Source organism: Lolium perenne, chromosome 4 (assembly GCF_019359855.2).
Source record: "Lolium perenne isolate Kyuss_39 chromosome 4, Kyuss_2.0, whole genome shotgun sequence".
NCBI lineage: Eukaryota > Viridiplantae > Streptophyta > Magnoliopsida > Poales > Poaceae > Lolium > Lolium perenne.
This window is the reverse complement of record NC_067247.2, coordinates 104,000,192-104,072,280: the sequence shown is the minus strand read 5'-3', so window position 1 is coordinate 104,072,280 and position 72,089 is coordinate 104,000,192. Positions and strand designations below refer to the sequence as shown.

The 72,089-nt window shown below is 44.5% G+C and overlaps 1 protein-coding gene across 2 annotated transcripts; it reads left to right on the top strand.

Annotated features, from left to right (window-relative positions):
* Nucleotides 1-26,965: 26,965 nt before the first annotated feature.
* LOC139829800 (transcription factor NAI1-like) lies at nucleotides 26,966-50,626 on the top strand. 2 transcript variants are annotated; one of them, XM_051323159.2, is made up of 4 exons: nucleotides 26,966-27,087; nucleotides 27,385-28,002; nucleotides 28,092-28,487; nucleotides 50,337-50,626. In XM_051323159.2, the coding sequence occupies exons 2-4, from the start codon at nucleotides 27,400-27,402 to the stop codon at nucleotides 50,400-50,402; spliced, it is 1,065 nt and encodes a 354-aa protein (XP_051179119.1). In that variant the 5' UTR covers nucleotides 26,966-27,087; nucleotides 27,385-27,399; the 3' UTR covers nucleotides 50,403-50,626. The 2 variants fall into 2 exon arrangements, with proteins under 2 accessions (XP_051179119.1, XP_051179118.1); XM_051323158.2 differs by lacking the exon at nucleotides 26,966-27,087 and having other exon boundaries at nucleotides 27,183-28,002.
* Nucleotides 50,627-72,089: the final 21,463 nt, after the last annotated feature.

Sequence of the window (72,089 nt, the reverse complement as noted above, 5' to 3'; positions counted from 1 at the left end):
TAGCATGATCAGTATGAATCGTGACTTTTGAATCAACAATATAGGATCTAAACTTGTCACAAGCAAAGACTACAGCTAACAATTCTTTTTCAGTTGTAGCATAATTTCTTTGAGCAGCATCAAGAGTCTTGCTAGCATAATGAATAACATTTAATTTTTTATCTACTCGCTGTCCAAGAACAACGCCTACAGAAAAATCACTAGCATCACACATAATTTCAAAAGGTAAGTTCCAATCAGGAGGTTCAACTACAGGAGCAGTTGTTAAGGCTTTCTTTAGAGTTTCAAAAGCTTCCTTACAATCATCATCAAAAACAAAAGGTACATCTTTTTGAAGAAGATTAGTAAGAGGCTTTGAAATCTTGGAGAAATCTTTAATAAATCTCCTATAAAACCCAGCATGACCGAGAACACTACGAATACCTTTAACATCCCTCGGATAGGGCATCTTCTCAATTGCTTCAACTTTAGCTCTATCAACTTCAATACCTCTCTCGGAAATTTTATGTTCCAATACAATTCCTTCATTAACCATAAAGTGGCATTTCTCCCAATTGAGAACAAGGTTAGTTTCTTCACATCTCTGCAAAACCTTATCGAGGTTTCACAAGCAATTATCAAAAGAATTCCCATAGACAGAAAAATCATCCATGAATACCTCTACAATACTCTCGCAAAAGCCATGAAAAATAGCAGACATGCATCTTTGAAAAGTAGCAGGAGCATTACATAAACCAAAAGGAATACGTCTATAAGCATAAGTTCCATAAGGACAAGTGAAAGTGGTTTTCTCTTGATTTTTAGTTTTAACGGCAATTTGTGAAAACCCAGAATAACCATCAAGAAAGCAAAAATGAGTGTTTTTAGACAACCTTTCTAACATTTGATCGATAAAGGGTAAAGGGTAATGATCTTTCTTAGTAACCTTATTAACTTTTTGATAATCAATGCACATTCTATACCCTACAACTACTCTTTGAGGGATAAGCTCATCATTATCATTAGGTACAACAGTCATTCCTCCTTTATTAGGAACACAATGCACAAGACTAACCCATCTACTATCAGCAATAGGATATATAATACCAGCTTCAAGAAGTTTTAATACCTCATTCCTTACCACATCCTTCATCTTCGGAATTAGACGACGCTGATGTTCAACAACAGGCTTTGCATCATCTTCCATATTGATAGCATGTTGGCAAATAGTGTTGGAGATATGCCCAAGAGGCAATAATAAAATGGTTATTATAATATATCTTTGTGTTTATGATAATGTTTACATACCATGCTATAATTGTATTAACCGAAACATTGATACATGTGTGTTATGTGAACAACAAAGAGTCCATAGTAAGCCTCTTTATAACTAGCTTGTTGATTAATAGATGATCATGGTTTCGTGATCATGAACATTGGATGTTATTAATAACAAGATTATGTCATTATATGAATGATGTAATGGACACACCCAATTAAGTGTAGCATAAGATCACGTCATTAAGTTATTTGCTATAAGCTTTTCGATACATAGTTACCTAGTCCTTTCGACCATGAGATCATGTAAATCACTTATACCGGAAAGGTACTTTGATTACATCAAACGCCACTGCGTAAATGGGTGGTTATAAAGGTGGGATTAAGTATCCGGAAAGTATGAGTTGAGGCATATGGATCAACAGTGGGATTTGTCCATCCAAATGACGGATAGATATACTCTGGGCCCTCTCGGTGGAATGTCGTCTAAATAGCTTGCAAGCATATGAATGGTTCATAAGAGACCACATACCACGGCATTTAGTAAAGAGTACTTGTCAGGAGACGAGGTTGAACAAGGTATAGAGATACCGATGATCAAACCTCGGACAAGTAAAATATCGCGTGACAAAGGGAATTGGTATCGTATGTGAATGGTTCATTCGATCACTAAGTCATCGTTGAATATGTGGGAGCCATTATGGATCTCCAGATCCCGCTATTGGTTATTGGTCGGAGAAAGGTCTCGACCATGTCTACATAGTTCGCGAACCGTAGGGTGACACACTTAAGGTCTGATGTCGTTTAAGTAGATATGGAATAAGGAATGGAGTTCGAAGTTTTGTTCGGAGTCTCGGATGGGATCCAGGACATCACGAGGAGGTCCGGAATGGTCCGGAGAATAAGATTCATATATAGGAAGTCATATTCCAAGATTGGAAATGATCCGGTGCATTTATGGCAGGTTCTAGAAGGTTCTAGAAAAGTCCGGAAGAAATCACCATGGAAAGTGGAGTCCCGGAGGGACTCCACCTTGCATGGCCAGCCAAACCCTAAGGGTTGGAGTCCCAGGTGGACTCCACCATAGGTGGCCGGCCACCCCACCTAAGGGAAAGGTGGGAGTCCCACCTTGGGTAGGACTCCCCCCTTGAGTAGGTTTCCCACCTATGGGAGGTTTTGTTGTTGGGGTCTTATTCGAAGACTTGGACTACAACTCTTGGAGATTTCCACCTATATAATGAGGAGGAGAGGGAGGGGGCAGCCACTCTTGGCCGCACCACCTAGGGCTGCCCATGGCCGGCGCCCTAGCCACCCCCTCTCCCAAACCCTAGCCTCTCCTCCTCCACCAGTTCTCCCGCATACGCTTAGGCGAAGCCCTGCCGGAGTTCTCCACCACCACCGCCACCACGCAGTCGTGCTGTCGGGATTCCAAGGAGGATCTACTACTTCCGCTGCCTGCTGGAACGGGGAGAAGGACGTCGTCTTCATCAACACCGAACGTGTGACCGAGTACGGAGGTGCTGCCCGATTGTGGCACCGTGATCAAGATCTTCTACGCGCTTTTGCAAGCGGCAAGTGATCGTCTACCGCAGCAACAAGAGCCTACTCTTGTAGGCTTTGGAAATCTTCAAGGGTGAGTCTTGATCATCCCCTCGTTGCTCCCGTCTTCTAGATTGCATCTTGGCTTGGATTGCGTTCTCGCGGTAGGAAATTTTTTGTTTTCTATGCAACGAATCCCTACAGTGGTATCAGAGCCGTGTCTATGCATAGATGGTTGCACAAGTAGAACACAATTGTTTTGTGGACGTTGATGCTTATGTTGTCTTTAGTTCGAGTACTTTGCATCTTTGTGGCATGGTGGGATGAAGCGGCTCGGGCTAACTTTACATGACCGCGTTCATGAGACTTGCTCCACGTTCGACATGCAACTTGTATTGCATAAGTGGCTTTGCGGGTGTCTGTCTCTCCCACCATAGTGAAGATTCAATTTACTCTTTCTATTGACAACATTAGTATCACCGTTGTGGTTCATGTTCGTAGGTAGATTAGATCTCACTCGAAAACCCTAAACCACGTAAAATATGCAAACCAAATTAGAGACGTCTAACTTGTTTTTGCAGGGTTTGGTGATGTGATATGGCCATGATGTGATGATGAATATGTATGAGATGATCATTATTGTATTGTGGCAACCGGCAGGAGCCTTATGGTTGTCTTTAAATTTCATGTTGAGTAGTATTTCAAAGTAGTTGTAATAGTTGCTACATGAGGTGAACAACCATGAAGACGGCGCCATGGACCTTGACGCTACGCCGACGATGATGGAGATCATGCCCGTTGATGATGGAGATCATGTCCGTAATTTGGAGATGAAGATCGAAGGCGCAAAGACTAAAGGGCCATATCATATCACATATATGAATTGCATGTGATGTTAATCCTTTATGCATCTTATTTTGCTTAGAACGCGACGGTAGCATTATAAGATGATCCCTCACATTAATATCAAGATAATAAAGTGTTCTCCCCTCGTATGCACCGTTGCACAGTTCGTCGTTTCGAAGCATCTCGTGATGATCGGATGTGATAGACTCAACGTTCACATACAACGGGTGTAAGCCATGTTGCACACGCGGAATACTTGGGTTTGCTTGACGAGCCTAGCATGTACAGACATGGCCTCGGGACAACGGAAACCGAAAGGTTGAACACGAGTCATATGGATGATATGATCAACATGTTGATGTTCACCATTGAAACTACATCATCTCACGTGATGATCGGTTTTGGTGTAGTGGATGTGGATCGTGTACCACTTAACAACTATGAGGGATATTGTATTAAGTGGGAGTTCATTAGTAATTAGATTAAAACATGAACTAATTATCATAAACATAGTCTGAGTAGTATTTTGAATTAATTTTGTAGTATTGGCATCCATTTTCTACCAAGCGCTAGTCTTGTTATTGAGATAGAAATACTGTTAAAATCTGACAATAAACTTTACGGACTGGTACCGTATTGTTAAAGAATCAAGAAATGATTAAGTCCTATTGCAAACTTTTAGTAAACCTCACATTGTTGATTCAAAGAGCTATGGTTTCAATTAGTACCTAAAGTCATCTTGTCTCCGTGAAACTTGAATTTCAAATCTGTTTGAAAAGTAAGGAGCTGAAAATTTAGTTTTCAGAAATAAGCGAGGTATGAGATATATGTGATATCTAAGACCTTGTTGCAAGATGATAGAATATAATTTGATGAGACTACATAAACTCATAAGTTTTATGGGAATGTATGAAGGTTGAAGACGCCAGGCGTCCCAATTCTCCAACTTTTGGGGCACTAACGATATTCGCATATCCATGAAGTGATTGTCCTTAGTATGCACCGTTGCTAAGACTCGTCGTTTTGAAGCATCTCGTGATGATCGGGTGTTATAGATTCTACGTGTGCATACAACGGGTGCAAGCCAGATTTGCACATGCGAATACTGAGGTTAAACTTTACGAGCCTAGCATGTACAGACATGGTCTCGGAAAAGTCGTCATGATATAATGGATAAAATTATGAGTGAAATTGTTCATCATATCACAAAGTTACTAATAGTGAAATTTGGAACACTTGTCATATGATGATAAACTTCAAAATAAGAACCTCAAGGTTATTGGTATTTTACCGACAAACCCAGAAGTTATTGAAGGTGAAGTGTTTTCTGAGAATGAGGAAAGCTAAAAGAGAAACTACAAAAGATATTTTGGTAGAAAGAAAGAAAAGACTAGAAAGTCTAGCTCAGGTGTATATAAATGATATACATGTTATGGATGTATTCCTCATTTGGTCACACAATGAAATTCTTGGGTATTTGTACCATATTGGTTGGTATGAAGTGTCATACAAAACAACGCAATACAAGAATACAATGGCCTAAGTGACTGATAAGGAATATGGTAATAATGCACGTCTGGAACATAATAAAGTATTATTATGTTTGTCGTTGGCATTCTACCTAGCCCTTAGAATTTATAATAAAGAACTTAATAATTGTTATTTTGCTCTGGTCAAATGAAAACAATGAGTTGTTCAAATTATGACATTACTCCATGTACGATGGATAAGTTATTATGAATCTTAATGGTGAAAACACACATACATAACACTGACGCTAAAATGCCATAAGGCAAATGATTTGAATTCCACTTATTTGTGGAACCGCCATTTAGGTCATGTTAGAGAGGAACGAATGAAGGAACTCCATGCAAATGGATTTTTGGAGTCATTTGATTTTTGAATCGTTTGGCGCTTGCAAATCTTTTCTAAAGAGAATGACTAAAATACCGTTCATAGGCCAAGAGTTGAACGGGCAACTAACTTAGTGGAAAAATACATGATGATGTATGTGGTTCACTGGGCATAGTTGTGTGCGGGAGATTCTTCTACTTTATGAAAACTTCCAACAATGAATTGAGTATATATGTATATATTCGATAAGGAAGAAGTTTGAAACATTTGAATGGATTCAAATAAATTTCAGCATGAGGTGGAAATCATCGTAATAGAAAAAGTCAAATATCTATGATTGGATCATAGTGGAAATATTTGAATTACGAGTTTTAGTGAACATCTAAGAGAGTTATGAAGTTGTTCTACAACTCACGTTTCTTGGAGTATCATAGTGATGATGGAGTATCCGAGAGATGTATCCAAATCTTGTTGGATCAATGATGAGATAAAATATTGATGCCATTATAATTTTGTGGATTATGCTTTAGAGACTACCGCTTTTACACTGAATAGAGCATCATCATGATCCGTTGAAATGACACCATACGAGTTATGGCATGGGTATGAAACCTAATAGTCATTTCTTAAATTTTGGTATGCATAGCACAAGGTAAATAAGTTTACAACCAAAATCGAATGAATGTCTTTGTTGGTTATCCCAAAGAATTAATTGGGAATTCTTCCACCATGGAAACAAAGACAAAAGTGTTTGTCGATGTTTCTTACTTATTTCCAAGAAATTGTTTCTAGCGAAGTATTTGAGTGGGAGGACAATAGAACTCGATAAGGTTTATGAACCTGAGCATAATGATCAGAGTAGCGCAGCATTGGAATTGGTTCCGGAAGCGGCCACGACGATCATGGCTCCCATGACAACAAAGTGTTTTAGCCATGGAGATCGAAGTACATATTGAACCTTGTAGGTATGGTTTACTTTGTGATCAAATAAATGATTTGTGGACAAAGGATTGATTTTGAACAATGATAAACCAACTACAAACAAAGAAGTTATGATGGGCCCTGACTCCGTTAAAATGGCTATGCGCCATGAAATCCAAGATAGGTGAATACTTTTTGAAAGTAAACGGATCTATAAAAATGATGGACTTGGATGATATATCATTGAAGAAGCTCGACTTGTCGAAAAATTGTTTACGACAAAGTTCAAAGAGTTGACTACGATAAGATTAGATCTTCCGTAGCAATGATTATAGTCTATGTGGATTATTCTAGTAATCGCTACATATTTCTTTTATGAGATATGCTAGTAGGATGGCAAAATACATTACTTAACAGAAGTGTGTATTAAAGGTGTATACAAGATACAACCAAGAGTTTTGCTAGTCCGTGGAATACTAGATAGGTATACGATCTTCAATTGGATGAAGTGAGTATCACGGAGTTGGAATCTTCACCGGATGAAATAGTCAAAGAGTTTTTGATTTCATCAGAAACGATGAAGATGCTTGCATTTGCAAGAAATTAAGTGGGAGCGCTGAGACATATTTATAATACTTTATGTAGATGACATATAGTTGGTTATAAATAATGTAATTATATACTTGATTATAAAAGGTTTCATTGAGAATTAACTTCAATGAAAGAATATGGACTGAAACATATTTAGTGTCAAGATCTATGAAGATAGATTGAAACACATAATAAGTTTAAGTCTAAAGTACATAGAAAGGATATTGAAGTAGTTCAATATAGAAATATTAAGAAAATGTTCTTGTCATGTGAAGTTTTAATAAGACTTGAGTGTATCTGACACTCAATGAGTAAAAACACATGAGTGATTTAGATCACAATTAATATGTACACAATCAGATGTCCTGTGCTAAAAAATGTTAGGAGCATATACCAGAATGATTCATGTGATGATCATTGGACAAACAGTAAGAATATCCCTGTGTACTTTAGAAGAACCAAGGGTATATAAATAGTTTTGTATGGAGAAATGACAAACAAATCGCTGTAAGGTGTTGCACCGATATTGGTTTTGTCACATACAAAAATAAAATTTCAATCTCAAATTAGGCTAAGTGTTGTTTAAAAGGTAGCACAATGCTAGATTTAGAAGAGTTCTAAATATTGTGACGGATTCTACAAAAGAAGGCAGAGTATGTCATTGTTTTGACAATGATTGAGGATGTTAAGTCAAGAAGTTCTTTGAGAACTTGGTGTAGTTCCGATAGTGTCAGAACTTTGAAGCTATATTGTGTATGACAATATTATTGACATATTTCAGACCGCGGAATTAAGGTTCCACCAGAAGACCGGACATATACGATAAATGCCAACTCATTTTGGAAAATGATTGATGCGTCAAGACGCAAATGAATTGCAAAATACATACGTTTCTGAGCATGTCAGATACGTTGACTAAAACCTCTCCCGTGAGTGAAACATGATAAAGCACCGGAAGGCCAAGGTGTTATATCTTTACAAATGTAAACTAGATTATTGACTCTAGTGCAAGTGGGAGACTGTTGGAGATATGCCCAAGAGGCAATAATAAAATGGTTATTATAATATATCTTTGTGTTTATGATAATGTTTACATACCATGCTATAATTGTATTAACCAAAACATTGATACATGTGTGTTATGTGAACAACAAAGAGTCCCTAGTAAGCCTCTTTATAACTAGCTTGTTGATTAATAGATGATCATGGTTTCGTGATCATGAACATTGGATGTTATTAATAACAAGATTATGTCATTATATGAATGATGTAATGGACACACCCAATTAAGCGTAGCATAAGATCACATCATTAAATTATTTGCCATAAGCTTTTCGATACATAGTTACCTAGTCCTTTCGACCATGAGATCATGTAAATCACTTATACCGGAAAGGTACTTTGATTACATCAAACGCCACTGCGTAAATGGGTGGTTATAAAGGTGGGATTAAGTATCCGGAAAGTATGAGTTGAGGCATATGGATCAACAGTGGGATTTGTCCATCCAAATGACGGATAGATATACTCTGGGCCCTCTCGGTGGAATGTCGTCTAAATAGCTTGCAAGCATATGAATGGTTCATAAGAGACCACATACCACGGTACGAGTAAAGAGTACTTGTCAGGAGACGAGGTTGAACAAGGTATAGAGATACCGATGATTAAACCTCGGACAAGTAAAATATCGCGTGACAAAGGGAATTGGTATCGTATGTGAATGGTTCATTCGATCACTAAGTCATCGTTGAATATGTGGGAGCCATTATGGATCTCCAGATCCCGCTATTGGTTATTGGTCGGAGAAAGGTCTCGACCATGCCTACATAGTTCGCGAACCGTAGGGTGACACACTTAAGGTCTGATGTCATTTAAGTAGATATGGAATAAGGAATGGAGTTCGAAGTTTTGTTCAGAGTCTCGGATGGGATCCATGACATCACGAGGAGGTCCGGAATGGTCCGGAGAATAAGATTCATATATAGGAAGTCATATTCCAAGTTTGGAAATGATCCGGTGCATTTATGGCAGGTTCTAGAAGGTTCTAGAAAAGTCCGGAAGAAATCACCATGGAAAGTGGAGTCCCGGAGGGACTCCACCTTGCATGGCCAGCCAAACCCTAAGGGGTGGAGTCCCAGGTGGACTCCACCATAGGTGGCCGGCCACCCCACCTAAGGGAAAGGTGGGAGTCCCACCTTGGGTAGGACTCCCCCCTTGAGTAGGTTTCCCACCTATGGGAGGTTTTGTTGTTGGGGTCTTATTCGAAGACTTGGACTACAACTCTTGGGGATTTCCACCTATATAATGAGGAGGAGAGGGAGGGGGCAGCCACTCTTGGCTGCACCACCTAGGGCTGCCCATGGCCGGCGCCCTAGCCACCCCCTCTCCCAAACCCTAGCCTCTCCTCCTTCACCACTTCTCCCGCATACGCTTAGGCGAAGCCCTGCCGGAGTTCTCCACCACCACCGCCACCACGCCGTCGTGCTGTCGGGATTCCAAGGAGGATCTACTACTTCCGCTGCCCGCTGGAACGGGGAGAAGGATGTCGTCTTCATCAACACCGAACGTGTGACCGAGTACGGAGGTGCTGCCCGGTTGTGGCACCGTGATCAAGATCTTCTACGCGCTTTTGCAAGCAGCAAGTGATCGTCTACCGCAGCAACAAGAGCCTACTCTTGTAGGCTTTGGAAATCTTCAAGGGTGAGTCTTGATCATCCCCTCGTTGCTCCCGTCTTCTAGATTGCATCTTGGCTTGGATTGCGTTCTCGCGGTAGGAAATTTTTTGTTTTCTATGCAACGAATCCCTACAAATAGAGGGAGAAATCCCCTTCAAATCATCAAGAGTGTAGCCAATAGCTCCTCGGTGTTTCTTCAATATTTCCAATAACCTTTCTTCCTCAATCTCTGAAAGCTTAGAACTAATAATAACAGGATATATTTTCTTATCATCAATATAAGCATATTTAAGATTATCAGGCAATGGTTTTAAATCAAAAACAAGATCTTCCTTTGGTGGTGGTGTTGTACCTAAATCTTCAACTGGCAAGTCATGTTTAAGAATAGGTTGACGAAGGAAAATTTCATCAAGCTCATTTCTTTCTTCCCTAAAGACTTCGCTCTCACTATTCTCCAAATGTTGCTGTAAAGGATTATTAGGAGCAAGAGCAATAGACGCACACTGTTCAACTCTAAAATCATTATTAGGAGAATCAGCTTTATAAGGAGTTTTGGCAAATTTAGAGAAATTAAACTCATAAGATTCCCCAGCAAATTTAGTCAAAATTTTCTCCTTCTTGCAATCTATAACAGCTCCACAGGTATTTAGAAAAGGTCTACCAAAAATGATAGGACAATACTTACTAGCAGCAGAACCAAGTACCAAAAAGTCAGGAGGATATTTAATCTTACCACATAGAACTTCCACATCTCGAACAATACCAATTGGAGAGATAGTTTCTCTATTAGCTAGCCGAATAACCACATCAATATCTTCAAGTTCACAAGAACCAATTTCGTGCATAATCTCCTTGTAAAGCTCATAAGGAATAGCACTAATACTTGCACCAATATCACATAAACCATAATAACAATGATCACCAATTCTAACAAATAGCATAGGAACACTAGTTTTTCTAGACTTATTAGGATGCGAAACAATATTAGAAGCATCTTCACAGAAAATAATATGACCATCTTCCACATTTTCAGTTACAAAATCTTTAACTATTGCAATAGCAGGTTCAACTTTTATTTGCTCTTCAGGTTCTATAGGTTTCTTTTCACTTTTATTAACCGCACTATTTATAACAGAGTACTCCTTCATTTTAGCAGGGAAAGGAGTTTTTTCAATGTAAGCTTCAGGAATAACATGATCAACAGTTTCAATTATAACACATTTGTTTAAAGATGAATCAATTTTATCTTTATACGGTTCATGATACTTATCAAAATTCTTCTTAGGCAATTCATAATGAGAGGCAAAAGCTCTATAAAGATTTGCAACAACTTGAGAATCAAGACCATAAGTAGCACTCATATTACGAAATTTATCAGTATCCATAAAAGCTTCAATGCATTTATAATCATAATTTATACCTGACTCTCTATCTTTGTCGTTCTCCCATCCTTCAGTATTCTCCTGAATCCGATTTAGAAGGTCCCTTTTAAACTCTTCTTTGTTGCGTGTAAATGATCCAGAACAAGAAGTATCCAGCAAGGTCTTGTCTTGAAAAGAAAGTCTTGCATAGAAATTATCAATAATAATATTACCAGGAAGCTCATGAATGGGGCATTTGAGCATTAAAGACTTCAATCTCCCCCATGCTTGGGCAATACTCTCTCCATCATGAGGCCAGAAATTATATATGCAGTTCCGATCTCTGTGAATTTCACTTGGAGGATAGAATTTAGAATAAAATAAGGGCACAATGTCCTCCCAATCAAGAGAATCACCATTCTTCAGCAATTTATACCAATGCGCCGCTTTACCAGACAGCGATATAGAGAATAGTTTCTTTCTAAATTCATCCATAGCAATACCTGCACATTTGAATAACTCGCATAATTCATGTAAAAACAGTAAATGATCACCAGGATGGATAGTTCCATCCCCTTCATAGCGGTTATCCATAACACGTTCAATAATTTTCATAGGTATTTTATATGGTATTACTTCCTCACCTGGCGCCTCATCCACTACCGTTGCAGTAGTAGTAGATTTCCCAAATAGAAATTCAAGAGAAGATCTCTCCATAATGACTTATAGCAGCAGGCAGAAATAAAATCAGCACAAACAGTAAAGGTTTTCCTTACCAATTCCACTTACCAATAGCGCTTCACTCCCCGGCAACGGCGCCAGAAAATAGTCTTGATGACCCACAAGAATAGGGGGTGTATCGTAGTACTTTCGATAAATAAGAGTGTCGAACCCAACGAGGAGCAGAAGGTGTTGACAAGCAGTTTCGATGAAGGATTCACTGTAAATGCTCACAGACAAGTATTCAGGGGGTTTTGATATAGCAGATGAATAAAGTACGAGTAAGTAAAATGCGAGAGAAATAATTGCAGCGAGTGGCCCAATCCTTTTTAGCACAAAGGACAAGCCGGTTTGTTTACTTATAATGACCAAACATTCTTGAGGACACACGGGAATTTAGTCTAGTGCTTTCGCTTCCTACAGCTGATTAATCTTCATTGTTTTGATAAGTGTTGTGTGGGTGAACCTATGCTAATGCACTGCCCTTCCTAGGACTAATACATACTTGTGATTATACCCCTTGCAAGCATCCGCAACTACAAGAAAGTAATTAAGATAAATCTAACCACAGCCTTAAACTCTGAGATCCTGCTATCCCTCCTGCATCGATATACCAACGGGGGTTTAGGTCTCTGTCACTCCGGCAACCCCGCAATTAGCAACCGAATACAAGATGCACTCCCCTAGGCCCATAAATGGTGAAGTATCATGTAGTCGACGTTCACATGACACCACTAGAAGAATAACACCACAACTTAAATATCATAACATTGAATATTACTCAACCATAATTCACTACTAACATTTAGACTTCACCCATGTCCTCAAGAACTAAACGAACTACTCACGAGACATCATATGGAACATGATCAGAGGTGATATGATGATGAATAACAATCTGAACATAAACCTTGGTTCAATGGTTTTACTCAATAGCATCAATAACAAGTAGAAATCAACACCGGGAGAGTTTCCCCTATCAAACAATCAAGATCCAACCCGAATTGTTACAGCGGTGACGAGGTGCAGCGGTGGAGATGGCGGTGATGATGATGGAGATGATGACGATGGTGATGGAGATGATGCCCAGCTCGATGACGGTGACGATGGCGTCGATTTCCCCCTCCGGGAGGGAATTTCCCCGGCGGATTCCTGCCCGCCGGAGAGCTCTTTTCTCTCTGGTGTTTTCTGCCCCGCAGAGGCGGCTGTGACTCTTCGCGACTATCCTCTGGAGCTTAGGTTTTCGGGGCGAAAAAGTACGCGAAGGAGAGGCGGCCAGAGGGGTCTGTGGGCCCCCTCCTCACAGGGCGGCGCGGCCAAGGCCGGGCCCGCGCCGGCCTATGAGGTGGGCCCACGGCAGCCCTCCTCGGCTCCCCCTTCTGGCTCCCTTCGTCTTCTGGAAAAATAAGATTTTTCATATAATTTCCGTCAACTATTGATCTTCCGAAATATTGCATTTTGACGACGCTTTTTCCAGTAGAATCCTGACTCCGGTGCGCGATCCTCCAATAATCATGAATCATGCAAAATAGATGAAATAACATAAGTATCATCTCCAAATATGAAATATATCAATGAATAACAGCAAATTATGATATAAAATAATGATGCAAAATGGACGTATCAATACTCCCTCTTGAAGTCACAAGTATCAACTTGGCCAGAGCCTCTACTAGCAACGGAGAGCATGCAAGAACATAAATAACATATATGATAGATTGATAATCAACTTGACATAGTATTCAATATTCATCGGATCCCAACAAACACAACATGTAGGATTACAAATAGATGATCTTGATCATGATAGGCAGCTCACAAGATCTAACATGATAGCACAATGAGGAGAAGACGACCATCTAGCTACTGCTATGGACCCATAGTCCAGGGGTGAACTACTCACACATCGATCCGGAGGCGATCATGGCGATGAAGAGACCTCCGGGAGATGATTCCCCTATCCGGCAGGGTGCCGGAGGCGATCTCCTGAATCCCCCGAGATGGGATTGGCGGCAGCGGCGTCTCTGGAAGGTTTTCCGTATCGTGGCTCTCGGTACTGGGGGTTTCGCGACGGAGGCTTTAAGTAGGCGGAAGGGCAGGTCAAGAGGCGCCACGTGGGCCCCACACAACAGGGCCGCGCGGGCCCCTTGCTGGCCGCGCCGCCCTGTTGTGGCGGCGCATCGTGGCCCCACTTCGTCTCTCCCTCGGACTTCTGGAAGCTTCGTGCAAAAATAGTACCCTGGGCGTTGATTTCGTCCAATTCCGAGAATATTTCCTTACTAGGATTTCTAAAACCAAAAACAGCAGAAAACAACAACTGGCTCTTCGGCATCTCGTCAATAGGTTAGTGCCGAAAAATGCATAATGACATATAATGTGTATAAAACATGTGAGTATCATCATAAAAGTAGCATGAAACATAAGAAATTATAGATACGTTTGAGACGGATCATACATCTCGTGTCACGCTCGCGCCAATGGATCCATGTTCAATATGCCTGCCATAAAGATTTTTGCTACTTGCTTTATCTTGGCAATTGGGATGTTGGAAGCTTCATTGATAACCACCACCGTCCAGATGACTCCCCTTAATTGATGCGATGAGATTTCTGGGTTCCTTATTACTGCCAACAGAGATGGAGGTAGCGGCTGCTGACAAGCGGAGGCGGGTCAAGCCAGATACGCAAGGGCAACCGCCCAGCCTCGACCTCATCAGCAACCTCCCGGATGGCATGCTGGACATCATCATCTCCCTCCTCCCCACCAAGTCCGTGCTACGGACAACCGTCCTCTCTTGGAGGTAGCCCCACTTATGGCGCTCCACACCCTCAACCTCATCGTCGACCGCAACCTCTGCCAACAGGAACACAAATTGCCGCTGCAGTCTCCAAGATCCTAACGGTGCACCCTGGCCCCGCCAAACACGTACACATCTATGGCTTCCACACCAAATCCGAGCATGCTACCAGGTTCGACAAGTGGTTTCGATCAGGTGCCATAAATGGCCCCGAGGACCTCACATTCCATGGTGGAAAACTGCGGCGGTCACTAGTTTCCGTGGTCCGCGCTCCGCTTTGCGCCCACGCTACGCATAGCTCTCTTTCGGGACTTCCATTTCCCTGATATTCATGCCAATCCACTTATTTTTCATGGATTAAAGCAACTAGAGCTCTGTGACGTCTTCATCTCGAAGGCGGCCATCCAAAGCCTGATTGCCGACTATAGGGCCTTGAGCTTCATGGGATCCATAGCTTCATAACCCTTCACATTGTCTCGCCGAGTATCGTACGATTATTGTGTCTGGCTTGGAGGATCACATATCCCTTATGATTTTTCAGGAGCTGATCATTCAGGATGCATCTTGCATTGAGAGATTGATCATACTTGCTTCAACGGTTCTATCAAGAATCTGTGTTATCGAGGAATGAACATTACAGTGTTATCCTGTGTGTCCAATGAAAGACGCCAACTTGTTATTGGAGACATAATCATTGAGGTACACCAATCCTTTTATTCATCTTTTTTTAAGAATTATCCATTTCTTCATCTTGAAACCCACATTTTGTATTTTTTTATAAATTTGTACCGCTGTCCTCCAGAAAATGATTCTGACCAGCTTGACATGGTCTCCACGCATAATCAAGATCTTGGCTCTAAATTCTATTGGCCTCAATATGTATGCAGTTGTTGGATTCCTTATATACTTTCTTTGCACGGAATTGCTATACATCGATGTGAAACTATTTTCTATTAAATATTAACCACTCCACCAAAATGCGTAGAGTTGCACAAATGTGTTGCGAGCTTTGGAATAGTGGAACAATATATGGTACATGAACATTATTTTTAGGTAACTATTTCCAAGTTTATTACAGTGACAAATCTAGTGGTCACACATCCATCTTTGAGACTTTGATGGTCAGATATATAAGCAACATGCCATGTGACTATGTTGTTCAGCAGTCCTTAGTTTACACATGATGCAACTCACATAATGTTGATTACATGTGAGCTATGAATAAGTTACATTTTTCTTGTTGTAGGCCATATATGTACTTAATTTGTTCTCTTATTTGCAGTCTGAAGTTGATATAGATATGCAAAATGATCTGAGTATAACACGCTCGCTCCCATCGAATGTCTTGCTCTCGATCTCACAAATTAGTTTCAACTACTACCGAGGCAGGAAACTGATGTTAAATTTGCCAAGTTTTTTGTTCTCCAATCTGAAGTGCTCAAGGTTATGAGGTTTTTCATCATCTATAATCAGACCAATTGATGTTGGGATAATCAGCGCAGGCAGCTACATGTGAATGACAAAGCTTATAGAGAATTAGATTTTGAGTTAAGAAGTTTTTTTAGTGACGACGAAGAGTTCTATATAATTATACAAATTTTACAAAGGGAACACATGACTAGCCCGTGATAAATGTCAACGCGTGGGAAACATTGATAGAGAATGAAATGCCTATGAATTATACACTGCCTCTTGAACCATTTGATGTGTGGGGATGTGACTTTATGGGGCCATTTCCTACCGCTAAATCACAGCATACTCATATTCTAATTGCAATTGATTATGTTACTAAGTGGGTGGAAGCATTTCTGGTAAAGAGTGCTGACCATGCTACTGCAATGAAGATGTTGAAGGACATCATTCTTCCCAGGTTTGGAGTACTTCGATTTTTAATTACTGATGGTGGTTCTCACTTTATTCATCAAGTTTTTAGAAAAACTTCGGCTAAATATGGTGTTAATCATAGAGTATCATCTCCATATCACCCAAACTAGTGGACAAGTTGAATTGAGCAATAGGTAATTAAAGCTTATATTGAAAAAGACAGTTAATAAATCTAGATCTGATTGGCAAACTAAAATCAATGAAGCATTATGGGCTTATAGAACTTCTTTCAAAAATCATATGGGAATGTCTCCTTATAGAATGGTCTATGGAAAAGCATGTCATTTACCTATAGAATTAGAACACAACGCTAGGTGGACCGTTAAGGAGCTTAACTTTGATTTTAAAACCGCAGAAGAGAAGAGAATCCTAGACATAAAATTACTAGATGAATGGAGTAATGAAGCCTATAAAAGTGCTAGATTGTTTAAAGAAAAGGTTAAACATTTGCATGATAAAAAGTTAAAGTGGAAGGAATTCAAAGTAGGAGACCAAGTGTTATTGTTCAACTCTTGTTTCAAGTTTTCTGCATGCAAATTAGCATCGACATGGCAGGGTCCATTGGTTGTGCAAGAGGTGTACCGCTCCGAAGCCATCCGTCTCCATGGAGATTACAAAGGTAAACTTCATGTTGTCAATGGACAACGTCTCAAACAATATATTAAGGAGAAAAGTTCATAGGGAAGGTGGAAGAGTTACATCTCCAGACTCCGGAAGCTATCATCGCCGATAATTTCCCTCTGTCAGACACCGAAAACCAATAAAAGTCGAGATCTAGTACGTAGCGATCTCGGAATCTTTTCATATTTTAGGATATTACTTTTTTGCAAAATAAGGGAGTCCCGCGAAAGATTTAGGTGAAATGGAGTCACGAGTGGCGAAAGACCCCAGGTGACGCGCCCTAACTTGTTGGGCACGCCACCTGAGGTTGTTCGCGCCTCGGACTTCCTTTTTGCCTCGTTTTCGACTCAAACTCTTCGTTTTACCAAAAAAACATCAATATATACCCCCTCCGCCGATCTAATCTCGCATCGAGTCTTTTTCGAGCGAACATTGTTTCTACCCTGTCTTTCAGATTTGCCCGCACCAAAACTTTAGCTATGTCTTCGGGAGACTCCTACCAATGCTCCTCCATGCAAGATGATGATGAGCTCGATGGGCTCAGCCTACATCCTTGTGGAGGGGGAGAAGGAGGTGATAAGGGGGATCCCAGCAGATCCTCCTCGGGTGTTGCCCGATCTTTCACAGCGAGAACCCAGATAGATAGAATCTCTCAACAACACGATGAACGCAGCCTGGAGAGGAGGAAACGAATCCAGCAAGCAACGGATCGATGAACGATACGCCTCAAACATTGAGCTAGAAAATCCTTGATGAACAAAAGAACCTTCGCAGCGGATATAATAGATAAACGGCAGCGCCGTACCCCCGGAGGGATGATACACGTGAACACACGCAATGGGGTAAACCCTAAACTTTAGTCTAAACTTGTCTAACCTAAACCCAAGCCGTCCCTCCACCTTATATGAGGGGGTGGTGGCCGGCCAGTCCGGCTGCGCGTTCGGTTAATATGGTTAGTTTCGTTCGGTTAATACGGTTTTCGGTAAATAGAGTTTCAATACTTCGGTAAATACGGTTTTGTATAAAAATATGGTTCAGTTTCGGTAATAACCAAATAAATTCGGTTCAGTTTCGGTAATAACCAAATTAACCAAAGTTGACGCGAATTTTTGAATAACATCCATTTTTATGGACATATATTTGGTTTTTCTACTTTTTAATACCAAACTAAATGTGTTACGGGAGAAAGAAGTGCTAAGTAATGAAAATGCGGCCAAAATAAAATTAAATGCATCAATATTGGGGACTAGAACTCACGAACTGTCACAAAACATATGTATACTAGCACGTACAGACCACAAATCTAGAGTAGCTCTCTTGCCTAATATGCACGTCAAACATATATAAAAGTCTAACGTGAATTTGGGATGGGCTTAGAAAGAAAAATTCTTTGTTTTATTGGGATCTTCGGTTTTCTTCGGTTAACCATGGTTTTTTCAGTTTTTAACTGAATTAACTGAAGTGTATATGGTTAGCACTTTTGCTAACTGAAATCTAACCATAAAATCATAAAAACTGAAATTCGGTTTCGGTTAAGTTTTTTTCGGTTCGATTTTCGGTTTCAGTCCGGTTATGTGCAGTCGGACCGGCCAGCCCTAGTGGGACTCCCTAACTTGGTTTGGACATGCCCAAACCAAACTGACTCAAATAATTAAAAACCCTAATTAGCCCACGTATGACCATTACATAAACTAAGATAATTAAGCTGGTGGAGTCCTGAATCTGGGCTCCACATAGGTCTGCATGCCCGTATCATCCTCCCCCATTTAAGAAGCGTTGTCCCCAATGCGTGAGGGTCTTCTGGAAAAGGTGACGTGATATGAACATGACACGTCCTCGCCGTCCTCAAGTCTTGCTTGCCTTCCACACCACATCCTCCCTCGCGGCCCGCTTGACTTGACACAACACTTGGCACCTCCTTTTTCCTCCACATGAAGTTGGACTTCCGCACCAATACCTTCCTCTTGCGAGGTTTTGATGGACCCTTGTGTCGCTGCACATGACCCTGCACAAGATGTGTAATTCCTGGGCCACATAGATGTCTCATACGTCCATCCTTGCCTCGATGCATCCGCGGTGTCGCGAAAAACTAGACTGCAGTACTCCTAGCACGGTAGTGCCGCTGCCCACTGTCTCCACCGACGCGCTCGCCTCCCACTCCTCCCATGCGCATTTGCGCCATATATACTGAAACACCATTAGTACAAACATCATCAGTCTGCATACTAGCATCAACACAAACTAGAACTGTAGCACATGCTGCAACATCCACATCAACAACAAGTGTAGGTTCATTCGGCTTGTCACCAACAAGAACTGGCTTGTCATCTACAGGCATGGCTGAAACATCACCAACATCAATGCTCGGAACATCATGCAGCTCTTGATGCACTTTAGGCATGTGAAACTTCTCCTTACGCACCACTAACTCCACATCGAACTTGATATGATCATCACCCATAGGCTTCAAAGTCCGTTGTTTGCCACCATGCATAAAAGAATATATATTTGCTCGCCCATCATGTGTCACATTGCGATCATACTGCCAAGGACGCCCAAGTAGCAATCCATACACCTCCAATGGCAACACATCGCACTCTATCTCATCAACATAATCATTAACTGTAAATGGCACACGCACCTTGTGAGTAATCTTCAGCATACCACAGCTATTCAACCACTCAAGACGTTTAGGTTCAGGAAGACGCCATGTAGACAACCCCAATGCTGCCACCATCGCCTTGCTAATGCCATTAGTACAACTACCACCATCAATTATCAACTTGCAAGCCTTGCTCTTGATAAAACATTGAGTCTGAAACAAACTCCACCGCTGAACCTTGTCAATTGTCTTGCAAGCATCACATTGTACCTTCTTGAGTTGCATATTCAGCCCGCTCAATGGTACATCCTCCTCAACAGTCACAATAGTGCTCTTGGTATCAGAGCCAGGTTTCCTCTCCTCTGAAGATATCACCTCACCCTTAGTGACTGTCGGTAGTGGAACAACCTCCTGAATAGGAACTATGCACTTGCCCACTTCCTCTATTGCATGTAAACCTCTGGACGGCTGCTCACGTTCCTCCAACGGTAACCATAAACCAGCACGAAGAAACGTCCTGAAGTCCTTCCAAGTACAAACAAAGTCGCCTCTATCAACTGCATTACACCAATAAGTGTCCAACTCCTCGTCCACACGCCGGTGAGCGAGAACATATGCATCATATCCACTGAACTCCTTATTGTATGTGCGACAGCGATTGAACCCAATTCCATATTCTTTTCCCAATGTTCATATTCCTCAACTGACACGTAATGGTGTAAATACCACTTCAGTTCAGACACGTGACGCTGTATTCCCTTCCGTATGTCAAGGTAATCATTGAAAACGGCACTTGAGATCTTCCGACGAGAACAACGCATGCCCAACACATCGCCCGGAAACGAAGCAACAACATCAACATCATCAGCAGAGAAAACAACCGCAGCAGCAGCAACCTGCCCGGCCCAGCACCCGGTTGGACCGGCCCAGGGCCCGGTCTGACCGGCCTGGACGCCGGCTGGGGAGGCTGATGCCCCTGGACTTGGCCCGGCTGGCACCGGCCTGGGGTCCGGTCTGGACCAGAGTGGCCGGTCTGGGGCCCGGTTTGGCCGGGTCTGGAACCGTACCGGTCGGTCCTGCAGCCGGTCGGCCGGCCCTGGGGCCGGATCGGGTCACGATTTTGCCTCTTCTTCCCGATCCCAAACACCGAATTTCGCGATTTTGACACTTGGGATTGCCATGGATGATAGGCAAACTTCACCATAACAGCTCCAAACTTCCTCCAACCAACCTCCTTCGATCGAGGGCCAATCTCCTCCGATCTAGAGCCAAACTTCTTCGATGCAAACCGATCTAGATGCGATCGATCAACAAAACCTCGCCGTGAGCAACCCAGAAATCTGATACCACATGATAAGGGGGATCCCAGCAGATCACCCTCGGGTGTTGCTCGATCTTTCACAGCGAGAACCCGGGTAGATAGAATCTCCCAACAACGCGATGAACGCAACCTGGAGAAGAGGAAACGAATCCAGCAAGCAACGGATCGATGAACGATAGGCCTCAAACCTTGAGCTAGACAATCCTTGATGAACACAAGAACCTTCGCAGCGGATATAATAGATAAATGGCAGCGCCGTACCCCCGGAGGGATGATACACGTGAACACATGCAATGGGGTAAACCCTAAACTTTAGACTAAACTTGTCTAACCTAAACCCTAGCCGTCCCTCCACCTTATATGAGGGGGTGGTGGCCGGCCAGCCCTAGTGGGCCTCCCTAACTTGGTTTGGACAGGCCCAAACCAAACTGACTCAAATCAATAAAAACCCTAATTAGCCCACATATGACCATTACATAAACTAAGATAATTAAGCTGGTGGAGTCCTGAATCTGGGCTCCACATAGGCCTCCATGCCCGTATCAGGAGGAGGGATCCCTTCGAAGATGAAGCTGAAGAGGAAGAGGAGGAGCACAAGGAAGAATAAGAAGATGATGAAGAAGAGGAAGAAGAGGACCACAAACACATCACAAACAGTGAAGAGAAGAGGAAGCTTCCGGTACCTATCATACCAGTTGCTGCTGCGAGTGTTGTGCCTCCTCAAGCAATGAAGCGCACTCGCATAAGAACTAGTGGAGGATTCCCTAAACACTTCTTATCTTCCAAGCATCTTGTTATCAATCTTCGTCGCTGGGAAATCACGAAGGTCCCAGCTAGGGATCTTCTAGGAGAGTGGTATCATCACATTCCAAAAAGGAAGAGAGGGTCTACACCGAAATGGAAGCCTAGCAGGGAGATGATTGGAGGGAAGCTTTGGGAAGATCTGACAAAGAGTTCTGTGCAGCTTCATCAAGCTTATAATCTCATGATGAGCATAACCCAAGACCTCCAAGACCATCATGACCCGAAGCATCAGGAGAAGAAGAAAAAGAAATAATATCTGCATGAACACTCAAGCTTGGGGGAGTTATATCAAGTCTTTATGCTTTTTAGTTTATCATACCGTTTTTAGTTCGTCATCTTAGTTTTGGTTTTTTCTTTCATCTAGTAGTATCAAGTCTCTCATAGTTTGGAAAGCTCTTAGAGCATTATCATCTATCTTTGGTCAAGTGGTTTTTAATGAATTTGGAAGTATGGTTTCATCCATGATTCTTTTGTATGGAGATTTATGGTTAACACTCATGCAAATGTGTTCCTCATATTTAGAAATTTCAATGACATCTTATCTTGAAGTTAATTAACTTGAGCATGTTGGAAAAGTATAGAAGTTTGTAAGTATGGCTTGCAACAAAAGAAAGATCCATGCAATTAATACTAAGCACTATAAGAAAAATAAAATACCTTGAAGTTGTGTTGGAGATGTGGTCTTGGTGAACAAATAGTTAGGAAGAGGAGGTAACAAGGAAGTATGAGATATTCTTGTGCTACTTGGCACTCAACGGGGAAACTGATGTCATGTATATTTCAATACATATGCTCCAACAAATTTGTGAATGAAAAGGTCGGCACCCGAGGTTTCAGTTAGCCATGGAAAGTGAAAGACAAAGGTGGATATAAGGCATATGACATTATTGAAAGATCCATGATTAAGGTTTATACTGGTTACTAAGGGGCAAGACTATTAACTGATCATATAAAGGAAAAAAGCAAAGTGTTTGATAACATCAAACTTCATGATCTTCTTGTCATTTAACAATTCCTCTTCTTGTAACTAGTTGCTCTATGAGAATTTATCTTTAGTGCAAAGGAAGAGTAAAAGAAGAACAAGTTGGTAAAAGGCCAAACATAAAAGTGATCTATACTTATAGACACACATGAAGCATTGTTCAATTGTCCAACATGCAATGGTTAGTCTTTCTCAAACGATAAGAGGTAATTGCTAGAGTTTCTATTATGGAGTTCATGTTTGTATGATTGTTGGTTCACAAATTTTGCATTACAACTGAATATGCATAACTTGATGATGCAATGTTCGTATTTCTTTTATCAACCATAAGCTCATTGATGCATGATATGATCTATTCGCTTATTTTCTCGAGGAGGAGCAAAGGTTTAAGCTTGGGGGAGTTGATACGTGCATTTTGCATGATCATTATTGGTATATATATGATTAGTTTTCATTGTTATTTTCCTTCATACATCATTTTCTATGCATTTTTAGTCGATTTCCGGGATTTTCCTACAAGTGCCCTTCATTGGTATTTAATTCCTGGGAGGCAGAAAACCTCCGTTTCATATTTTATTTATTTTATGACTTTCAGGATAGCTAAAAAGCGAGGAAAAAAGTACCTGATCAGTTTTTCACCCGGAGAAGAACCGTGAGCGAAAGAATTACGCGAGGGGAGCCACGAGGGTCACACGGACCCAGGTGGCGTGCCCTACATGTTTGCGCGCACCACCCAAGGTCGTTTGCACCTCAGGCATCATGTCGGCCCCGTTTTATACCAGAAGCTCCGTGTTGCCCAAAAACCTAAGCCATATTTTTTTCGAGATTTATTGACGCGACGACGGAGACGAAAGTCCTCTCCTACTCCAGGAGAGGGTAGATCCTGCTGCACCGGTGCCTCCGGTGAAGGGAAATCGACGCCATCGACATCCCCACTCCTTCTTGGCTTGGAGGAGGCATCTCAATCAGCACCATCATCACCACCATCTCCATCTACGAGATCGACGTCACTCACTCATAGTTTGTGTTGAATTGAACCCAGAATATTGTTTCTAGTGTTGTTGCATGTTTGCGATTGGTACTTTGTCATTATTTGGTGAGAATATTATGTATTCATATTGTGTTCTAATCATTATGCCTCTGGTCCATATCATGTTGACACTTGTGAGTAGTTCCCCACGTTCCTGAGGGCATAGGATGATCGGGCAATGATTCTATATGATGTGCAATGAGTATCCGGTCAAATTTTCTATCGTTTATTGTGTTGTAATTCTCCCATATTATACCCTCTTGGTCCTTTTACCTCCATTTCTCCATGATTGTCCATAACACCTAAATACAGGTAAAAGACAAGAGAAACATAATAAAATCCTACTAAAACTACTAAATTTGTGAAGACCGTATGAAAGTGAGCAAGAACTTGTAAGTACACAACATAGACATGTGTGTATCTAGCTGGAGCATGAAATGAGTGACAATATGAGTAAGTGTATACTTAAAGACCTGAGTAAAATAGTGCAAAATTTCAAGCTATCACTTATCTAAGGAATTGTTTCTAACTTGGGTCGGAATAGATTATTTTTACTCAGAAGGAATTGACAGTTAGCATGTGCTAAATCTTGGAATTAAGATAAATATCCTAGAAATAAAATAAGCAATGATATTTTGGGATATGAAGCTCATGTCAACGGATGGCAAGTTTGTGATCCCATTGCCTCTACCGTAAGCATCTTTATTTGGCACTTTTTGCTTGTTTCTTTTCATTGACACTTTTTGCTTTTTTTCTCTCTCCTGGGATGCCCCTTATTTGATGGTACTTATTCATACTAAGGCTACCTTGTTTCTCCTTTTCATACCTATTTGTTTGAATTTCCTTCTTTTTTGTTTTGCTTTTTTGCTTTTTTTATTCCTAACTTTCTGCCCTTGGTTGTAGAGTTTTTCCCTCATCTTTTGTGTGCAACTCTTTTTTTTCTAATCTAGTGTAGCAAAGATTTTAGATCCCCATTCATGAAATCTAGAATTTCCACTTGTTTTGATCACTCAATAGTCAGAGAAGAGTGTCCAACTTTGCGTAACAATGCATTGCTACGAGTACAAAATAAAATTTTCTCATCAATGTTGATGTCGGAGATGTTAATTAACTCACAACTAAAATCTCAGAGTTGTATCATGTAGATCGTTCATAGGCTTGCAGAGTTGTGAGATTTTTGTATGGCACGGTAATGGCGCAAGGCGCACATGAAGGAATATCTCACATTGATCACAATAAGAACTTTGGCATGTGTCTCATTGAACACATTCTTTCCATAAGCACTATTGAGTTGTGTTTTGGCTATTTCCACATTGGATTTTCCTATTGAGTCAATTATATTCTAGACTCTTAAAACAATTAGCAACGACACCTAATCCTTTTTTATAAGACTCTCTCGCGTTCTCTATTTTATTAACAAGTAATACCACGACAAGTCCCAGTTAACTAGGAAAAATAGAGCAAATGTCACCTAACTAATCAAGCTGTGACTATAAGTTCTAGCTATCAAGAAATACCCTCACTTAAATATAACACATTTACAACTAGTACGAAATTATGCATGAGCATTTTGACTTTCCAAACCAGAGTCGTAGGATATTTTTTTCGATAAAAGAAATATATTAATATTTTGAAGATAACAATTACACCTAGCCTCTGCAGCAACGTATGTCCTAGTAGCAATACTGACACACACACATAAAAAAAAGATTATGCTTCTTTGTCTTAGGATGTGTTACTTCAAAACTCAGCACGAATCAATATCTTGCAAAAGAGTTGGCAATAGATGGTGGGACCAAAAACATTACATGCTGCTCTTAGATGTCGATCCGTCGGCCACATTAACCGAATCAATAAGGTGTATTTGTTCTGCACGCCATCATCTCTACCGTCGGAACAATAGACACACAAGTTTTAGGCAAGAGAATACTGAACTGCATTCGGCACAGAGCCATAGACCACGGGAGACGAGATGAACCGGTCTAAGTAACTTGTTGCGCTCTGGCAGTGATTTGCACTGGTAACCTGACTGGCAAGCTGTCGGACATGTGTTATCCTAGTGAGTATGTACAGCAAAACCCATTATTTAGCTTGAAATGGTACCCTACGTATACAATTAACTATTGCTGACACTAATTTCTTAACAATATTGGTACATAGGTGGGGATCCCGTATTTACACCAGAACTGTGTGTTGGCTCCACTTTGCACTGAACCGTTTCGATGATTGGTCTAGTGGTAGGTGACTACGTTACATCATCTTTCTTCCTTCCGAAGTTCCGTACCATAGAAATTAGTAACAATTCAGCTTTGGGTACAAATTCTTGGACGCAATCAACTAAACTAACTCATCCGTATCTCTAGAGATCTTACATATTTCCGAGTGATTTTTCTCTTTCGTGAAGTGTCACTTTGAAGTGAAAGATACGTGCGTCCCTGTCGAAGATTGATTGTGCGTAAAAACCATTAGAACATCTCCGGTCGCGTCCTCCAAATATCATTGGGAGACTGCGGACAGTAGCGTCCTTCAAAGCTAAATAGCGTCTCATTTTGTGTCCGACGTCACCGGCAGAGACTCTGAGTCTCTACCGGGGACACCGGACACAAAAACAGCGTCCGGATGCGTGTATGCAGCCCCTAGCCTCCACATGTCATTCTTTTTTTTCACTCTCTTACCTACTTTTCCCACATGGGATGGTCTCCTCTATTAAAATGCAGCATCCGGACGATGTTTGAGGAACACGGTTGGGAAGAGTCTCCTTTTGTAAATATTTTTTTGTCTCTTGATGCTGTCCCCAAATACGTTCCAAATCACCATGCCGAACGCTTTTTGAGAAATATGACTGGAGATGCTCTTAATCCAAAGAGCAACGAGCTCCAAATCAACACATCAATTGTGCGTGGACACCAGATGATTAATAGATCGGTGGTTGTTTTCGGAAAGAAAAAAAAGCAACAAGGTCGATCAAATCAACACATCAATTGTGCGTGGACACCAGATGTGGTATTTTAGTCTACTTCTAGTATACATCACCCATATATTGTGGGGGCGTAGAATATCATTATTGCCCGATTTAGGCGACATAACCACAATCGCAAGAAATGGTTTTATACTCCTATTATTGTCGTTTCAACGCCTCAGGTGAGCAAGCATTACAGTGACTGGCGTTGGCCTATTATCTATAAAAGGCGAAAGCTCTCATATGCTTCTTTGGGCATCACTTCCTAGTTTATTGGAGGAGACTAGCTAGTCGTTGTAATCTTCGGTAAGGAGCGATTTGAGGTAACTTATTTTCTTTGGTATATCTGTTAGGCTAGGCCACCTCTTTTAGTAATTCCTCTGTATGCTAAGCTATACATTCAGTCTGGTCTTGTTCTCTTGTTCTATATATGCATTTGTTAGATTTTTCTGGGAGAGGTCATACGTTGCTTTTTCCTATAAGGCGCCGCAGTGAATATAAAATAGTGGAACTGAATATCTCATCTTCATAAAAGAAGTATATATAGAAAGAAAGAAAAAAAATGACGCGGAAGAAAGTTTCCTTCTAGAATCAGATGGAGATCTGATCATTTGGTGCAGTTGTAGCTTGGAAACATGGATGACTCGGCCCTATTCATGCAATGGGCCATGGAGACGCTGGAGCACGAGCAGCCGGCGGGCGTCGTTAACGGCGACCCCGGCGAGGTTGCATTCCCCTCGCTTCAGGCCCTCCGAGACGTCTCGCACGCAACTCTCGTCTTCGACGAGCTGATCATGGACATGGAGGCCCACGCGGCAAACAGCGGGAGCTCCGGCGAAACCACCGATGGTAGTGGTGGCGGCAATTTTTCGTCCACAGCGCCCACGCATCACGACGTTTCAACCTCGTTCAGGTGCGCTCCGAACCATGGCAACAACAGTGGCCCCACCAGCATGGCCGTGATGAGCTGGAACTTCAGCGCCGCCTCCGCGCAGCCCGGCGGCGACGGCACGCTGGAGGACGCTACCGCCGTTGGCAAACCTTACGAGCGTGCCATGCCGGACATGGCGCACGTATCGCAGCCGACGAGGAGGCCCTCCGTGAAGAGCAACGCCGGCGGCGCGGGAACCGCATCGGCTCCGTTCGTGGTGGACCACATCATGGCTGAGCGGAAGCGCCGCGAGAAGATCAACCAGCGCTTCATCGAGCTCTCCACTGTCATCCCCGGCCTCAAGAAGGTAACCCTCCAATTAAATCCCGTGGTCCCATACTCATCGAGCTCCTCGGAAATGCGGGCAAATAAATCTCATCAGTGCTGTTGATTCAGATGGACAAGGCGACGATTCTTTCTGACGCGACCCGGCACGTGAAGCAGCTGCAAGAGAAGATCAAAGCCCTCGAGGCCACCGGTGGTGGCAGCAACGGCAGGAGCGTCGTCGAGACGGTGGTGCTCGTCAAGAAGCCATGCTACGCCGCCGTAGGGGACGAGAACGGCTCCCTCTCGTCGGCGTCGTCTGGGGCGCCGGCGGTGAGGGACCCGCTGCCAGAGATCGAGGTACGCTTCTCGGAGAACGGCGTGATGGTGAGGATCGTCTGCGACGACGCCAAGGGGGTCGTCGTGAAGGTGCTGTCCGAGGCGGAGGAGGGGCTCCACCTCAGCATCACCCACGCCAATGTCATGGCGTTCACGGCCTGCACTGTCATCATAACCATCACGGCTAAGGCAAGTTTTCGGTTTTCCTTGATTCTGCATTTTGGGCATTTGGTAAAAACTCACTCCCTTCAACACAATTCTTGTCGTGATTTTACATTTTAGTTCAAAAATCACGACAGGAATTATGGAATGGATGGAGTACTACCTTAAAGATCGGGCTTTTGAAAATACATGTTGAGTCTATGTAACCTTGCTAATCAAGGGCTGGGCTAGGGCATATGGCACGATTTCGTCCCTCCGGTTCCCTCGCCCCCCTTAGGCATCTTCAACGATCCAACGTAAACGGATGCGGAACAATCGTTTGCAACCGCACGGTTCAAAAATTTCGCTTGCATCAAGTCCCAGCGGCCCAACGCATGGTGACCGGACTATCCGCGGAGACACAAATAGGGCTCAAATATGCGTCTCGGATGCGTCTCGGTGGACGCTGCACGGTCACGTCGCGTGACCACTAGCTTCTCCCACGGGCCCACCTAGTAGCGACCTAGATCGATGCATCTTCTCAAGCACGCCGATACTGGCGATGAGGCATCGCTTCCGCAGTCTGCGCCACGTTAGTGGTGATGCCTCTCCCGCCGAGCAGCCGCCGCCCACCTCTGCCAATAAAATTAATGCCGTGCCAAGCGTGTTGCGCCCCTCGGCTTCCTCCGGTGTATATAAAGAGGGGCGTGCGCTCGGCTGCCTCGGCATCTTCTCCACACAAACCCAAGCCACCACACAACCTCCACCGTAGCTCTGCCCCCCACAAATCCGCAAGGAAATCCATGATTGGTCCAGTTGGCTGACGAGGCGGTCGAGGCCGCGGGCGCGGTCGCCGCTGTAGGGGCCACCGTCCCGGAGCAGCATCACCCCACCACTCGCCGTCGTCTACGTTGTCGTTGTCTTCGCAGGAGGCGAGCTCCTTCAAGTTAATCCTTCGCATCGACGAGGACCCCCTCGCCATCAAACAGCTACCAGGCAAGTTCGCCGAGTTTGTCGACGGCGCCGAGCCGGCCAAGTTGTAGCTGCGGGAGGCCAGATGTGGCTTCTGCCGGTTGCCTGTCGAGGTCTTGTTCGACAGGCAGAGCAAGATATACCTGCGCACCAGGTGGGACAAGTTCGCCCGCGCCCACCACCTCGAAGCCGGCTACCTACTGACCTTCCTCTACGAAGGCGACGGCGAGATGATCGTCAAGGTGTTCGACAAGACATCCAGCCGCAGGCACTACCACATGAACGAGTCCGACGAGGACACGACAAGTATTGTTAGAGTGTTCTTTGTTTGCAGCGAAGATGGCCACCGGCCAATTAAAGCCACTAGTGTAGGTTTATGTATGTTCTTCCTGCGCATCTAGAACATAAGAGCATCTCCAGTCGTTGGGAGACGACGGACAAGAAATAGAGAAAAATGTTTTCTAGTCCCGTCCCCCAAAGCTAAACTGCGCTTCATTTTGTGTCCGACGTCTCCCGTAGAGTCTCTAGTATAGAGTCTCTACCGGAACGCCTAACACAAAAACGGCGTCCGGATGCATGCATGCAGCCCCTAGTCCTCACATGTCATTCTCTTTTCCCACACTTTTTTCTCACCTATTTTTTCCACATGGGGTGGTCTCCTCTATTAAAATGCATGCATCTGAACGCTGTTTGAGGGACATGGCTGAGAAGAGCATGTTTTTTGTAGTCTCTTTTTGTCCGGCATTGTCTCCAAACGTGCCTCAAATCGTCGTGTCGGACGTTTTTTTGAGGTACGCGGCCGGAGAGTGCTCTAAGACACACAGAACCCATCTAAATTTTCTAGTTTGAACGACTAGGTGTCTGAGAGTATTTGTTCTTCACAGCGAAAACATGAAACCCGTGAGACCAACGCTAGTTAGGTTTCTTATTTTACAATTTTGAAATTATGTTTCAAAATATGTAGTAGTTTGTGTAATTTTTCTATCCGTGGTTATATTATGCGTCCGGCGGCTGAAACATCCTAGACGCAAACGAAAGCGCATTAAAAAAATAACCATTTTTTTATCCGCGAACAAACTCAAACAAACACCACTTTAGACTGATTTGCATCACCCATTGAAGTGCGCTAAATCTAAAATCAGCTACATGTTGGACCCGTACATGTTGGACCCGAACCACATGCATGTCAGCCGTAGGCGGTGGTACTTTTTAATGCTGGAACATCTTATAGTGGGCTGTCCTTTAAAACCAAGCTACTGCATGGCTACCAGTTATCAGTTAGATCATAACGTCAGAGTTGTACTGTATAATACAAGTATATGATGGCCCTTATTTTATTCTATACGAAATGCATAAATTATGATATCCTACGTTATTTGCAGACATGGTGCACATAGGAGAGCCTAGCACTATCATTTAAGCACACTGCAATGCTCAGCCTCCCACCAATTCGCTACACTTATATGTTTACTTGTAGCATATTAGAGTATCTCCAGCCGCATCTTCTTCGAAGCATTCCTCAAACAGTGGCGGATCCAGTGTTTGAGGGATGTGTTTTCTTCGTACCGTGTTTGGGGGACGTCGCTCCCCAACCGCGTGTCTCAAAACGCACCCCAAATAAATAAAAGTGCACGAAAATAAAGGTTTTCATTCAAATTTTATCATATATTACAAGTTCAAATGAAAACGGCTAGATTTTATCTAACCCTAGCCTACTGACCACCTGGCGGTGCGTTCGACGGCCCCGTCCCGTAGTCGCCTCCCCTCCGCCGTAGCTCCTGCTGCGCGCGCCGCCTCTCCATGTGTAGGGCGGACGCCAGACGCAGCTGCTCCAGCAGCGCATCATCGCATGCCCTCCCATGCTGCGCCGCCTGGAGGGAGAGCTCGACGCCGTGGCGAATCTGCGCGTCTTCGCGGGCATGGGCATCGTCCTGGAGCTTCTTCTCTGACTCGAAGGACTCGACGAGCGGTCATTGCTGATCCGCCGCCTCGTCCGGGTGCGGCCCGTCGTCGTCCTCCTCCTCCTCCTTCGCCTCCTCCTCCTCCTCCAGCTGCGCCTCCATTTGCGCCGCCAACGCGTCGCCCCCCCCCCCGCCTCCAACGCATCCACCCGCGCCCCCCCAGGCCGCCTCCGTTGCCGCCAGCACTGACTCCCGCTGCTGACGCTCCTTCCCGCCGCATGCCGCTGCTGACGCTCCACTGCCTCCCGCTGCGGCTGCTCGATAGCCTCCCGCCGTTAATGGTACTGGAGATCCCGCTCCATGTTCAGGCGATGCCGCTCTGCACGCCACTGCTCGGCCATCTCCTCCATCCGGCGCCGCCGCGCCTCTTCCGCCGTGGTAACGTCAAATGCCGCTATGGTGTCCGCCAGCGCCGCCTCCTCCCATGCCTCGTTCTCCACAGCTTCCGGGTCGATGTCGAACTACGGTGCTTCAGGTGGTGGAGGTGGTGGTGGAGACGGTGGTGGAGGGAACTGGCCAGCGCCGAGGCGGTTCATCATTGCGCAATGGTGTTTATGTGACGAGGAATGTGCTTGCGGAGGAGAAAGAGGTGGCGGCGGCTATGGTGACTGCCATTGAGCCGGGGAGCTTTTATAGACGTCGCCGTCGCTAGAAGAGGCGGGAAGATAGCGCGGGAAGAGGTCAGAAGCAGTGGGAAGAAAGCGCGGGAACGCGCGGTGGCGTGCGAACGCAGGCAACGCGTGGAGGCTGCGAGCGCCGACGAGACGTCTCGCTGCCCCTCCGTCGCCATTAAGGCAAAGTTGCGACACTTCGTTCGTGTGTCACTGCGCGCCAATAACTTCCGTCGCGAGGTAGGCGGCGATTAGATTTAAACTTGAATGTGCTACTGACGCGTCGAGCCCGCGTCTCCTCGCCTCGCTTTTCGTTGTGTCCGGCGTGCCTGGAGCGTCCCCTGGAGATGCCCACACTGAAATCTACAGAAACTACTTCAGCACTTGCGTTGTTACTACAATACTAACAAGGTAAACATGATATGAACACACCATAAGTTAACACGTAATGTGCAACACAAAAGTGAGGATTAGATAGCCTCAAAGAGCTACAGAAAATTAACAGCAAGATCAGCAAAATTGCAAAATGATAATAAGAAACACAAGTGATATTTCTTCAAATCTGAAACGTGTTTTGCAATCTAAATACCTCGCCAAAAACATATTTGTACAAAGTTTCAAGAAAGGGGCTTGCATTCTTATTCTTAATGACTACAAATAATCCATATTCACCCATAACACACATCCAATGTGATTCCTCTAACCTTTATGTATGGTTTATTAACGGACGGGCTGAAGTACTTCATGTAGATCTCAGTGTAGCTAAATTCATAGATGATTCTTGTAGGTCATAAAAATCAGCCAAGGAACACACCTTTAATAAACATACATGTGATGAAAACCCAAGAAGTCCTTCCTCTCGGTAGTTGAAGTGATTTTCTCAGGGGTCTTTTATGGTACCCCCAACTTAATATAAACCGTTTATTTTTGTTGATCCAACGGGTTGTATTAACTCATACTACTGTCTAAACCGTATGTGGTATGAATGATACTACCGCCTTGAACCGAAATATAGTCATGCATGCAGGATCAGACTCAGAAGGGTATACACCAGAATCAAACAAATCCCGTTAAAAGTAGGATTCCTTGTATTGTAGTATATTTTGCAACTACTTTCGTTGAACTGAAATCATGCAACAATTGCATGCATGCATCACCGCCGGCCGGCGCCTAGTTATTTTCCCTTCACGGTGGTGGTATAAACTGATGAGATCTTGCCATCTTGACTTGCTAGAAACCCTAGAACTAATGAATTTACATAATACGAGTGCATCACCATTGTTTTAGAAGAATGGCCAAGCCCAAGCTAGTTCTATTAGCCATGAGCTTTTCCGTCGTCCCACGTGGCCGGCCGGCAGCCATGCGCACATGAATTCCATCGATGTGGTTTTGATGTTGTGGACTTGTAGTCATAATCGGTAGGGAGAGAGACATTTAGAAGGTAATCATCCGAGAAGAACATAGTAATAAAAAATTGAGATCTTGTTGCCAAGATTTTAGGCTAAATGAATGGAATATTTGGTGGATATAGTGTTTCAATAAATGATTTCCTACTTAAAAAGTCCACGTTGCCCCTATAAATCAACGGCTAGATTTTAATTCATACCTCTCACCTCTGGTGAGTAGTAAAAGGTACCGTAAAAGTAGCCTTTTCTCAAGGCTATGACCATGATCCTATTGGCATGACAAGGAGGTGCCGCTACCTCTAAAAAAATGTAAAGCATGAACCTGGCATACAAAAATTCTTTGGATATCCAAAGCTGGAACCCCCTACCCCCCGCCCCCCCACACAGACACATACAGACACAGACACACACATAGGTATTGGTTCCTTTCTCACCAGTCATCATACTCACACATAAGCAAGCATGGAACCTATCTATTTTAGAACCCAACATAAAAACAACACATTATTAGTCAAGTGATGATATCCTTTCTTCAGAGTAACTTGATTCATCGTGCCACCAGAATCAAAGCTTTAACTTAATTGCGTTGGAAGTTCAAATCTGGTTACCTGCACATGGAGTAGAGGTGGTGAATTTGCCGTCGCCACTCGCCGACTCAGATCCACTCGTTAATGGCCTGCTCTAGCTGAGGGTAGCCAGCCTGACCTGCGAGCCATTTCCATACATCTGAATTAGTCCTGCATTTGGATTTCAACTAGATTTCACTTCCTAATTTGTATGTGTACTATAAAGGAATTATATGGGTACAAATTTTGTCATCACAGGCAAGGAAATTCTACTCTTGTTCACAAAATCAAGTAGTTTTCCTTAGTGAGGACTCAAGATGCGGTGGTTTTCCCCTACCCACACCCTCTTCCTCGTCCAAGCTGATAGAATTATGAAACCACTATCCTTCAGAGAGACACCCATCAAACATACGAGCTGCAGTCCACTACTGATTACTACACACACCTGATGTATTTCACCATCACCATCTAAAAATGCTCCTTTAATTGGTCACATGGTACATCATCACATATAAACTGCTATAGAGCTCATATGTGAAAAGCACACATCATTCTTGTTAAATTATGAGCAAATAATAGGGCATCACATCATGTGAATATTTGGAATAACTCATGTAGAAAAGAAACTATTTAAAATATGTAGCATATGTCGTACACCTCATAGGCAAAAGAATTATGTACTCTGACCGGAAACTATTTGAAGGCATGTTTACTTATAGAGAAAAAGCATCATTCTCATAATTGAAGTAAAAGGTTTTGCAGACAAAAGAAACCACTAACCACTGAAATGCATTATCATAAGACCATTTTAATTAATCATGGATGAAAAAATTACTTGAGGAACTACGTCAGCTATTCAGTAAAAGAGTAACCTAAATACATAAATACTTTTTTAAGCGAGTCTCTCTTATTTTCCATTGGCTAGTTTTTGTGTACACGCTTTGTGATTCGTGAATTGTAAAACTAAGGATTATGTTATCTGGGTAATAAAAGAGGGCTGCGTGCATCGATTGATGCAGAGGCCGGGGTCAGCCCCCATTTCGAAAAAAAAAATACTTTTAATATATCTCCAATACCTAGTACAGAGAGACTATCGAATGGGAAAACATATCCCACAGAGATGTCACATCGAACACCAACAGAGCCTCCGAAGTAGTCAATATAGACAACTTCACGCTACAAGCAAAAATAACCAACTATGAAGGAATCTCCAAGAGAAATCTTCTCTTTCTGATACACAGAATGGAGAATTGCATATACCTGTGCAAATTAACCTCCGTTGCTTGCACATGGCTTATAAATTTATATAATAGTACATACAGCTGCAGGAGATCCAATGTGCAGCAGCATAGAGTAGACAAACATGAGAATTAAAGGAACGTCAAGTACTTCAAGTAGGAACAAGAAATCCTACCTACACAAAAAGCAGGTTGTGTGAACAAAAGTGAATGCTAGTGGCTAGAATATAGAGACATGGCTACATAGTTTCCTGAAACTCAATAACATGGCAGTCAAACTTATATGCTCAGCTTATTTCTTAGGCGTCAAGATATTTTGTATGGCGAGGAAAAAACCACATGATTTTGATTGTTGGATAATCTAATTACATAGGTAATTACACTAAGAAATAAAAGTAGTTTCAGTTAGCCAGGGAAGCCATGAAAAAGGATATGCAGCTGCTAAATAATAAGACCCACACATGCATCCAGTTTACCAAGATAAAGCTTCCGAGAAACTTGCAACTGCGGTATTGATTTAACCTCTGAGCAAGCTGCACACAAAGAAAAGAGGTTGTCATTAACAAATCCATGCATGTAAGCCCCTTCTCTCAGCCAAATACAGGTCCAGATCAAGACCAGTGTATCTTCAACGGGACATAGATGAGAGACACCATTAGTTGATTTCAAGGTATGACTAAAATGTACTGAGAAGTCTGGAGCAATTCTTCATAGTTAAATGAAGGCAATATGAAAAATATGATCGGCTTGGCACAAATTGGAATAAATATTTGAGAAGCAAACTATGAGTTGGGAAAATGGAATCTACATACTTACGGACAATTCTTGCACCCTACTTTGGTCTGCCATACAAATCTCACTTAAACTTACTGGTAAGAAAATCTCTGAGATATCAACATACGAACATCAAAAATGTAAATAGCCATTAGGGGCGAAACACTGAATATACTAATCAATAGCCTTCTAGATTCCTATTAATGTGGAAAATACTCTATCAAATAAAATATGAACAACAATACAGAGGTAGCGACCACACCAAAGCCAGAGGAGGTTGACGAGGGATCACCTCGGTAATGCCTACATATTGTAGACTAGGGTTTCGGGAGAGAGCGACGATGGAGATTCCGGGGACGAGATTAGGCACACGACGTACCCAGCTTCGGGTCCCCTCGGTGGAGGATCCCTACGTGCTGCTAGCAATCCAGTATATGAGCATATGTATGTTTACAGGGTGCCGCCGTAGCGGAGCTATGTTGTCTATATTCTGTCTATCTGTTGTCCTCTCTATTTCGGGTGCCCTGGCTAGCTTTATATATGCAACCAGCCTAGGGTTTTACAAGAGTCCTAGTCGACTACTTCTTCGGGTTGCCTTGTTGGGCCTTCTCCATATTTGGTCTTCTCCATCTTGGGCCGAGCCGGGTATACTAATAATGGGTACCCGAAGGGTATGCCCATGTCAGTAGCCCCCGAGTTTATAGGGAAGTCGAAGACTTGCGTAGAAACTCCAAGCATAACCATCTCCGAAGTCGAAGAAAATACAAGGCGAGGTTCATGTCGTAGATCATGTGTAGCGTAGATGATGTCGACGATTCTTGAAATTATCGGGTGCGCGGCAGCGCTCCCGATGGGAGTAGCCCCCGAGTCTATGGGCAAGTGCTTGCACTTGGGCATAGACTCAAGTTGTACTACTCAATGAAGAACTTAACTATATTTCTGGAAGACTTGATGAAATTCATGTGCTCCCGATGGGAGTAGGCTCCACTCGAGTCGTAGAATCGAGTTGAGTCTACAAACCTTAATTGCCGTATATGCTGTCGAAGTTATCTTTCTATCGGGTGCGCGACCAGCGCTCCCGATGGGAGTAGCCCCCGAGGCTACAGCCAAGTGTTTGCACTTGGGTGTAAGCTCAACTTGCTTGTAATTGACTCCACAATTTTTCCTCTTTCTTATCGGGAGGGTGAACAATACTCTCGATAAGAGTAGCCCCCGAGCCTATGAGCAGGTACTTGCACCTAGGCATAGGCTCAAGTTGTACTACTCGATAAATAACTTGGTGCAGACCCTCTTTTTATCGACTCCAGGCCGTTGCTATTTTTATTTGACATCCATATCTATATTGTATAGGGATAATGGTAATTGGGGCTAGTTCATCTGACGGATCAGGTACTAGTTAACTGCTCTAGTGGCAATCCGCAAAAACCTACTTCAAGATCACGTCCCTGGACATGATCTCGGGATACTGGTGTTAACTCGACAGGTGCCGCTTAAGGTCTTACCATTCTATCGAGTCCCAGTCATATTTTATCGGGTACCTAACGCGTCCGTTAGGATTTTTCTTCGTATCTGTTGATACGGATAAAAGTAGCAGAGCGCAGTCTTTGGCGATGCCACGCCACACAGAACGGATCTGGGGTCTTACCTTCGCAGAGTTTTGCGGCATTCAGAAATTGTTCGCAACTTTGGCGTTCTGAGAATATTTTGTCAAGTGCCTTGTTCGGCTGATGCAATGACCCATTTTGCGGGTTTTTCTATTTTTCTCTCGGGCTTGATGAGACAGCCGAATATATTGGTTATTCTATATTGTCGGGTACATCACCGATGCTCTTGCTCGGAACAATATGACGAGTCAATGGACCCGAAGATTTGTCCACCCCTTTTTTTTTTTTTTTTTGTTCCTCCTTGATGAAAATTTCGTCAAGTTCCTCCTTCAGGAAAATTTCTTCGGGTCCTCTTTGAGGACAATTCTTCGGGTCCTCCCTGAGAAAAAAATTTCGGGTCCTCCCTGAAGATAATTCTTCGAGACCACCTTGAGGATAATTCTTCGGGACCTCCTTGAAGGTAATTTTTCGGGACCTCCTTGAAGATAATTCTTCGGGACCTCCTTGAAGATAATTCTTCGGCACCTCCTTGAGGATAATTCTTTGGCACCTCCTTGAAGATAATTCTTCGGCACCTCCTTGAAGATAATTCTTCGGCACCTCCTTGATAATTCTTCGGCACCTCCTTGAGGATAATTCTTCGGCACCTCCTTAAGGATAATTCTTCGGCACCTCCTTGAAGATAATTCTTCGGGTCCTCCTTGAATAAAATTTCGTCGGGTTCTCTTTTGAAGAAAATTTTGTCGGGTTCTCTCACGATTTTATCGGGTTCCTCCCTGAAGAAGATTTCGCCGGGTGCTATTTTGATTTCGTCGGGTTCCTCCCTGAAGAAGATTTTTTCGGGTCCTGTTCTCTCTTGAAAACAATTTCGTCGGGTTCTCTCTTATATACTTTGAAATTTGCTATCTCCTGCACAAATAAACAAACTTTTTCTATCTTTTCATTGACTCTCTTTTTCGCTTACAGTGTCAGATGCTCGGATTCGATGATATGTAAAGTGAATATATGCCGCGCAGCCCCCGAGCATCGGGTGCGGCAAAAGTAAACGATAATCAACTTTGTACAAAATAAAAGAACACTTAGCTTTTTGGACACGACGAAGTCGATGCATGATGAAGTCTTCGAGTGTAGATAAGAAGTCTAGCCAAAGTAAAAACCACCAAATAGCGAAAGTGGATACCGCGAAATTGTTGATGAAGAAATAACCGAGCCCCCGAGCATAACTGGGGTGATGTCATGATTGTTGCTGAGACGCCGTGTCACAGTTGTTACTCGAGGCGAAGTCATGATCGAGCCCCTGAGTATTTAGCCATGATGTCGAAAGAAGTTGACGGAGTCGCGGCGTCATATAAGGTGAAGCCATTTAGGATGAAGCCATTGTCAATAATATAATATGAGTCCATGAAGATGAATCCAAGATGAAGTATTTGAGATGAATCCATATTGAAGATTACGCCATTAAATATAGAGCATATATTGATGATAAATCCGTCGATATCATAGAAGATGAATCCATTGGCCCGAAGAATCCAGTAATAATCGTAGAAGACGAATCCAATTGACTCGAAGAATCCAATAATAACCATAGAAGATGAATCCGCTGATATCATAGAAGATGTATCCATTGAATCGAAAAATCCAATAATAACCATAGAAGATGAATCCGCTGATATCATAGAAGATGAATCCATTGACTCGAAGAAAATAGTTTCAGTAATAAGCATAGAAGATGAGTCCATTGATATCATAGAGGATGAATCCATTGATCCGAAGAAAATAATTCCAGTAATAACCATAGAAGATGAATCCATTGACCCGGAAACGCATCGGGTAATATTGTATAATGAACCAATAATAACCCAAAGAAAACTTTTGAAAGAGGAACACTTAGCTTTATTATCAGGTGCGGCGAAGCCGACGTGAAAGCAGGTCGTGTGGCGGACGCGGTCGATGAAGTTGCGTGGCGTCTGACCGGAAGTAGTTGATGAAGAGGACGGGCGAGCACCCGAATATACCGGGTCCGCGATGTCGGGTCCATGGCCGGTGAACCCCCGAGTAAGATGAGTGCGCCATGGCGGGCACGGTCGACCGAGCAGAGCAGTCGAAGCTTTGTTTCAATCTGCAGGTATATTGTGGCGCAAAAAACTACGAGCAAATAATAGTACGAGCCGAAGAATATTTGACGAAATAAATTTTCAAAGAGTAGTTAACTGAAAATATAGCACCTGATTATTGTTGTATTGGATGTTTATCGCCGATGAACTTGATGGCTTGATCCATGTAAGGGAGTAGCAATCAATGAAGAAGCCGCAGCCGATGTGCAGCTTCGTGACAGGCGAATACCCGAGTGTGTTGAGTCCGCAATGCCGAGTCTTCACGTGACGTAATAGTATAGCAGTAACAAAGCGTATATTTGTGATGCTGCTTCGTAGAAAATTCGTGCGCTCATCCAGTCTTGTATATTGTGGCCATGAGACATGATAGAAAAGTGGAGGCTGGCCCAGATTGGAAATAACCATGATAGAAAAGTGCTGCGACGCTGATTCAAACCAACTATGACCAGAAATAGAAAAGTGGAAGCAAACCCGGACATCTTCACGGATCCCATCGAATCTGCCTTTGCTTTATTGCCTGCTCAAGCATCTGCCGTGTTTGGACAAGACTTTTTGTTGCTTCCTCGTGCGTGCGTGCCGTAAAAATCCGATCTAGCTTAGATCCTGGCGCTGCAATACGGTGGATCGCACACATGCCGACGATTTTGCCCTGTAGATCGGGATCTCGCGAAATTTTCTGGCCGTGTAGCTTGATCGTTGAATTTGAACTGACAGCAGTAGAAGATAAAGCCGGACGCGGTGTGCGCGCCGTTGATGAAGAATGATCTCGCCCGAATGACAAAATCCAGTCGTCGCAAATCCCCACGGTCGGCGCCAATTAACGAGGGATCACCTCGGTAATGCCTACATATTGTAGACTAGGGTTTCGGGAGAGAGCGACGATGGAGATTCCGGGGACGAGATTAGGCACACGACGTACCCAGCTTCGGGTCCCATCGGTGGAGGATCCCTACATGCTGCTAGCAATCCAGTATATGAGCATATGTATGTTTACAGGGTGCCGCCGTAGCGGAGCTATGTTGTCTATATTCTGTCTATCTGTTGTCCTCTCTATTTCGGGTGCCCTGGCTAGCTTTATATATGCAACCAGCCTAGGGTTTTACAAGAGTCCTAGTTGACTACTTCTTGTTGAATATATAAGCAAATATCCATATGAAATAATCCGAACAAGTAATTGATAATTCATGACTATGTAAACAAATAAACTAAACGTGCAGTCTAGTAAGATAGATGAACAGATCACATCTAAAGTAGAAAAACCGATCGCATCTACCGCATATACTAGAAGAAGAAACTCTAACAGAAACTGAAAGAGAAACGACAAGATCACATACTTCACAGCAGCGTCGTTGTCACCCATGTTGAGGTTGTCGAAGAAGTCGCTGAGGTCCGGGAAGAAGTTGTCGGTGTGGAGGAACATCTAAAGTAGAAAAACCTGATTGCCCCTCACCCGTACAGGTTCACGAGAGGCAGGGTTCCGGAGGCCTACTGTCCCGGCAGTCGGTGCACGCCGACGGACGGGATGAGGAAGACGAAGGCGGCGGCGCAATGAACTGGAAACAGGTAGTCGCATATATGTCGCATATAGGCTAGGGTTCTCGTCCGCGCTTATATAGTGTGGTTCGGGAAGGTCGTGGGGCGCAGCCCACGTCCGAGTCGACACAGCCACGATCCAGAAAAACCGGAAGGCAAAACGGCTGAGTAACGCGTCCGTTAATGACTCAAAATTGATTACACAATTAATTTCCCAAACAGCAAAAAGATAAGCTCGGCTCGGCGAGATTCCCGCAACCCGCGGCGCGTCGTGACGTGTCGTGACGAGGCGTGGCGTGGCGAGGCGGGCGGCGGAGGAGGAGGAGTGCGCGAGGGCTCTCTCTCTTCTCACTCACTTACTAGGACTAGAACAACCCACCTTATATACCACTCCAACTCTCTCCCAACTAGCAATGTGGGACTAAACTTTAGCCCCCACTAGTGCTGCCACTGATTATTGGAATGGGCCATGTGAGTTTCAGAATTTGATAATGGACCATGGGCCAAAGGCCAAATGCTCACAAATTCCAGCAATCCCCCACAAACTCTCATTGGCACATCTCATCAATAAGTTTCCAGAACATTGTTTCATATACCGGTATGTCGTGGAGACTGTTAAGTTGAACTTCCACTTAAAGCTTCATATTACACTAGATTGCAACTTGGATAGTGGACTATGCCTTGAACTACAAGTTTTCTGCGCACTAGCTTCATACAAAGCCTAGACCAATACTAGGCTGCCGCGAGGCTTCCTCGCGGTTTGGAGCTTATACGTCATACTCCAGGGCCTTTCATGAGTTTACTAGAGAGCACCCAACTCTCATAGATTGCGACGTTTAACAATCAGACTCATATAGGTGTGTTCTTCAAAAGATGTTCTGCAGGACAACATCTCTGCTAAAATAAGCCACTTAGAACACATTAAGATAATTATCAACCTGCCATGCAGATTAGGAGAGTATTGCATCTTACGGAGTGGTAAAATTGCTATAGGAATATATACTCTCCTCCCAGCTGACCAACAGCTTGTCTCCCAGTTCTAATTCACGGGATCTCCGATCACATAGAGTGGGTTACCACCGTGGGCAGCTCATAGTGCGGGTCTCATACCCATCTCCCTCGATGCATTTTCTATCACATTTCGTGATAGTCCCTTTGTGAAGGGGTCTGCAGTTTCTAGACGTATGGATATAATCCAACGCTATAACTCCGGAGTTTCTCATTTTCCTGACAGTTTTCAATCTCCTCTTCACATGCCTTGATGACTTCATATTATCCTTAGAACTGTTTACTTTGACGATCACAGTTTGATTATCACAGTTCATAGGAATAGCGGGTATTGGTTTCTCAACCACAGGTAAGTCCATCAAGAGCTCACGAAGCCACTCGCTTCAACAAAGTGCTGTGTCTAATGCGGTGAGTTCTGCTTCCATAGTTGACCTCGTAATGATGGTCTCGCTTGCAAGACTTCCAGGAAACAGCGCCACCTCCAAGTGTAAACAAATAACCACTTGTGGCCTTAGTCTCATCAGCATCAGATATCCAATTTGCATCACTATAACCCTCAAGTACCCTTGGATACCCAGTATAGTGAATGCCATAACTCGCAGTGCCTTTCAGATAGCGCAAAACTCTCTCAAGAGCATGCCAATGAACATCTCCAGGTCTAAACACAAAACGGCTGAGTTTACTTACACCAAAGGAGATGTCAGGCCTCGTTGCGCTGGCTAAATACATAAGCGAGCCAATGATCTGCGAATATCGCAATTGATCTCTAGCAATTCTTTTATTCTTACGAATTATCACACTAGGATCATAGGGCGTTGGAGAAGATTTGCAGTCGCTATACCCGAAGCGACTCAGATCTTTTCCACATAGTGGACCGAAGCAATGTAATCCCACCATCGTCATCCTTCAGCAGCTTGATGTTTAAAATCACATCAGCTACTCCCAAGTCCTTCATCTCAAAACAGCGAGATAGGAACTCCTTGACCTCCTTAATTACAGTAAGGCTGGTCCCAAATATCAATATGTCATCGACATAGAGACAGAGAATAACTCCCTCGCCCCCACCATGGCGATAGTATACACACTTGTCAGCTTCGTTTACAACAAAGCCTTCAGCGGTTAAAGTTCTTTCAAACTCCTCATGCCACTGCTTAGGCGCTTGCTTAAGCCCATACAAAGACTTCAGTAATTTACACACCTTTCCTTCTTGACCATCTACTACAAATCCATCAAATTTGCTCCATATAAATTTCCTCTTCAAGCTCTCCATTTAGGAAAGCAGTCTTAACATCCATTTGATGAACGAGAAGACCATGTGAGGCATCCAAGGATAGTAGCACTCGAATGGTGGTCAATCTGGCAACAGGTGAGTATGTATCAAACAAATCTTCACCTTCTTTCTGGGTATAACCCTTGGCCACAAGACGTGCCTTGTACTTTTCAATAGTACCATCAGGCCTAAGCTTTTTCTTGAACACCCACTTGCATCCTACAGGTTTGCACCCATAAGGACGATCAGTAACCTCCCAAGTTCCATTAGCTAAGATGGAATCCATCTCGCTACGGACAGCTTCCTTCCAGTAGTCAGCATCCTGAGATGCATAGGCTTCTGAAATAGAAGTGGGAGTATCATCCACGAGGTACACAATGAAATCATGACCAAAGGACTTTGCAGTCCTCTGTCTCTTGCTCCTTTTGGGAGCTTCATTGTCATCCTCCACAGGATTATCAAAGTGTTCTATAGCCATGGTAGGTTCAGGAAATAGTTCCTGAGTAGATGAACTGGGCATCTCCTGAATTGATGAGCTAGACGTTTCCTTCATAGGAAAGATATCCTCAAAGAAAGTCGCATCATTCGACTCCATAATTGTACCAACATGCATGTCGGATACCTCAGATTTTACTATCAAAAATCTGTAGCCAATGCTATGAAATGCATATCCCAGAAGAACACAATCCACGGTTTTTGGTCCAAGCTTGCGCTTCTTGGGTATCGGCACATTTACTTTCGCCATACAACCCCAAGTTCGTAGGTAAGAGAGTTTCAACCTTTTCCTTTCCCATTCCTCAAACGGGGTAATGGTTTTGTTCTTTGTGGGGACACGGTTTAGGACATGACATGCAGTCAATATCGCCTCCCCCCACCATGCCTTGGATAGACCCGATGTATCTAACATGGCGTTAACCAAATCAGTTAGAGTACGGTTCTTTCTTTCGGCCACCCCATTTGACTGAGGTGAGTAGGGAGGCATCCTCTCATGGATAATACCATGTTCCGCACAAAAAGAATCAAACTCGTTGGAAAAATACTCTCCACCACGATCAGACCTTAGCCGCTTGATCTTTCGATCAAGTTGGTTTTCTGCTTCAGCTTTAAAGATTTTGAAGTAATTAAGAGCTTCATCTTTAGATTTCAGGAGGTACACATAACAATATCGAGTAGAGTCATCAATTAAAGTCATGAAGTATCTTTTCCCTCCTTTTGTCAATTCGCCATTCATTTCACAAAGATCCGAATGTATGAGTTCCAGCGGTGCCAAGTCTCTTGCCTCCGCAGTCTTGTGAGACTTACGTGGTTGCTTTGCTTGCACACATACTTGGCACTTGGATTTCTTGACAATAGCAAATTTCGGAATTATATTCATATTTGCTAGCCGCGTCATGCACCCAAAATTAATATGACAAAGTCGTGAATGCCAAATATCGGACGCACTATCATTGCAAACATGATTAATAATTTGAGTACATATGTCTGACAGAGATAAGCGGAACAATCCTCCGCACACATAACCCTTTCCAACAAATTGTCCACACTTGGAAATTACAACTTTATTGGACTCAAAGACCAACTTAAAACCATCTCGACATAAAAGCGATCCGCTAACGAGATTCTTATTAATGGAGGGAACGTGCTGCACATTCTTCAGCTGGATGGTCTTTCCCGAAGTAAACTTCAGATCCACCGTACCAACACCACGAACAGAAGCACGTGAGCCGTTTCCCATCAGCACGGAGGAAGTCCTTGCAACCTGATAAGAAGAAAACATAGACACATCAGAACATACATGTGTATTGGCTCCGGTGTCTATCCACCAATCAGGAGAATTACATACTGAAAGGACAGTAGGAGAAATACCGTACCCAACGTCCTTCATCTCAGTATCAACGCCAATAACAACATTTGCGGACTTGCCGCTATTCCCATGCCGATCATGGCGTTCTGGGCAATCAGGAGCCCAGTGTCCAGGAGCGCCACAAACATGGCAGTTCCCTTTCTTCTTATAAGGAGTTTTCCTCTTGAAGTTGGTTGAGTTTGAGGCTTTGTTCTTCTCGTCAAACTTGCCTTTTCCATTGTTCTTATTCTTGGACTTGTGGGATTGGAAGTTTTTCTTCTGTACCACATTGGCACTAGAACCTCCCTCAAAACTACGAGCGCGTGTGTCCTTTGCTCTTGCCTTCTCTTCCACATGAAGCGAGCCAATGAGATCCGAAATGGAAAATCTTGTCTCTTATGTTTCAGAGAAGTAGCAAAGTTCCTCCATGAAGGAGGAAGCTTGGCAATAATGCCACCGGCCACAAATTTGTCCGGTAAGGTACACTTAAACTGCTCGAGTTCTTTGGCAAGGGACTGAATCTCATGAGCCTGCTCAACCACGGAGCGCTCATCAGTCATCCTGTAGTCATAGTATTGCTCCATGACATACAATTCAGTGCCAGCGTCCGAGACCCCAAACTTGGCCTCGAGCGCATCCCACGCATCTTTGCCATGGTCGAAAGCCATGTACGGGTCAACAATGTTGTCCCCAAGAATGCTGAACAAGGCCGCCTTAAACATGGCGTCGACCTTCTCAAACTTTTCCTGCTCCTCTGCAGAGAGAGGCCCCTCAGGTCTTGCATCTGTGGCGCTAAAACAGCCTAGGTTTGTAAACCATAGAACTGCCTTTGTGCGCCACCTCTTGTAATGCATACCATCAAAGAGGGGAGGTCGAGTAGCGGCAGCAACGCTGCTTGAATTGATTTGCCTATAATCAGGTTTTTGGATTGTTGAATATATAAGCAAATATCCATATGAAATAATCCGAACAAGTAATTGATAATTCATGACTATGTAAACAAATAAACTAAACGTGCAGTCTAGTAAGATAGATGAACAGATCACATCTAAAGTAGAAAAACCGATCGCATCTACCGCATATACTAGAAGAAGAAACTCTAACAGAAACTGAAAGAGAAACGACAAGATCACATACTTCACAGCAGCGTCGTTGTCACCCATGTTGAGGTTGTCGAAGAAGTCGCTGAGGTCCGGGAAGAAGTTGTCGGTGTGGAGGAACTCGTCGTCCGATGACGACGTCGTGATGCCAGTAGTCGCGCCTGAGCGCTCCCCAAAAACCTGATTGCCCCTCACCCGTACAGGTTCACGAGAGGCAGGGTTCCGGAGGCCTACTGTCCCGGCAGTCGGTGCACGCCGACGGACGGGATGAGGAAGACGAAGGCGGCGACGCAATGAACTGGAAACAGGTAGTCGCATATATGTCGCATATAGGCTAGGGTTCTCGTCCGCGCTTATATAGTGTGGTTCGGGAAGGTCGTGGGGCGCAACCCACGTCCGAGTCGACACAGCCACGATCCAGAAAAACCGGAAGGCAAAACGGCTGAGTAACGCGTCCGTTAATGACTCAAAATTGATTACACAATTAATTTCCCAAACAGCAAAAAGATAAGCTCGGCTCGGCGAGATTCCCGCAACCCGCGGCGCGTCGTGACGAGGCGTGGCGTGGCGTGGCGTGGCGTGGCGAGGCGGGCGGCGGAGGAGGAGGAGTGCGCGAGGGCTCTCTCTCTCTTCTCACTCACTTACTAGGACTAGAACAGCCCACCTTATATACCACTCCAACTCTCTCCCAACTAGCAATGTGGGACTAAACTTTAGCCCCCACTAGTGCTGCCACTGATTATTGGAATGGGCCATGTGAGTTTCAGAATTTGATAATGGGCCATGGGCCAAAGGCCAAATGCTCACAAATTCCAGCAATTCTTCGGGTTGCTTTGTTGGGCCTTCTCCATATTTGGTCTTCTCCATCTTGGACCGAGCCGGGTATACTAATAATGGGTACCCGAAGGGTATGCCCATGTCAGAGGTCACCAGGGAGGTCACCGCTCTTCTTTAGCCAATGCAGCACACTGAGTCACATGGAACCTGGAAACACAGAACTTGGTCCTCTTCTTCAAAATTACACCTGAACGTAAGCACATCAGTAAACATCTAAAAGAATGCCTCTGTTTTAGAAAATCCAATTTCCCCTAAACAAAAACTGCAAGGCTGCTCCTTTCTCCATTCGTGGAGTGTGAGGGGGATTATGGAGATGACTTCATACCTATGGCTTGCCAAATCCAACGCCAGCAAGTTCTGGTCAGATCCCCAACTTGATGTTACATGGGATTCATCACAGCCTGATCTGTCGATCCCTACAACATAGGCATCAATTTTTCAAGTAAATTTGCAGAGAACAAGAAAGAGCATGGTGCAGGCCATGTGGAGAAACTGGACACGTGAGAGAGCTCAGTAGGGAAGTGGCGCCGCCGCCCTTGTCATTCCTCATCTCCTCGTCCCGCACTTTCCCCTTCCGCTAGACAGCAGTACAGCACCAACGCCAGCCCGCGAGCCTGGCCGCCGCCGTGCTCCGGGTGGATCTTGGGGAAGACGAGGAGATGCCCTCTCTGCGCAGCCCCGTTCCCGCGTCGTCCTCCACCACTGCGTGAGAAGACACTAGTAGAAAAAGGGGTCTTTCGTCCAACCCTTTAGTACCGGTTTTCTAACGAACCGGTACTAAAGGGTGCATTACTACCGGTTGCACTGCACAGACCTTTAATACCGGTTCGTGACAGGAACCGGTACTAAAGGTACCCTTTAGTACCGGTTCGTGTCACGAATCGGTACTAAAGGTTTTTCCTGCTCCCCACGCACCTACACACACACACACACACACCCCCACCCCCCCCCCCCCCCCCGTGGATCGCCTTTTTTTGCTTTGTAAAATACAAATGAAAATGATAGAAAATTCAAAAAAATAAAATGTTTTTAGATTCTTGTATGTTATGCAACCTAGTATTAGGGAAAATTAACAAATTTGAATTTTCAATTTTTTTGCAAAAAAGTTTTGAAAAATGGTAAAACCGCAAGAACTTTTGCGTACGACGTCGAAAAAAAACGTATAATATATCAAAATCATCGTGGGAAAAAGTTACGTCCGAATTCACCCGGGTTTACCCGGTTAGCCAAATTTTAGATTCTCAAAATTCCAAATGAAAATATGAAAGCAGGAATATTTTAGGTTTTTTCCAAAAATTAATAATTATAAGATTTTTTGAATCCCAGAATATTACTATTACTTTTATCAAATTATAAGATTTTCAAATTTTCAGGTTTAAAGTTTGGCAAAAAAATATTAAAAATTTAAAAAATAAATAAAAATAATACAAATTAAAAAGTTAATTTTATTTATTTATTCAACATTATTATTACATCATTATTTTTGTTTATTAAAAAAATTATTTGCAATACAAATAATAAAGAAGTGTCACATTGACCAACATGTTAATATGATTGGTATGATACTACTATCAACAACATGCGCACGAAGCACTTGGAAGTGGGACGGAAAGGAACCCGGAAGTTAAGCGTGCTAGTGTTGGAGTAGTGTGAGGATGGGTGACCGACCGAGAAGTTTGACCAAGGGTAAGTAATTGACTAGAGATTAAGTGTAGTTAGAGACTAACGGAAATAATAGAAATTGTGAAAAAAAAGGGAGTGAAAAATAATTAGAAAAAAATGGATAAAAAATTAAACGAAATAGCCTTTTTGTGAAAAAAAAAAATCTCCAGCCCCGCGGGCACCTTTAGTACCGGTTCGTAAGGAACCGGTACTAAAGGGCCTTTAGTGCCGGATCTTTAGTACCGGTTCCAAAACCGGTACTAAAAGCCCTTTCGAACCGGTATAAAAGGGGGGTTTCTCTACTAGTGAGAGGACGTGCCAATGAGGTGGGTCGTGGCTTTCGTGCTCAACAAATAGAAAAGGGCCCCCTTCTCGCGCCGCCACTGTGAAAACCGTAGAAGATCTGGAGCTGGCTGCCGTCTGATAGCCCTCCGCCACGTGCTAGATCTCAGCCGGATCCACTCCTCCCCTCCTCCGTCGGATCCTTCCCTGCACCGCCTACTCCTTTCCTCACCGCCACCGCGACCGCCTGCAACTTTTCTCCGCGCGCCGCCACAGAAAAGAGTGATGAGATGAGGGAAGGAGAGGATAGTTTTCGTGGGAGAGGATGGGATTGGAGGTGAGCACAGAAGGAGGAGAGGCCTCGCCGACCGCCGGCCTGTAGCGAGCGCGTCGCCCTCCGCCACGCACGTAAGAGTCGCGAGAGGGATGACAAATGAGGACACGAAAAGACGATTTTGCCCCTGATCTATATACACAGGTAGTCACGTATAGCCAGTCGCTGACCTTCGGGCCCCGCGGAAGGCAGGCCCGCATGTCAGTGGCTAGGCGGGTACGGAATGGACGGTGAAAAGGAGACTCTTGCGAACGGACGGACGGGACCATGTGAGCAGTTTCCAATTCACCATCCGACGGCCAGGATCGCAGGATCCAATAAAAAAAATTATGTGGTTCCTGTAAAAAAAAGACAATTTTTGATGTTGTAACACGACAAAATGTTGTACACATTTTTTTGTATTTTTTGTACAAATCACATAAAATGTTGTATTTTTAATTATTTTGTATAATAGGAGCATATGTTTCTATGAGTCAAAACGCCACCTCCGTTTGCCTTGTAACTCTGAAATTTTACTGGAACCCATTACCAATTCGTGCCTTTTCCACTGTCGATTCATGCCCTTAGATCTGTGACCTAGATGGGACATCTATGTAACGTCCTAAAATTCCAGATGTTACATCTAGATCACAAATATTAATTATAGCATGAATCAACGGTTTAATATTCGTCTGTATTTTTTTTGAATAGTAGGCAAAGTCCCCTGAATTTATTAAGATGCATGTATAATTAATCAACATGCTTTGAGTCTTTGAGGTCAACTGCTTGATCCTTCTTTTCAGGTGGAGGAGGGCTTTACCGTGACAGCGGAAGACATCATAGGAAGGCTCAACTCTGTGTTGCAATAGGACAGCAGCGGCACATACGTATGAGAGTACCACTTTTTGTGATGATTGTAATTGAAGAAGTCTACCGCTTGGATTTGGAACTAGTATTACAATTACTCATTGTCGATCACTAGCTGCACGTAATAATACGAAACATATCGGTACGGTGAAGCCGCGTGCATGCATGCACGCTTGGCCGCTTGCACAGTTGCACCAAATATTCGTTTCGGACGTTGGTCTTCAAATTGATTGAGAAAAGTTCAGCAGAATCTGCATCGTCATAATTGAGCTAATTAGAGAAAGAGTACTTACGATTTGTGGGTTCAAAAAGCTAGCTAGTCAGTGAAGGCTGTAGGTTTTGGGGAGAAGATGCGACCTAGCAATGTGCATTGAGCGAACTGATGAAATTCATGCTTTTCTTCCTTAGATAAACAAAAATCTCTAGCTAGCGCGACTCCTGCCATATGAACTTTCCACACGACGTGAATTAGTTGTTAGGGCATCTCCAGCAGCGCGACACATTTCGGACGGCCAAACGGACGGGACGCATCCATTTGCGTCGGTCCAAATGGTCGAAATCGTCCGGGCGTCCGTTTCCGTCGGGGGTGGCTCCAGCGGCACGACGCATATTTTTTTTCCATTCAATGTGAAGCCGTAATTTACAATAATACAAAACATAAAAAAGCCATAAAGGCGTGGTAAAAGTAGGTGATGCCTACTGCTCGTCGTCGCTGACGAGGTCAATCAACTCCGGCGTCGGTCATGGAAGCTCGTACGCCGGCGGTGGAGGAGGTGCCGCCGCATGCGCAGGCTGTGGCCAGGGATCCCACGCCGGAGCAGCAGGCGGAGCGCGGTCGTTGGAACGCGTCGGCGTGACCGGAGGAGTCGTCGGCCTCCCTTGCGCGAGCGCGGACTCGCGGAGCTGGATTGCGAGCCCGTCCCACAAAGCGAGCTCGTTGAGCTCGTCCTGCTCGTTGTTGGCCAGTGCCATGGCAATGGCCTCGTCCTCGGAAATGTCCGGCGGCTGGGTCTCCGGATCCCACGCCGGCCCGCTATCGTCGTGGTCGTAGTCTGCCATGTCCATGTCCTCGTCCGCGTCCTCGTCCTCGTCGTCGTCCGCGTCCTCCTGGTTGTTCTCTTCTTCTTCTGCAGCGATCTCGCGGTCGAAGTACTCCACGTCGCCGAGGTAGCCAGCGCGGCGGCGCGAGTCGAACTCCCACGTCCCGAAAGAAATCCAGTTGTAGGAGTTGAGCGCGTACGCCTGATCCTCCCGCACTTGCCGGTCCCCCCGCGCCTCGAGTTGAGGTAACAGCCCCCTCCCGGCAAGTTCACGTCTGGCCATGGTACCGGCCGGTTTTCCTCCGATATCTGCCGCGCGAGGTCGACGCGGACGTACCGGCCAACCCTTGCCTTCTTGCTGGACCGCGAGCCGCTTGCCTCGTGGTCGTTCTTGCTCTTACGGAAGGGCCAACATTTCTTTCCCATGGCGTCGGTGGGGTGGATAGTGTGGGATCTGGCAATGGTTTGGTCGGGGAAATGGCCGCCGGCAGCGTCCCTTTAAGAGGCTCGGACGCCATCTTGTCTTCAATGGCCTGCCACTGCAACGCCGCCTAGCTGCGCACGCTCGCGGAAGCCGAGGCGCGCCATTAACGCGGCCCTGCAAAGGCTGCAGCGCGCCGCCGGCAAGTAATGCCGCGGAGGACGAAGCAGTTGTGCCCCTGCCAGGCGGGCCCATGCGAGGACCGAGCGGACACTTTGCGCGTCCGCACAGCATCCGCGCAGCGTCCGCAGAGACGCAAACCTGGCGCATATTTGGACCAGGTTTGCGTCTCCACGGATGGCCTGGTCACTTTGCGTCGCCTCGCTGGAGGTGGTGCCAGACGCATTTTCGGTCACGACGGACACAAACGATCGCTCAGCGTCCGTTTACGTCACGCAGCTGGAGATGCCCTTACGTACTCTGGGGTCCCATCCAGCCATTATCCCATCCAGGTAGGAGGTGAGTACTATAGGAAAACTTATCTTTGCCTAGTACCAGAAATACACGGCCAAGGCCTCAAAATACATGGCAAAGACTTCACCAAATGTTACACTCGGCAAAGACGACTCGGCACAGTTCTCCTCGGTAGAGACACTTTGCCGAGTTCTTTGATGTGCGTTTTCTATTGGTACTCGGTAAAGAAAAAAAATGCATGCCGTTTGGCTGACGTTAATGGTGCGAGATCTTTACCTAGTGTACGTCTACCGTGTAGAAGAGAATAGATTTGTGGTTTACCCCAATTCCTCTGCGCTTACCCGTGGTGCCGCTCATAATTCGCATATTCGAGGTTAGGGGTAGAGACTTTCTTATACTATGTTTCTGTTATCACCAGATTTTGGCCAAATCAGAAGATGGGCCGTAATTGAGATGGGCTTGGAGGATATAAACGTAAGGTGTTTCTGAATCGGCCTCGTGCGAGAATTTGGGCTAGATTGCCCGTGTATCTGTACATTATGGTAGATCGCATCTTAGTTTAGAATTAAGAGATAGAGTTTGGTTGTATACGACTAGGTTTATTCCAAAGATAGAAAGTCCCCGGACTATAAATATGTACCTAGGGTTATTGAGAAAGAAGGACGATCACGTTCACAACAAACACAATCCAGACGCATCGCCACCCCTTGTTTCGAGGGTTTCTTCCGGGTAAGCATCATGCTGCCTAGATCGCATCTTGCGATCTAGGCAGTATCGGTTTATTCGTTGTCTGGTGTTGCTCGTACTGAAGCCTTGTAGATGGCGAGTAATACTGTTTATCATAGATGTTTTGGGGCTTACATCGATGCTTTTTTGATATGTTTGCTTGGTTATGCTGCCCCTCAATATCTAGCTGCCTTCACACCTATCTTGGGTGTAAGGGCAGCACCTTGCTTCATCTTTATTTAGTAGATCTGATCTGTTATGGTTGTTCCTTGTTATTCAAGGTTTAGTTTGATATCTGCATAGTTAGGCCTTGCAAACGGGTTGAATGATCCAGTAGTGCGTTAGGTATGGTTTGCCGATCCTAGAAGGGATGTTCCGGGAATCGACTCTGTGTTGGTTTTTAGGCCTCTTCTAGGACCAGTTTTCTGTTATCTTTCGTATCTGCCAGGCTCAACTACGTGTAGGACGTTCCGGTTATGCGGTGAAAGCCCTAAACTGTCGTACATTGATTTAACTTGGTATTGATGAAGCAGGAAACCCATGTTGTCATAAGATCCAATACGAACCATGGGTTAATCGGCTCTTTGAGCCGATTCACAGGGTAACCTGAGAGCCGATCGAGGCTCATTTAATGTTTACGTGTCTGCCATGCAGGAAATTAATCGAAGCAATCCAACACCTTCCTGACCAGGTATAGGTCAGGTGGCACGCCCTTGCAACCGCCAGGACGTGTGCCGGAGCATTGCGGGCCGTTGCCCGAGGGACCAGGGCCCACCAGCAGTCCTGGGAGCCTCCCGGCTCTCCGTGTTGCTCGTCGCTGCTCGCCGGTGGGTTTTGGCAGGCAACACATTCTGGCACGCCTGGTGGGACATTCTACAGCAACTACGTCAACATCTGCAGCTGAGATGTCGGACGAACCAGTCAAGTACGAAGATCTGCCTGAAGATCACAAGAAGAAATATGATGAGCTTAAAGCTGTCTTCGAAGCCGATCTCGTCGGCTCTTTCGAAAGGACCCGTACACATGGCATTAGGTTTAAGGGATTCTCACCCGAAGGCGTTCTCGATGAAGTAGATCTGTCTCTCCCTTCGGAGGAACGAACCGGAGCTCTACGCCAGGAAGTTAATTACATGGTGGCTCATTCTCTACACCGTCATTCTGAGAGCCTGGTGAACACTTTGGAGCGTATTGCGGTTCGCGTGGTTCAGGAAATCATGAAGCATCAGTACTCTCCATCAGGGCCTGCCCTAGGAACTCACCAGGGAGAGATACCGTTCCACACCAGACCGCAACTGCCATTCACGCTTGCAGCTCCAGAGCAACAGGGCTCACCGGCATACGTCGTCTACAAGGTTGGAGGCGATCCTGGCGATTGCCAATTCCTGTATGAGCCGCCTAAGGACATCCCACATGGATACGTGTGCACATACGTGCCGGACTGCAATAATTGGGCGCGCACGAACCAGATTGCAGCAGGAGGGATGTCTGGAGCAGATGCCGATAAACAGGCGTGGCTAGCCAAATATGCCACCGGAACGAGTCATGAAAACTCAACCCCTGCAGCTCATACCATGGAACAAATCAGTACGATCTTGAGAGACCAGTTCGGCATCCTGCCAAAGAGGAGAACAGTCGGCTATTCCAAGCCGTACCCCAATGAATACGATTTGATTCCGCTACCACCCAAGTATCGGCTCCCCGAGTTCTCAAAATTCAATGGATCTGAAGGGGCTATCTCAATTGAGCATGTAAGCCGATATTTGGCACAGTTGGGCATGATTTCAGCATCAGACCCGTTGCGTGTGAGGTTTTTTGTGCAATCTCTCACAGGACCAGCTTTTGGGTGGTACACCTCGTTGCCACCAGATTCAGTCCGGACATGGAAGCAACTAGAGGAGCAGTTTCACGTTCAGTATCACTCAGAAGCTACCGAGGCTGGCATTGTCGATCTGACGCAGGTGCGGCAGAAGCGGGGAGGGACGGTGTCGGAATACATTCAGCGTTTCAGGACTATCAAGAACCGATGTTATTCGGCTCGTTTGACTGAGAAAGAAGCAGTCGATCTGGCAGCATTGGGCCTCGCAACGCCGATCAAGGATCTGGCTTTCCAAGTGGAATACAATTCACTGGCGCACATGGTACAGAAATTAACATTGTACGAGCAACGCCACCCAGAATTGTACCAAGACAAGTTCAAACGCCCGATAGGCTTGGTCGAGGCAGAAGATGTTGAGGACTTTGCAGAAGACCAGGAAGTAGCCGTGGCTGAATGGGCTCGGGGGGCAGCTCCCGTGTCCTGCAAATGGGTGAAACAACAAGGGCCTGCAAAAGGGTTTGACTTTGATATAAGCAAAACTGAGCAGATATTCGATTTATTGCTGAAAGAAAAACAACTGAAGTTACCCGAAGGCCATAAAATCCCTACGGCGCAAGAAATGAACGGGAGACCGTACTGCAAGTGGCATCACTCGTTCACCCATGCCACCAATGACTGCAAAGAGTTGCGTCGGCAGATCCAAATGGCGATAGAACATGGCCGTCTGATCCTCGGTCAGTTTGCCATGAAAGTAGACACGCACCCGTTTCCTGGCGTCAACATGGTGGAACTCAATCACTCCACGAGGTGCGAGCCAGGTTTCTCATTCGAGGTTAACATGGCAGGGCCTGCACACCGCCATGGCAGGGATAAAGAAGAAATCGGTCCCTCCCGTGGCAAGGAAAAGGAGGAGGCCGACCCACGCGACCGGCCCCGAGATGATGACAGGCGGTACATCACCAAGGAACAAGTGAGAAACGTGCGGTATCAACGACCGCTCTCCGCGCATCTCCTGAACAAATATGAGCATCAGTACGACCGACGTCGGCGATACGACATGGATGACGAAAGATATCGTCGGTCTGATGTTGACAGCAGAAAATATCGTCGGTATGATAGAAACGACGAAAGATATGAGCACTGCGCTAAGGAGAAGTCAAGAGAGCAGGAAGACATGGACAGACACTGGGATTGTCCTTTCTTTAAGCACTGCTGGGACTCAGGAATGAGCCGATTGCCTACAATCGACAACTGCCCGGAGTGTAGACAGCAGAAGAAGGGCACAAATGAGGTTTCAATGTTCAAGCGTCTAGGACCTCTCCCACCTCAGAACCGACAAGCTGAGTCATCTCGAGAGGAAGATTTCGAGGAGTCAGAAGATGAAGAAGTTAGATCTAAATCCTGGTTCACGAAGGGGATCCTACGAGCCTCGCAAGAAATCAAACGGGCGGGACCCTCGACAGTACGGGGACCAAGACAAAGAGAGTTTGGAAGAGAAGGATGCGGCAACAGAATGTCTGAAACCTAAAATTAATAATGGAATAAGGCATTAATTCAGATGTTTGCTATTAATTCCAACACTACGCTCGGATGGCGAGGGGCGGTTAAGGATTACCTTCAGGCCAGAGACCGTTGCGTTGGCGTTGGACGATTCCACCATCTGATTCGCTGACGGAAATGAATTTGCGCGATTGGGGATCTGGGATGTGTGCCGCCGCGAGTTGAATCTGTTCGATGGGCAATTGGGGATCTGAGTTTGGTTCTTTAGATGAGGGTCACAGGTTACCGTTTGAATTTGGGACTGAGTTTGGCCTTGATGGTGTTTTATGGTAAAGATCGATGCGTTGCCATCGGCTCTTTATGCGTTGACCCACTTTGACAATCGGACAAATTAGACATGGAGACATTCTTCATTGATTAAAAGGAGGATTTTACAATAAGAGCCGATTGCTCTCAAAAGAAAGATCTACTACCTAATGCACTACTACTAGCCCTATGCTAGTGATCCCTAATCTAAGGGCCGTCGCTGCCCTCGTCGTCGCCGTCCGCGCCTCTATCGGCGCTGCTGCCGGCGACGTCTTCGTCACTACTGCCGAAGCCCTCGGCAGGGAGTTCTTCTTCTTCCTCGTCGTCGTCGTCGTCCTCCGACCCGGCGCGGAAGCGCTTCATCGGCGGGTACTCGTCGGAGGAGGTTTCATCCTCCGCTTCGTCCTCCTCGTCGGATGAGAAGTCCCCGTCCCAGGAGAAGAGGTCGTCGTCGCTCTCCTCCTCCAAATCCCCGTCCACGAGGAAGCGGAGGTCATCCTCCCCGTCGGTCAAGGAGTCGTCGTCCTCGGACTCGACGGAGAAGTTCCAGTCCCTCTCGTCCCACCACTCTGGGGCGCGGGCCTCGTACGCCCTTATCGGGTCGTACTCCGGCATCGGCTCGCTGGAGGAGGAGGACTGGAAAGAGAGAGCCGAGGAGGCAGAGGAGGAGGAGTCCATGGCAGAGGAAGGTTGTTTTTTCGAGTGCTAATGCAGAGGAAGAGGATGAGGAAGCTAACTGCTCGGAGGGGTTTAAATCAAGGGGATATAGTGGAAGATGATTCAATGCTGTGGCAGTTTCGAGGATGCGGTGCCAAAACTGTCAAATCGTGTAGTGCAGAGAAGTTGAGAAGGCAAAGCATCATGATGAAAGGGCACTGTAGCGGTTCTGCTCTGCAACGCATGACCCGATGAAGGAAAACAGAGTGGTTTTGGAATTATTATTGCCAAAACCAGGGGGGCATGTGTTATCACCAGATTTTGGCCATATCAGAAGATGGGCCGTAATTGAGATGGGCTTGGAGGATATACACGTAAGGTGTTTCTGAATCAGCCTCGTGCGAGAATTTGGGCTAGATTGCCCGTGTATCTGTACATTATGGTAGATCGCATCTTAGTTTAGAATTAAGAGATAGAGTTTGGTTGTATACGACTAGGTTTATTCCAAAGATAGAAAGTCCCCAGACTATAAATATGTACCTAGGGTTATTGAGAAAGGAGGACGATCACATTCACAACAAACACAATCCAGGCGCATCGCCACCCCTTGTTTCGAGGGTTTCTTCCGGGTAAGCATCATGCTGCCTAGATCGCATCTTGCGATCTAGCCAGTATCGGTTTATTCGTTGTCTGGTGTTGCTCGTACTGAAGCCTTGTTGATGGCGAGTAACACTGTTTATCATAGATGTTTTGGGGCTTACATCGATGCTTTTCTGATATGTTTGCTTGGTTATGCTGCCCCTCAATATCTAGCTGCCTTCACACCTATCTTGGGTGTAAGGGCAGCACCTTGCTTCATCTTTATTTAGTAGATCTGATCTGTTATGGTTGTTCCTTGTTATTGAAGGTTTAGTTTGATATCTGCATAGTTAGGCCTTGCAAACGGGTTGAATGATCCAGTAGTGCGTTAGGTATGGTTTGCCGATCCTAGAAGGGATGTTCCGGGAATCGACTCTGTGTTGGTTTTTAGGCCTCTTCTAGGACCAGTTTTCTGTTATCTTTCGTATCTGCCAGGCTCAACTACGTGTAGGACGTTCCGGTTATGTGGTGAAAGCCCTAAACTGTCATAGATTGATTTAACTTGGTATTGATAAAGCAGGAAACCCATGTTGTCATAAGATCCAATACGAACCATGGGTTAATCGGCTCTTTGAGCCGATTCACAGGGTAACCTGAGAGCCGATCGAGGCTCATTTAATGTTTACGTGTCTGCCATGCAGGAAATTAATCGAAGCAATCCAACACCTTCCTGACCAGGTATAGGTCAGGTGGCACGCCCTTGCAACCGCCAGGACGTGTGCCGGAGCATTGCGGGCCGTTGCCCGAGGGACCAGGGCCCACCAGCAGTCCTGGGAGCCTCCCGGCTCTCCGTGTTGCTCGTCGCTGCTCGCCGGTGGGTTTTGGCAGGCAACAGTTTCTAGATAAGATTCCTAGTTGTTTAAACTAGTTTCCAGGATAGAGTCCAGATCAAGCTACCAACCACGATATAATTTGTCTGTTAACGGATTCTACCCGTTTAGTCCCAGGAACACGCACTTGTGAGCAATGCGTCATGATCATGTAATAATTCCAGTAATCATGTAAGTCGACATTAGGGATGTAATCTAACCATGACATAGTTCCTTCCAATTATCAATGTACCGGGGTAGTCTTTCCAATGTATACACAGATACATTGTATTCCATTGATAATCGATCAGCTTCCTTAGGCATATAATACACTAAGTATGTTCCAGCAAGTACATATTTAATTAATTCCATGCCAAACAACAAAAGCAGTTCCATGTGCTAACACACGTACGATTCCATATAAGGTTTTCCAAATATTGATAATACCAAGTAGTTTGAATAAAGTTGCAGGACACATATTTTCTACATCTCCCACTTGTCCAAAACGATTATTCAAAAAATCCGTAAACCCATAGCCTTAACATGTTTACCAAATATCTCCTGACTAAGCGGCTTAGTCAAGGGATCAGCAACCATATTAACACCAGGTAAAAATTCTAAACACACTGACTTAAGTCTATTAATAACATCACGTATGCAGTGATACCTTTCCTCAATATGTTTGCTTTTGCTATAATACTTGGGATCTCTGGAAACCCTAATCGCAGCCTGATTATCACAATACACCACCACAGGTTTTCTTGCGCTTTCAACGATCTTCAAAGTTGAGAGAAACTCCTTCAACCAGACAGCCTCCTTAACAGCTTCAGATGCGGCAATATACTCCGCCTCCATGGAAGACACTGCCACTGAATCTTGTTTCTTGCTTCTTCAAGATATTGCACCACCCGCAAGTGTAAGAAGATATTCAGAAGTCGATTTTCGATCGTCTGGATCACCCTGCCAATCGGCATCAGTATAACCTTGCAGCTGTAAATCCTTCTGGTTAAAACAAAGAGAATAATCCAGTGTAGCTTTAACATAACGAAGAGCATGTTTTATTTGTTTCCAATGCTTAATTCCTAGATTCTTTTGATATCTACTTAAAAGTCCAACAACATAGCACAAGTCAGGACGTGTGAATAACATGGCATACATTAGAGATCCCAACGCAGAAGCATATGGAGTATTTTCCATTCTCTTCCTTTCCTCAGGAGTTTTAGGACACATTTCCTCACTGAGTTTTATTCCTGCCGTTAATGGCACAAAAGCATGATTGCAGTATTCCATAGAGAATCGTTTTAATACAGATTTTAGATAATTCCTTTGAGTCAAACCCAAAGTTCCTTTATTCCGATCTCTAAGTATTTCCACTCCTAAAACATAAGAAGAGTTTCCCATATCTTTCATATCAAATGCAGAAGAAAGCCATGTTTTAACTTCTACCAACATTTCCTTATTACTAGAAGCAATAAGTATATCATCAACATACATCGATAAGAGTGTAAAATTTCCTCCCACTATTTTAAAATATATAGAATGGTCTCCTTCCACCATATTAAACCCATATGATGTTATAGCATTATCAAACAAGATATTCCATTGTCGCGAAGCTTGTTTAAGACCATAAATTGATCTATTTAGCTTGCATACCTTTCCCTGATTTCCCTTTTCAATAAAACCATCAGGTTGCAACATATAAATTTCCTCATCTAAATGGCCATTGAGAAAAGCAGTTTTAACATCCATCTGATGCAATTCTAGATCAAAGTATGCAGTCAATGCACCCAATATTCGAATAGAAGTAAATTTAGCTACAGGGGGCACCCAAGGCCGGTGCCCCAAGTGCCCCCTCTCTCCAAACCCTAGCCACCCCCTCCTTCCGTTACTCCCGCGGTGCTTAGGCGAAGCCCTGCCGGAGATCTCCACCACCACCGCCACCACGCCGTCGTGCTGTCGGGATTCCGAGGAGGATCTACTATATCCGCTGCCCGCTGGAACGGGCAGAAGGACGTCGTCATCAACACCGAACGTGTGACCGAGTACGGAGGTGCTGCCCGACTGTGACACCGTCAAGATCTTCTACGCGCTTTTGCAAGCGGCAAGTGATCGACTACATCAACCACGAGATCTAATCTCGTTAACGCTTAGCGATCTTCAAGGGTATGTTGATCTTCACCTCGTTGCTACCATCTACTAGATTAGATCTTGGCTTGTTATTCGTTCTTGCGGTAAGAAATTTTTTGTTTCTATGCTATGAATCCCTACAGTGGTATCAGAGCCGTGTCTATGCATAGATTGGTTGCACGAGTGGAACACAATGGTTTTGTGGGCGTTGATGCTTTTTTTATCTCTTGTTATGTGTACTTTGCATCTTGCGGTATGGTGTGATGAAGCGGCCCGGGCTAACTTTACATGACCGTGTTCATGAGACTTGCTCCACGCTTGACATGCAACTTGTATTGCATAAGTGCCTTTGCAGGTGTCTATCTCTCTCACCATAGTTAAGATTCAATCTACTATTTCAATTGACAACACTAGTATCAGCGTTGTGGTTCATGTTCATAGGTAGATTGGATCTTACTCGAAAACCCTAAACCACGTAAAATATGCAAACCAAATTAGAGGCGTCTAACTTGTTTTTGCAGGGTTTGGTGATGTGATATGGCCATAATGTGATGATGAATATGTATGAGATGATCATTATTGTATTGTGGCAACCGCAAGGAGCCTTATGGTTGTCTTTATATTTCATGTAGTAGTATTATTTCAAAGTAGTTGTAATAGTTGCTACACCCGGTGAACAACCATGACGACGGCGCCATTGACCTTGACGCTACGCCGACGATGATGGAGATCATGCCCGTTGATGATGGAGATCATGTACGTGCTTTGGAGATGAAGATCAAAGGCGCAAAGACTAAAGGGCCATATCATATCACATATGAATTGCATGTGATGTTAATCCTTTTATGCATCTTATATTGCTTAGATCACGACGGTAGCATTATAAGATGATCCCTCTCACTAAAAATCAAGATAATGAAGTGTTCATCCTTAGTTAGCACCGTTGCTAAGACTCATTATTTTGAAGCATCTCGTGATGATAGGGTGTGATAAACTCAATGTGTGCATACAACGGGTGCAAGGCAGTTTTGCACATGCGGAAACTAGGGTTTGACTTGACGAGCCTAGCATGTACAGATATGGCCTCGGAACACGGAAGACCGAAAGGTTAAGCATGAATCATATAGATTATATGATGAACATGTTGATATTCGCCATTGAAACTACATCATCTCACATGATGATCGGACTTGATGTAGTTGATTTGGTTCGTGTAATCACTAAGACAATTCGAGGGATATTGTTTTGAGTGGGAGTTCACCTAGTTAATTTAAATTAATAGTAAACTCAATTTGTCATAAACTTAGTCTAAACTTTTGCAAATATGTTGTAGATTATGGCGACCCCTACCATCAACTTTCATTCGTTCCTAGAGAAAGAAAAGCTGAAAAACAATGGAAGCAACTTTACGGATTGGTCCCGTAACTTGAGGATTGTCCTCATTGCTGGAAAACTGCTCAATGTGCTCAAAGCACCGTTGGGTGACCCACCTGCAGAAACAACTACCAATGAGGCTAAAGCTGTTTACCTCACTCAGAAGACACAATACTCCACAGTTCAGTGTGCCATCCTCTATGGTTTAGAATTGGAGCTTCAGAAATGGTTTGAGAACCACGACCCTCATGATATAATCAATGAGCTCAAAATGATATTTTAAACTCATGCGGCCGTGGAAAGCTATGATGCTTCTGAAAAGTTCTTTAACTGTAAGATGGAAGAAGGCAACTCCGTTAGTGAGCACGTGCTCAAGATGTCTGGGCATGCGAAGAAACTCCAAGACTCGGGAATAACGATTCCTAACGCCTTGGGGATTCATCATGTTCTTCAATCACTGCCACCTAGTTACAAGAACTTCGTGATGAACTACAACATTCAGTGCATGAACAAGATGTTACCTGAACTCTTCTCAATGCTGAATACTGTTGAAGTGGAGATAAAGAAAGAGCACCAAGTTTTGATGGTCAATAAGACCACCAAGTTCAAGAAGCAGGGCAAGTCAAAGGAAAAGGGTAAATTCAAGAAGGGCGGCAAGAAAGTTGACGCGCCTCCTAAGAAACCCAAGACTGGCCCTAAACCTGATACTATGTGCTATTACTGCAAACAAGAGGGACACTGGAAGCGGAACTGCTCAAAGTACCTGGCAGATCTGAAGAGCGGCAACATCAAGAAGAAAGGTATATCTGATATACATGTTATTGATGTCTATCTTACTAGTAATCATAGTAGTGCCTGGGTATTTGATACTGGTTCGGTTTCTCATAGTTGTAACTCGAAACAGGAGCTACAGAATAAATGAAGACTAGCGAGGGACAAGGTGACGATGCGCGTTGGAAATGGATCCAAGGACGATGTGATCGCCGTCGGCATGCTCCCTCTACATCTACCATCAGGATTAACTTTAAATCTAAATAATTGTTATTTGGTGCCTGCGTTAAGCATGAACATTATATCTGGATCTTGTTTATTGCAAAGCGGTTATTCATTCAAGTCTGAGAATAATGATTATTCGATTTATATGAATAATATCTTTTATGGTCATGCACCTGAGATGAATGGTTTATTTCTGTTAAATCTCGATAGTAGTGATACACATATACATTACATTGATGCTAAACGAAAGAAATTAAATGATAATTCTACATATATGTGGCACTGTCGTCTTGGTCATATTGGAGTGAAACACATGAAGAAACTCCATTCTGATGGACTACTTGAATCACTTGATTTTGAATCACTTGATAGATGCGAGGCATGTCTGATGGGAAAAATGACTAAGACTCCATTCTCTGGTATTATGGAGCGAGCTACAGACTTGTTGGAAATCATACATACTGATGTATATGGACCAATGAGTGTAGCATCGCACGGTGGTTATCGTTATGTTCTTACTTTCACAGATAATTTGAGTAGATATGGGTATATCTACTTGATGAAACATAAATCCGAAACTTTCGAGAAATTTAAGGAATTTCAAAGTGAAGTAGAAAATCAACGTAACAAGAAGATTAAATTTCTACGTTCTGGTCGTGGAGGTGAATATCTGAGTTATGAGTTTGGCATGCATTTAAAGAAATGCGGAATACTTTCATAGTTGACACCGCCGGGAACACCACAGTGCAATGGTGTGTCTGAACGTCTTAATCGAACTTTATTGGATATGGTTCGATCTATGATGTCTCTTACAGATTTACCGTTATCTTTTTGGAGTTATGCGTTAGAGACAGCTACATTCACTTTAAATAGGGCATCATCTAAATCCGTTGAAATGACACCGTATGAATTGTGGTTTGGAAACAAACCTAAGTTGTCGTTCCTTAAAGTTTGGGGCTGCGAAGTTTATGTAAAAAAGTTACAACCTGACAAGCTAGAACCCAAAGCGGAGAAATGCGTCTTCATAGGATACCCTAAAGAAACAATTGGGTATACTTTCTATCGCAGATCCGAAGGTAAAATCTTTGTTGCCAAGAATGGATCCTTTCTTGAGAAGGAGTTTCTCTCGAAAGAAGTAACTGGAAGAAAAGTAGAAATCGACGAGGTTACTGAACCTTCTCTTGAAAATCAGAGTAGCACAACACCGAAAGATGTTCTTGTGCCGCCTACACTGATTAGTGAGGAAGCTAATGATAATGATCATGGAACTTTGAACGAAGTTACTACTGAACCTCGCAGGTCGACGAGGGTTCACACCGCTCCTGATTGGTATGACCCCTATCTAAATGTCATGATTGTGGACAACAATGATGAAGACCCTGCGACGTATGAGGAAGCAATGATGAGCCCAGATTCCAACAAATGGCAAGTGGCCATGAAATCCGAAATGGGATCCATGTATGATAATCAAGTATGGACTTTGGTAGACTTACCAGATAGCCGCAAGGCTATCGAGAATAAATAGATCTTCAAAAGAAAAACAGATGCTGATGGTAATATTACTATCTATAAAGCTCGACCTGTCGCGAAAGGGTTCTGAAAAATTCAAGGATTTGACTACGATGAGACTTTCTCACCTGTAGCGAAGCTAAAGTCTATGAGGATATTGTTAGCAATAGCTGCATTTTTTGATTATGAAATTTTGCAGATGGATGTCAAAACGGCGTTCCTTAATGGTGACATTGAGGACGAGTTGTACATGGTACAACCCAAAGGTTTTGTCGATCATAAAAATGCTGACAAGGTATGCAAACTTCAGCGTTCAATCTGTGGACTGAAGCAAGCATCTCGGAGTTGGAACCGATGCTTTGATAAGGTGATCAAAGACTTTGGATTTATACAAACCCATGGAGAGGCTTGTATTTACAAGAAAGTGAGTGGGGGCTCTATAGCATTCCTGATATTATATGTAGATGATATATTGTTGATTGAAAATGATGTAGAACTTTTGAGTAGTGTAAAAGGTTATTTGAATAAGTATTTTTCAATGAAAGACCTTGGAGAAGCAGCACACATTTTAGGCATCAAGATTTATAGAGATAGATCAAGACACCTAATAGGGCTTTCATAGAGTACATACCTGGATAAGATTCTAAAGAAGTTTAGAATGGATGAAAGCAAGAAAGGGTTCTTGCCCATGTTACCAGGTAAGACCTTGAGTAAAACTCAAAGTCCAGCTACGGTAGAAGAGAGAGAAAGGATGAACAAGATTCCCTATGCCTCGGCCATAGGCTCTATCATGTAGGCCATGTTGTGTACAAGACCGGATATCGCACATGTTGTTAGTTTGACCAGCAGATATCAAAGTGATCCAGGAATGGAACACTGGACATCGGTCAAGAATATCCTGGAGTACTTGAAAAGAACTAAGGAGATGTTTCTTTGTTATGGAGGTGACCAAGAGCTTGTTGTAACCAGTTACACCGATGCTAGTTGGAACACTGATCCGGATGACTCTAAGTCTCAATCCAGATAAGTATTTATTTTGAATGGTGCAGCAGTAAGCTGGAGGAGTGCTAAGCAAAGCGTTATGGTGAAATCTTCAACTGAATCGGAATACATAGCTACTTCGGAGGCTTCATCAAAGGTGATACGGATGAAGTGTTTCATTACTGAGCTTGGTGTGGTTCCTAGTGCGTTGGACCAGATGAACATCTATTGTGACAACATGGGTGCCATAGCCAATGCACAGGAGCCAAGGTCACACAAGAAGCTGAAGCATATAAAGCTACGTTTTCATTCTATTCGCGAGTACATCGAAGATGGTGACTTAAAGATTTGCAAAGTACACACTGATCTGAATGTGTCAGATCCGTTGACTAAAGCTCACCCTAGAGCGAAACATGACCTACACCAAAACGCCATGGGTGTTAGGTACATTACTATGTAATCTAGATTATTGACTCTAGTGCAAGTGGGAGACTGTTGGAGATATGCCCAAGAGGTAATAATAAAGTGGTTATTATTATATCTTTGTGTTTATGATAATAGTTTGCATCTCATGCTATAATTGTATTAACCTGAAACATTAATACATGTGTGTTCTGTAAATATAAAAGAGTCCCTAGTAAGCCTCTTGTTAAACTAGCTTGTTGATTAATAGATGATCATAGTTTCATGATCATGAACATTGGATATTATTAATAACAAGGTCATATCATTAGGTGAATGATGTGATGGACATACACCCATAGTAAGCGTAGCATATGATAAAGTCATTTAGTTCTTTATGCTTCAAGCTTTAATATGCATGGTAACTTAATCCCTCGACCATGAGATCTTGTTAATCACCTACACCGGATGGATGCTTTGATGACACCAAACACTACTGCGTAAATGGGTTGTTATAAAGGTGGCATTAAGTGTTCGGAAAGTATGGGGTTGAGGCACTTGTATCAATAGTGGGATTTGTCCATCCTAATGACGGATAGATATACTCTGGGCCCTCTCGGTGGAATGATATCTGATTAGCTTGCAAGCATGTGACTGGTTCACAAGAGATATCATATCACGGTACGAGTAAAGAGTACTTATGAGTAATGATGTTGAACTAGGTATGGAGATACCGACGATCAAACTTCGGATAAGTAAAATATCGCGACACAAAGGGAATTATTATTTTATGTGAATGGTTCTTTCGATCACAAATTCATCGTTGAATATGTGGGAGCTATTAAGGATATCCAGGTCCCGCTATTAGTTATTGATTGGAGAGGGGTCTCGATCATGTCCGCATAGTTCTCGAACCGTAGGGTGACACACTTAAGGTTTGATGTCGTTTTAAGTAGATATGGAATATGGAATGGAGTTCGAATGTTGTTCGGAGTCTCGGGTGGGATCCAGGACATCACAAGGAGTTCCGGAATGGTCCGGAGAATAATATTCATATATAGGAAGTCACTTTACAAGTTTGGAAATGATCCGGTGCATTTATGGAAGGCGCTAGAATGTTCTAGAACCTTCTGGAAGAAATCACCATGGAAGGTGGAGTCCCGATTGGACTCCACCAACCCTAGCCGGCCAGCCAAAGGGGAAGGTGGAGTCCATGGTGGACTCCACCACCATGGCCGGCCATAGGGGAAGGAAAGGGAGGAGTCTCACTTCCCCTAGGTTTCACCATATGGTAAGTTTTTGAGTTGGACTCTTATTCGAATCTTTGGGCAAACCCTAGGGTTTCCACCTATATAATGAGGAGGAGAGGGAGGGGACGGCCACCACTTGAGCCGCACCACCCAAGGGCACCCAAGGCCGGCGCCCCAAGTGCCCCCTCTCCCCAAACCCTAGCCACCCCTCCTCCCGTTACTCCCGCGGTGCTTAGGCGAAGCCCTGCCGGAGATCTCCACCACCACCGCCACCACGTCGTCGTGCTGTTGGGATTCTGAGGAGGATCTACTACATCCGCAGCCCTCTGGAACGGGGAGAAGGACGTCGTCATCAACACCGAACGTGTGACCGAGTACGGGGGTGATATCCGATTGTGGCACCGTCAAGATCTTCTACGCGCTTTTGCTAGCAGCAAGTGATCAACTACATCAATCACGAGATCTAATCTCATTAACGCTTAGCGATCTTCAAGGGTATGTTGATCTTCACCTCGTTGCTACCATCTACTAGATTAGATCTTGGCTTGTTATTCGTTCTTGCGGTAGTAATTTTTTGTTTTCTATGCTACGAATCCCTACAATAATACAAGACGGCAAGGTTAAGTCGAACAATAGTCGGAGAAGGCCCAGAGATCGGCCACACAGAAGACAGAACTCGCCTTCCTTCTCCCGCTCCATGTTGTCGTCCGGCGCATTGTTCAGTGTTGACTGTTGAGACATACGGTGAGGCTGAAGACCAACAGCGGGCCGCGACCGACGTTCACAAAACTCAACTTGTTGCCGTCGCGGACGTTGACGACGCTCACGCTCTGTGACGCCTCGGGACACTCCTCGTGGGCGCATGGCTTTGGCGTAGGCAAGCCGCGTCCATGGTTGTTAGGCGTGATATCCTTGGTTAATTAATAAAAAAGGTGTGATATCATTGGTTGTTAGGTGAGATATCCGGGTGCGGGCGGTGTGCTTTGGTTTCTTTATGGGCTGGTTGTTAGGCCTCATATTTATCACATTCGGTGGCTATTTTCAAGGATAAGTTGTTGTGAGGTAGCATTTGCTATGTAAATAGTGTGAAGTGTGACATCATGAGAAGTGTGACATGCGCATGTTTTACTTTAATAGTAAAGATTACATTGACATTCTATTGTTTGAAATGAAAAAATATGGACTAACCCTTAGTCCTAATTTGCAGAGCCGCACGGGTTCAGGACGTGGAAGAGATCCTATAGGGCGCGTTTGGTTTCCTGGGCCTAATTCGTGGCTCACTGGCGTAGCGTTGCAAGCACACTTTCACGTTCAGAACGGTCACGGGCCGAAATTGGCCTGTTGTTTGATAGGTCGGGCTGCATCGCCTGGGCCAAAAAGGATTTTCTGTTTGTTTGCCTGCAGCCAAGCCCAAATCTCGATGGAGATGATATTAGGCTTGTTTGGTACCATCCAGGCATGCCTAATGTTACCTCTTCTCTACGACAGGTAGCTTTACCATGCTCTCACCTCCCATCACACAGAAATCATAGTTCATGATAATTGCAAACTTACAAAGCATAAGCAGTTCATGAAATCATCCCTAGCTACTACGAATGGTAGTTCATAACACGATACTCCCTAGCTACTATGAATTGCAGTTTATCATAATGGGGTCGTTCAACATACGGGGATCGAAAATTCATTCGAGAGACAAGGGATCATAGGGGGGTTCTTATTCTTCTTCACTTCTTCTTCTTCTTCACTTCTTCACTTCTTCTCAGATGGTGGTGTTGCCTCTGGCTTCCCACATTGCATCTTCCCACTCTTGCCTCTTCACCTTCCAGGCATCATTGTCGCATGCGTCCACGCCATGGCCGGTCTCTAATTCATCAAAGGTGACAACCTCTTCGAAGAACTCATCCTCGCCCCAACCTAGGATCCAGTTGTGAAGAATGCAGCAGGCAAGGACCAGTTTTACCTGAGTGTCAAACGTGTGGAACGGTTTCTGGTCAAGGACCTTGAACATGTTCTTCAATGCAGCAAAGGGCTCTCAATGGTGACTCTAACGCTTGAGTGTCTGAGATTGAACAACTCTCTCGCATTCAGAGGTTGGTGCTTCGCAGAGAACTCGTTGAGTTGGTACCTTATTTTCCTGAAGGGAGGTAGAATTCCAGGTCGGCATGCATATCCAACATCTCCAAGGTAGAACTTACCGTCAGGGATTTACAACCCATCAGGCCTTGACAAGCTGTCGGCCAGCATGCTCGCATCATGAGCTGAACCCTTCCACCCTGCAAGCACGTATGTGAATCTCATATCGAAATCCATAGCCAGGAAACAGCAAATTTTGGGCCGTTTGGTTTGCTGGGCGCTCAGGCAACCAAACGCCTAAAATCGTATCGTAAATAATTCCTGGTATGACTTTACGGGATCGAGCCAAACAAAAATGGTTTTGAGGTACTCCATCTGCTTTTTCCACTACGGATATATAGAGATACAGTTTCTCTTAGGGCATCTTTAACGGGCCGACCTATCTAGTTCTGAGTTGTCTGTTTCTGCCTGCGCGGACTACCAGACAGGCCACACACGCTCTATCCGGGCGACCCCAACGGATCAATCTGTCCACCTGATATATACGTTCACCAAATTTGGGAAATAGATGCGTCAGCACGGACGCTGCATGGAAAACGGGCGTTCGGCAATCAGCCGTTTGGCCTGTTATATAAGTGTCACATAAGGCTAGTTAATTGTTCATTAGCAACCTACTGCCAGTTTTACAAAAAAGTTCGCATAAACTGAAAATAATCGGCCGCTACACTACGTCGGCCGTACACGTCTACACCTCCCCGCCGACAACGTCGTCCTCGTTCAATGCGCACGCGTAGCCCAAATCGCTGCTTCCTAGCGGCGTGCCCGGTGGCCATTCTCCCTGCGCTGGGTCTCCCGGCGGCGCTCGTCCTCACGATGGGCCAAAGCGGCATTGAGGTCGGCAGCCCAGTGCGCCCTCCACTCCTCCTTCGCCGCCGCCTGCGCTGCCTCCTCCGCTGCCCACACCGCCTCCTCCGTTGCTGCCTTCACCGCCTGCCGCACAGCTTCGCACAACATCGCCGCCATCGCCTCTGCCCTCGCCTGCATCGCCGCGGACGATTCCTCGTCGTGTTCTTGTGGCCGAGGTCTCTTGTTGAAGACCTGCGGTGCGTCTTGCGCACCTGCCAGTCCTCCTCCTCCTCCTCCCCCTCCTCCTCCTTGCCGAGGAGAGAACAAGCCATGGCTAAGGCCGCCGCCTCCGCCTCGCGGTCCTCCTGCGTTGCATCGTCGGCGGCGCAGTACGCCTTGTCGCACTCCGCCTTCTCCGCATTGGTGGCTGCATCGACCGCCACCGCCTCCGTCGATGTTGCCGCCACCTCTCTGGTGACCGCCGCGGCGCGTCGTCGCTCTTGGACGATGATGGTGGTGGCATTGCGCGTCGTAGACCCCAAGAGTGTTATGGCCGCGTCGTGGCATTCGGCACGCATTGCCGCCGCGGCAGCCTCATTTGCCACCGCTTGCTCTGTCAGCTGCTAGGCCTGCTACGCCGCCGCCTGATGACCCACAAGTATAGGGGGTGTATCGTAGTACTTTCGATAAATAAGAGTGTCGAACCCAACGAGGAGCAGAAGGTGTTGACAAGCAGTTTCGATGAAGGATTCACTGTAAATGCTCACAGACAAGTATTCAGGGGGTTTTAATATAACAGATAAATAAAGTACAAGTAAGTAAAATGCGAGAGTAATAATTGCAGCGAGTGGCCCAATCCTTTTTAGCACAAAGGACAAGCCGGTTTGTTTACTTATAATGACCAAACGTTCTTGAGGACACACGGGAATTTAGTCTAGTGCTTTCGCTTCATATAGCTGATTAATCTTCATTGTTTTGATAAGTGTTGTGTGGGTGAACCTATGCTAATGCACCGCCCTTCCTAGGACTAATACATACTTGTGATTATACCCCTTGCAAGCATCCGCAAATACAAGAAAGTAATTAAGATAAATCTAACCACAGCCTTAAACTCTGAGATCCTGCTATCCCTCGTGCATCGATATACCAACGGGGGTTTAGGTTTCTGTCACTCCGGCAACCCCGCAATTAGCAAACGAATACAAGATGTATTCCCCTAGGCCCATAAAGGTGAAGTATCATGTAGTCGACGTTCACATGACACCACTAGAAGAATAACACCACAACTTAAATATCATAACATTGAATATTACCCAACATAATTCACTACTAACATTTAGACTTCACCCATGTCCTCAAGAACTAAACAAACTACTCACGAGACATCATATGGAACATGATCACAGGTGATATGATGATGAATAACAATCTGAACATAAACCTTGGTTCAATGGTTTCACTCAATAGCATCAATAACAAGTGGAAATCAATACCGGGAGAGTTTCCCCTATCAAACAATCAAGATCCAACCCTAATTGTTACAGCGGTGACGAGGTGCAGCGGTGGAGATGGTGGTGATGATGATGGAGATGATGGTGATGGTGATCCCAATGATGTCCAGCTCGATGACGGTGACGATGGCGTCGATTTCCCCCTCCGGGAGGGAATTTCCCCGGCGGATTTCAGCCTGCCGGAGAGCTCTTTTCTCTCTGGTGTTTTCCGCCCCGCAGAGGCGGCTGTGAC

Bases quoted from the DNA above. Each gene is read 5' to 3' on its own strand.
- LOC139829800 (XM_051323159.2), top strand. From the start codon at position 27,400: ATGGATGACTCGGCCCTATTCATGCAATGGGCCATGGAGACGCTGGAG. The intron at 28,003-28,091 runs GTAACCCTCCAA...CTGTTGATTCAG, and splicing joins TCATCCCCGGCCTCAAGAAG to ATGGACAAGGCGACGATTCT. The intron at 28,488-50,336 runs GCAAGTTTTCGG...CCTTCTTTTCAG, and splicing joins TCATAACCATCACGGCTAAG to GTGGAGGAGGGCTTTACCGT.